The 72089-nt window shown below is 36.9% G+C and overlaps 1 protein-coding gene across 1 annotated transcript; it reads left to right on the forward strand.

The window, feature by feature from the left end:
- The first annotated feature begins 13066 nt into the window (after positions 1–13066).
- LOC114623252 (odorant-binding protein 1b-like) lies at positions 13067–51648 on the forward strand. Its single transcript, XM_028769940.1, has 9 exons — positions 13067–13120; positions 13570–13709; positions 14607–14680; positions 16289–16399; positions 17069–17170; positions 40334–40485; positions 49084–49142; positions 49960–50035; positions 51622–51648. The coding sequence occupies exons 1-9, from the start codon at positions 13067–13069 to the stop codon at positions 51646–51648; spliced, it is 795 nt and encodes a 264-aa protein (XP_028625773.1).
- The last annotated feature ends 20441 nt before the right edge of the window (positions 51649–72089 follow it).

Consider the following 72089-nt stretch of genomic DNA (forward strand, 5'->3'; position numbering starts at 1 on the left):
TTCATGCATAGTTTTAATTCAGCATCTCCCTACCATGTGCTCTTATGCATTTTCACCTGGGAATAGAGCCTGCTAATAGTTAGTCTGTCAAAAGAAAAATACAGAGACTAGCAGAAATTGAGGATTATATGGAGAAATACAGTGAGTGAACTAAGGGAAAGTAAAAACCTAATAGAAAAAAATGGCAAAATAGGGAGAGTATCTTTGCTTCCTGATGTATATAAAGTCATATTTCCCTTGGAAGATGCTGCCTGAGACTTTCTTCATCTAGCCAGGTTTATTGTAATTTCAGCCATCCACATGAAAGCAGGCCCTGTGGATGAAATGTATCCTTAGATAAGAATCTTTGGTGTCAAATAATGTGAATATTTTTACTCAATGAACTAGGAATTTTTGGTGTCTTATTTGTTGAATGCTAAAATCAGAATCAAAACAAGCCTCCAATACCCCCTGATGTTAAGATTAGTATAAAATGAAATAAAATATAAATATTTTTTTAAAAAATGAAGTAAAGGGGCTGGTGAGATGGCTCAGTGGTTAAGAGCACTGACTGCTCTTCCAGAGGTCATGAGTTCAAATCCCAGCAACCACATGGTGGCTCACAACCATCTGTAATGATATCTGATACCCTCTTGTGGGGTGTCTGAAGACAGCTACAGTGTACTTACATATAATAAATAAATAAAAAAAAATGAAGTAAATTAAAATTTTCTTTTCTAAATGAACAGAAGTAGAAATATAATACAGATGTTGTTTAATTTGACAACTGGAGAACACTTGGTTATTGTTTTATGAAGCATAGAGACAGAAGAAAATTAATAAATGAATGACCTAGTATAGTAATGTTCCACCAATCTTTCCAGCAAATGAAAATTTGCAGTTAGTTTATGCATATGTATTTACTTCAGTAAGGACACAGGGAATGTCTATAAAATATTCCTGTCCTACAGAGGAGTACAAAATGCAAAGAAGAAAATTATAAAAATAAGTCTGTTTTAATTAAACTTCAACCAGAAGGATGAGACTATTTGCCTTAGACTTTCCAAGAAGCCAAAGCCAAAGGCCCTGTTTGAGCCTTCAAACATTCAAAATGATTGTCCCTCAAATGAAATGACAAAGTATTTACTTTTTTGACTTGTCATGGCTGGTTCTTTTTGGAACTATTTCATTACAAGTTTTGTAAAACAGAATTTATATCTCTTTTATAAAGGAACAGCAGGGAAAAGACAGATATACATTTGTGAGTCTCAAAAGTACTCTGCTTTAATGGAAATATACAAAAGTGGGTTTTCAGTGGATATTCTATGACGAAGTCATTTGCTAAGCATGAGCTCCAAATATTTTACTCTTTACCACAAGCTGGTGTTCTTTTCCTATTTTTGTTGTTTTTCTGGTGTATTGAAGATTCATAAGAAAAAGATTCTAATACTTTGATCAGAGTAGAGTACAACCACTTCCAGGCAGTTCATAGACATGAATACTTAAGAAGTGAAGCTGGACAAGCTTTAAAGTAAATTATAACATGGCACATTAGAACTTGGAAAGCAGAGATAAATTTTTAAGGGAAATACCAATGAATTAAAGCATTCTCCTGCAAAGGTTGGAGAGAGGAAGAGATGGAGAAGTAAACTTTGTAAAATTTATTTATTTAGGTGAATGAGTTCTATTAAATTAATTGTAAATGGAAAATGTATACATTTTGAGAATATATCTGAAAACTTTGCATATAATAGGACATATCTGCAGAATACACAAAGAAATCTCCATTTTTATTAAAAATAATATATCTAATCTTAATGTGTAAATTATTTGTACAAATCCACATGGCAAAATGAAATGAAACACTATAAAGTCCCCTTTTCATGAAGAAATTGTAAAGCAACACTCAAATTAGGTGTCACATAGTCATTATAATGATTTGTGTAAAATGGCTAGGAACTGGGAAAAGAGTGAAGGCAATATTATCACATTATTTGAAATTATAAAGCTGTGTTCTTATAGCAGTACTGAGTAAGAAGCCAGGAAATACACCAACAGAGTTCTTGAGAATAAGTAGTGAGTGAATCTTCCTTTTACTTTGAAAAGGTCAACTACCACACAAATACACTCAACAATTTGTAATCTGATCATATCATGGCATTTGAGTCTATATTAGTCATGGCTAGATCAAAATCAGCAGGACAAAAATTATCAGAGGCAAAATGTAGAAAACTAGGCTACAGGATGAAATACTGAAAACGGTCACACTTTCACTAGGAATTCTAGAATTCTATCAAGCATACAATTATAAAAGAGTGTCATCAACCTTAGCATATGTTCATTAGAATGCAGGGTGGAGGAATTTCATGTCCATGAAGTTGAAAGCATAGGATATCTTAGTGTTCCATATTGTACTCAGGATTCTTTGACTATTTTTTAATTGTAAAAATAGGAAGTTTGTCATATATATCCCAGTAACATTTATTGATTCAATAAAATAGTTGTTGGATAAATTTATATACATATAAGTTTTCTGTTTAATCTTGTTTCACACTTCTCTCTTCATGTCAAGGCAATCCTAATTTCCCTAACTAACAAATCTCTTTTTTAGATTAATTTTTTATAATTTTTTCCTGTGACTTAATAATTTTATTCTATCATTAGATTGTAGATAGTTTTGGAAATAACATTGTGATTTTAGCGGCCTCATGAATTGGTAAAACAAGGAAGACGCTTAATGGACCATAGCTAGAATGGAAGGGTAAAATCCTGTAAGACAGTTCTTCATGAAGAATTCCCAACATAACATCAAAATCTATTAAGGGTTAAGGATAGACAAATATGTAAGGTGTGATCTAAGTGGAAAAGTGTATATGTTAACCTTTAAATAAAGAAAATTTGGTACAAGTAAAGAAACAAACCTGGTAAAGAGGAAGAATCCAAAATGGGAGAGAATCTTTTGCCAACTCTATACATGGCATAGGATTAATATTCTGAAAACATAAAAAACTACAAAAAAGAGTCAGAAAAAATTCTCCACTCAAAATAGGCCTCAAAAATATAGAAAGAGGGATAGAAAATGGCTCAGAAACATCCCATAAAATGTACATCTGTACCAATCATTTGGGAACTGCAAATATAATCATGACTGAGATTAACTCTTAACCAAGTCAGGAGAGCAAAGATAAAAAACACAACAAACAAGAATGTGTATGTGTGGGGTTGAGGACATCCTCTTGGAGACAGGGGGAAGAAAGAATGTGATGAAGAACCATGGGAAAACAGACTAGGAGGGGAAAACAACAATTGGACTATAAAAAATAAAAGTAATTATATATATAGTCAATGGTCCAATTGACCAAAAAGGGGATAATTTAATATAATATTAAAGGGGATAAGAGTAATATAACAGTCATTTGATATACACCTGAAACATTTTTTTTAATAAATATTTTTCTTTTTTCCCCATAATATTTTTTCTTTTCTTTTATTGGATATTTTCTTTGTTTTCACTTCAAATGTTATCCCCATTCCCAGTTTCCCCTTCTACTCCTATCTCATCTTTCTCCTCCTGCTTCTATGAAGGTGTTCCCCCAACCGCCCACCTATTCCTGTCTAACCTCCCTAGCATTTGCTACACTGGGGCATCCAGCATTCACAGGAACAAGACCCTCCCCTACCATTGATGTCAAATAAGGCCATCCTCTGCTACATATGCAGCTATAGCCATGGATATTCTTTGGTTGGTGGTCCAGTCCCCAGGAGCTCTGGGGGGTCTGGTTGGTTGATATTATTGTACTTCCTATGGGGTTGCGAACCCCTTCAGCTCCTTCAGTCATTTCTCTAACTCATCCATTGGGAACCCTGTGCTCAGTCCAATATATCTGAAATCTTAGAGAGGCTGTCAGAAAAGGGAACACTCGTTCATTCATGGTGGGATTGGAAAATTGTACAAATCTGGAAAGCAGTATAGATAATTTTCCAGAAGCTGGCTGTAAATCTACCATATGAAATAACTTACCACTTTTGTGATATTCCCAAAGGACTTAACATTCTATGCCATGGACACTTTGTCAGCCATGTCTATTGCTTCTCTGTTCAAAATAAGTAGGGCATAGCACAAACCAAAATACTCTTCAACTGATGAGTGGATAATGAAAATATATACCATAAGCACTATGCAATACTATTTATCTGTAAGTAAAAAATGAGATCATGAACATTGCAATTTAGTGAAAGGACGACTGCAATATTGTATTAAGTGAGGTAAACCAGACCAAGAAACACAAACACCACATTTATTCTCATAAGTAATTCCCAGGTACAAATCAATAGATATAAGCATGAAACATTGAGTGAAAAAAGGTGTCAGGAAAGAGTGAGGGTGAGGCGAGGATGGGGAGGTTGATGCATGATAAATATGCTCTAAAAATTAAAACATAATTATATGGTGAATAGCCCAATTGAGGATGAAGGGAATAATTTAAAGCAAAGGGGAATAAGAATGATAAAATAGTCATTTGATTAATCCTCAAGGGCTCATTATTTATTGTATTTTATACGTACCTATATATTCTAAAATTGATATTTTTGTTTGTATATTATATTTTCATAAAATTAAGCATAGTACATAAGAACATACATGTTTGTTTATATAGCATATAGATGTTTTTATCTTAAAATAATTTAGTCATTTAAGCTGAGAAACTCACCACAGGGACAGTAGACTAACAAATATGCAGTATCAGAAATCAGAAAACTCCTTTGGAATGATTTGTCAGGTTTTCAATGTGAATGCCAAAATAATGTAAATTACCTTTTTCGAGCTTGGTTGCATTTCATGGGTTGTGTGGGAGCTGTGGTGGCTAAAGACAATGCACAGTTGTCTTTAGGACACTGGGCTCCGATAATTGTAACTGGATCTTTGATTCTACTTCTTCTTTCCTTTCATTTCACCTCCCTAGTTCCAGAATATTCTATTTAGGCTTCCCTGGAAGACAAGAAAATGGTCTACCAAGATGAAACACCTAAGAAGAATGACAATTAGAAGCATAGCAAGATACGCAAAAAAGGCATAAGTGACACTCACAAGGTGTTGGCAACCAACAGCTGTCTGCTAAGACTCAAGGACCATTCTATAGGAAAGCAATCATTCCCGGAACTGGCAAACTTGGCAAGTGCCCAGGATTATTGGTCATAAATTTTAGAAAAGAACCTACTACTGGAACTTTACTAAACCATGATAATGCATTCTTAAATTCAAAATTTATTCTTCATACGACAGATAAATGTAGGTAAAACTCCTAATTAAAATTAAAAGCTTTCATTTGTAACAAATGGAATCTATCATGAAAAACCATGATTGGACACAAGGCAGAGAACAACAGATGGTGGCACTAGGTCCCAGTGGATACATCTATATCAGCTTCTGCATCTAGGGATGAGGGGGATATTTCCGAAGATGGAGGGGAAAGATACTGAAAAACAGGAATAACAGGAATTCTGCTGCAAAATATTCTCTCCTAGCAGTGGTTGAATTAAGTATAGAGGAAAAATAGCAATATCAATAGACAATGTTAACATGGAAAGAAATGAGTTTTGTAAAGTCAGACCCCTGGATAATGATCACTGAAAAATAATGAGTACTAGAAAAGGAAAATTAACCTCACTCAGGGGAGACTGACCCTGTAATTTTTTGTTGAGTGCAGTATTGTCATTCCTAAAACCATATATACACAAACAAGGAAATGTTATTCATTTGGTAGTGTTTATGTGTGAGGAGTAGGGGCCATTGGATGGAAGAAATGAGGAAATATTGATGTACATTGTTGACTCTCGAGAATATGTATTAATTCAGCCTTTGTCATATACAAAACAGAGTTAATATCTGACTTTCGAGTTGTGATTTTCTTTCTAAAATCACAGAGCATGGGACTTCATACATTTTATATTCTGGACCATATGCTACTTGACTCTAATCCATTTGAATTCTTCTCAATATTAATTAATTTTTTCTTTCTTGATGATCATATATTTTTATTTCTGTTATATGTTTTGAGGATGTTTAGGATATTTCCCCATGTACTTCTGAGTAACTCCAAACTGCTGCTTTTTCACATGACATGGCTCTTGAAGATCATGTCTGCCAAATTTATTCTCTGAAAAGTAAAAAATATAAAGATAAGGTGAAACAGAAGAAAATATAGAGAATCAGTCATTTTATGTGGAGGATGCTTGAATCTAAGAATGAAACATGCAAAGTAAAGGACAAATAGTTTTACTTGTATAAAGTACTTGACTTGCAAAATGGTATCTGGAGTATTCTCCTTCTAGACAAATCTTATTGCAACGTCACGTATTAGAGTGAGGGAAGGTTCTGATCATGTAATATATCCTTAGATAAAGATGTCCCGGTTCAATATCCTGGATATTTTACTCAGTTAACATTGAATTCATGGTTAATACTCTTGAGTGATACTGGATACAAGATAAAAATAAGTTCTTAAGGCTCATCATATTTTAAGAGTGTCACAAAATAAAAATCAAGAGACTGTGAAAGAAATGAAAAAAATCAAGAATTTCATGGTTTTCAAAATAAAATGATGTAGATTATATTTATAGCAGACATAAAGTGAAAAGTTGAAATCTTTTTAATTTTTTATGATACTATATTATATATCATAGTATTTGCTCCTTAAATTTTCTCTCTCTGAACCATCCCATATACCAGATCTTTCTCTGTCTTAATTCATGGTTTCTCCTTTTATTCATTGTCCTTGCATTCAAAATCGTGAAATTTTGATGAACTAATATAACTGATTTGTGATTATACATAGAAACAAGGAAATCAGAATGAATAAATTTACTTAGAATTCTATAAAACATTTGTAGAAAAAAATCATTAATAGTTTGTACACGTTCATATACTCAAACTCATGCCATTGAATTTCATGGAACATTAATGCTATCGAGAAGAGTAAGTAGAAGGAAGAAGGAAATACTTAAAAACCTATCCTGATTTGACTTCAGTGTGAATGGATGAGGCAAGTTGCCTAGGATTTGACAGGAATCCAAAGCCACAGGGAAGTGTTGAGGTTAGGGATCCTGGAGTGATTTTCATTCAACTAAAATAAAGAGCATTTACTTTTGAGACTTTCATGGTTGATTCAACTAGGTACAGTTTTAACCCCAGGGGTTTTTAAGCAATTTATTTCTCTACTTATCATGTAGTGGAGTTAAATGTAGATATTAATGTGGGAATAATAAAAAATACTCTGTCCAATAGAAAATGGAAAGGAGACTGTTAGTAGATGTTCAGAAGGGAATTTTTAGAAGCATGAAAGAAACATGTTATTAATCATAAACTCATTTGTTGATTCATGTGAATGTCCTGAATCAGAAATTTAGAGTCAGTTCTGCCAATGCAGTAGAGCTATATCCAGATGAAGCATGTATCTATGTATGTAAGATGCAAGGGTGAAGAAACTTTAGAAGAACTGATCATGTTAAAAGATGAAATCTTGGATATTGGACATATCAAAAGTCCTTTAGGGAAATGAGTAATAAAAGAATGCTTTACTGTAGGATTTACTATGAAGGGGATAGGAGAGGTAAACTTTATTAACCTTTAGATATTTGGGACTCAGTGACATAGTGATGAAGTAATAAATATAAAAATGCATATGATTTATTACAGCAAGGACACCCAGAATGTCTCAGATTAAAGAGCAGATTTGCCCAAGGACAAAGAGCGTATTTCTTGAGGATATTCTATGAAGAAAGATTTTGATAAACATTTGAATTTTAAAAATCACTCCACACAATATAATTATTTTTTGAAAAAAAAATGAGTATCCGTAATCAGAAACTCCTGAATCGTTTTACACAGTTCATAGAGTTGCATCCAGGAATATCAGATGTCAATATATTTAAGAAGTAAAACGTGAAAAGTTTAAGAATAACTGATCACTTGAAGATTTAAAGTCTTGGATATAGGAGAGATGAAAATTTTTTAGGAAGATCTTCACTGAAGTATCTATATTTTTAAAGAAGGAAGAGCAAGATAGAGATAGAGAAAGAGATAGAGATATAGGTAGACAGAAAGAGAGGGAAAGGGAGAGATAGAGCTAGAATGAGAAAGAGAGAGGGAGGGAGGGAAGAAGGGAGAGAGAACGGGGGGACGGGAGGGACCGCGGGGGCCAGTAGAGGTCCAGAAGTTCAATTTATGAAAATGTAGATATTTGAGACTTGGTGTCAGAATAAAATAAACAAACAAACAAACAAATAAATAGTTGATTAAAAATTTAAGAACATATTTAAATACACTTTGTATAATAGCACAGGTATTTAGACTATATAAAGGAATTCAATATTATTAATAAAAAATAAGAAAATATAAATGAGTAACGACATAAAGACTAGAAAATAACAAAATGGAGCAATCATTTTATAAGTTGTTTAATCCTTTCTGAAAATATAAAACAATACTTGAATATAAAATCATAAAGCATGTGTTACACAATGTACACTATGTGTGATTATTGGCAAAGTAGTGGAGGCAATTAAATCCACACAGGAGTTTGTGAACTGTGAAAACAAACAGGTGCCTTCCTCTGTTCATATTGATCCTGAGCATCATGTCAAGAAATTAGCTGACTTTTTGAGAAACAGAAGTCAGTGAACCATCCATTTGGTTTGAAAAGATCAACAAACAGAGAATCATATCATCAATCTGTAACTGGATTATAACATGAATTATCCTCTCATTCTTATTGGCAAGCAACAGAAAACAAATGCACATGAAGAAAGAATGAAAACCAAAGAAACTTCAAATGTTATTTTTAGATTTCTATAATTTGAGAGAACACATACATGCCATGAGTGCCATATATCAATAGATTTGTTTGGGGAACAGTGTGGAGTGATTGCATGAGAAAGACTATAGGGGAATTAGGGCCCAGAGCTGCAAACCTGAATGTGCAGAATGTCTCAGAATTTCAAATTTATTCTGTATTCAACAACTTACCTTAAAAAATTCAAATATGGTCTGTCCTCTGAAGCTTGGCAACTGCAAGATCCTGCTTAGCAACTGCAGATAGACTCAAAGCAGTGTACCATATCATCTTAAGAATAGCAGGGAGACCATAACTCAAGCAGTGTACCATATCTTCTGAAGAACAGCAGGTAGATCATAATTCAAGGCAGTGTACCGTATAGACCACGACATGTTTCAAGGCACAGGCCAAGAAGATTTTGTACTTTTCCACCACCTGGCCCCTCTTACCCCCTCCCCTTGTAAAACATGCTATAAAAAAGCATTTCATGTTCAAAAAAAATAAATAAATAAATCTAAAAAAAAAAAAATTCAAATATGCATTTTGTCATGGGTATCTCCAGTAATGTGCTTTTTTAAAAAAATTGTTTGTTCACAATTTCACAAATTTAAAGCATTATGACAATTCTTTGCTCTCACATCTAAAATTATAATCTCAAGTTTGTCAGACTCCTTGAATCCAAATGGTTCCATTCACAATATCATTTTTTTTTGTTCTATTTGTGGCTATATGAGTTTAATCAGGGTTATGTGTGTCAATTTGGCTTTAGAACTAACTCTTGGTCCCACTTAACATCACAAGTGGGAAAATTAGGAAAAGGGAGCATTCTTCTAACCCCTGAACCTATCAGTAGCCTCTAGTTCAGAAAAGAATTGTGATGTTCCATGATCATTACCATCTAGCAAACAGGAAAAGTGTAGTGTAGGCCCTGCATGTAAACATGCTAGCTTTGAACAAATATCCAGAATATACAAATGATTAAAAAAATACAGTTTCAAAAAAATATTCAGTGTATTTCTTGTGGGATTGTGACATGAATATAGTGGCTGAAAAAGAAGAGAGAACAAGGGCCACAGAGACAAACACAGGAAGAGAGGGGGGGGGGTATTGTCAGAAACACCATTTGATGGGATTGCAAAGTAGTACACCTACTTTGGAAAACAGTGTGGAGAATTTCTACTGAGTAAAAGTGAATGTAACATTTGACTCAGTTGTACACCTTCTTGGATTTTGCACAAAAGACTTTATGTACTTTTTCTCAGATACTTGCTTATCCATCTTCATTGCTACTCAGTTCATATCAGCTAGGAAATGGAAATAACCTAAAGGCCCTGAAACTGTCTAATGGCCAATGAAGAAATTCTACACAGATATTATGAAATATTATTCAATGATAAAGAATATCATGCACATGACATTTGCAAATAAATGACAAGTACTGTATAAGATCTTGTTGAGCAAGTTAACCTAGAAACAGAAAGACATATTTGCCATGTCTGTCTTTTGTGTTCTTCCTAGCTCCATACTTCAGATAAAGGTTTAGGAATCATTGGAGTCCTTGAAACTGTGAGCCTTAACCTAGATATCCCCATCAAATTCCTTCTCTCAGTGCTCAGAAAAACCCTGTGTAAATGGAGGGAGAAAGATAATAAGAGCCATAGGTGATGGAGAACACCAAGCTATAAGTCCCTCTAAGTGAATACGATGGATGTACTTATGAACACAAAGAAACTGAAATGACATGTAGAAGGCCTGGTATACACCAGATCTGGTTAGAGCTAAAAGGAGAAGTGAAGACATTCCCCACTCCTAATCCAAAAGCAATCTTCAATTAATAATCACTTTCAAATAATAACTTACATTCGTCTATGGGAGTTTCACTGGAGAAACAATCTATACTTAAGGACAGCTACAAGCCCAGGAGTTGGTGCCCAACAGAACATTAACTCACCAACTTTGCAGTTTCCTTGTCTTACAATGTTGTCAGGGTTTCCTTTACTGAAAAATAAAAATTTACTGTTTTAAATTTTATTTATTTTATTGATATATTGTTACTCCATTCTTTCTCTGTATGACTTTGCGTGCACACACATACACATACACACACACACTCACACACATATGTGTGGACTCACACACATATGTATACATATGCATATATAGGTTTCAATTCAGTGGATTTTTTAATGGAATTCCTGAGTTTCTATCTCTTTCTTGTATCTCTAATTGGCCTCTTTTCTTTCTTTTTGCAAGTCTTGTCAAATTTGATATATTAATGTATTTATCTTACTATATTATGCTTTATTTATTTATATCTCTTAGAAGCCTTTTTCTTTTAATGGATCTTGATGAGAGGGGAGGTCTAGGACAAACTGAGAGAAATAGAGATATGGAAAACCTTAAACAGTATATATTATGTGACAAAAAATCTATTTTCAGTAAATGAAAAAAAAAGATTTTCAGATACACTCATCAACATAGGATCGTCTTGTTGTAGAGGATCTGATGGAGACCATTAAAGAAGATTACAATAAACCAAAATACGGAGTTGATGATGGCAGTACCACCTATAATCCACCCTCCATATGCAATGTCCAGGCTTCCTTGAACATGAAGTAATTGAAAGATTAAAAAGTATAGAGGAAGAGAGTTGAGTGTAAATTCATGCCTCTTAATAATGTCAAAAGCTGTATACACCCTTAAAATATCACCATGACTAAAGATAATCCCAATTAGAAAAATAGAAATTATAACTTGTAAATCAAAAAAACCCAGAACCCTACATGTCTACAGTAGAACTACAGGCAATTAAGAGATGCTGAGAGTGGGAAGAAGAGAACAATTGGTCATTCAATACTAGATGATCAGCTCGGAAAACATGTACAACTGAAATTAAACAGACTGAGCAGTTGGTAATTAGTGTTTGTGCATGTTTGAGTGTGTACATATACATATATACACATAGACATATATAAATATACTCATGAATATAATGGCTATTGGTAAAAAAAAAAGTGGTAACAAAATTGTGAGACATAAAAGGGCACATATGGGAGTTTAGAGGAATAAAGGGGATGTGGAAAATGATGTAATTAAACAATAATGTCAAAATAAAAAGATAGAGGTAAAAATAGAATATAATTTATAGGAAGTATCTTGAAGGACAGACCTTAAACACTTTATAATGCTACAGCTAGATGTCATATGTCATTAATATATATATATATATATATATATATATAACAGTGCTAACTATAAGTAATTCCATGTGTTCCAAGTGAAGCCCTAGAGGATAAAAAAGTACTTGTAGAGTGCTGAAATTATTCCTGATTGTTCTGAAAAACAGATGATGAGATCTTATTGATATGGACAACACGTATCTTGGTTGTGGTGTATAAGAAAGTCGAAATGTAACTGGGCAGACAAGTCTTTCCTTTAAAAAATGTAAAGCACAATTTTCAGACTGTATAGAGTTCATTTGCACAAATCTATATCTTTTTGAAAAGTACTTTTTCAATAGATTTTTTTACACTTGCATAGGCTTCTTTTCATCAATGATACTTGTATTTAATACCAGGGGATATCTTACCACATTTTCTATTATTTATTCAAATAAGTTTCAAGATTTCTCTTGTAGGTCTGTACTCATGATAGTAGAATACAATATACTGAATGAAGAAAGAAGTCAATATATAGAAAGGCTTAAAAGTAGTAGAAGACTTATGACTGAACTCTTAAAGGAGATCCTCCTTATTTTTTAATATCTTGACTTCTGAGAATGTTGTGATTATGGTTCTTGTTGCTCAAGCCACAGTTTTAAATTCACTTAACTGTACAGTATTAGGCTAATATTAAGAATGTATTTTAAAATACACGTCACTTTGGTTAAATGAATCGTGTGGGGTATATGTGTATGTACTATGACCTTTATCTATCACTTTATAGTACTAGACCAAAATCATTACTTATAAATATTACTGTAGTGGTAGTTCCTTCACTCTAACAGGAATGCTCAATCAACATAGCATGTCCTGACCTTAAATGTAAGCTTATTAGTTCAGGGACATGAAGTCTTCACTATCCGTCAGTGCCCAATGGGAAGTACTGGACAGATGTGTGTTTTTGAGATGGTGAATCATTGGTTGAATTCATGCTCCTCCTTCAAAATAACTGTATAAAAAGCTTTGTAAGTTCAGATCCTCCACAACCACTTTCCTAATTTGAGCATCTGCAGAAGAGCAAAGTTAGGAATCATGATGGTGAAATTTTTCCTGCTGGCATTGGCATTTGGACTGGCTCATGCTAAGGTAAATGCATGTCTGTGCTTATGTGTGAGCTTCCCCAATAGCATATTTCTATGGATGTGATATATCATCAGTCAGTCTATGCAAATCCATCTGCATGAAATAATCTTTCTGTCTTTCACTTAGGTACATTTATGCAATCAGATTTTCTCTAGGACAAAACCAGTGAAATAAAGAAAATAAGGGCTTTTATTTGCAGAGTGTATGAGGATAAAAGCTGAGCAGTTTTAGGTCCATGATTCTATGTTAATCACGTCATCATATTGCTCTGGGTTGTGCTTCATTTCAAGAAGCATAATTGTCAACTAATAAATGAAATATTATTGATTATTGATTGATATTTAATGTCAGTTTAAGTATTTCAGGTATTGATATTAGAGATGAGTACACCAACACACATTCTAATGGTCTGTTGTGGATTTTATTTTTTGCCATTGTTGTTGCTTTTTCAGCTTCAAGGAAAATGGAGAACCATTGCCATTGCTGCTGATAATGAAGACAAGATAGAGGATGGTGGTCCTCTGGAACTCTTTGTTCGTAAAATTACTTGTCAGGAGGGATGCAAAGTAATGAATGTCGAATTTTATATCAAGTAAGCATATTATCAAGAATGTAAATTTACTTTTCTCTCCCTTTACACTGTGAAATTCACAGGAGAAAGTTTTGTTATTGGTCATGAAATTAAAGGCCCTATTTTTAGCAGGCAATTATATCATTCTGTGATGGAACAGCTCTGGATACCACACAGAGAGATAAACACTCTTTCTAATTCAATGAGTGATTCCTGAGGGAACCTTGTGGTTTGAGGGTTGCCTTTGAATATCATCATCTGTGTTAGATATAGAATACTCTAAAGAACTCTTCTGTAGTAAGGTGATGGTGTGACCATTTACGTCAAAGTCATACACTTTATGTTATTCAATTAGTGATGTCATAAGAATCTTCCAGAAATAGGTCAGAGATATATACTTTGCAACCCCCTTTTCTGAGGCTCTATGTTTAAAGATTTTTCTATCTGATATGTAGATGACTATGTTCAATTCAGGAGTCCATAACACCTAAAATCTGAAAATGCTTAGAATCATTTCTCTCTCATAGTCAAAATTTGAAGATTCAGGTCACAAATGAAAGCATTTAGAATACAGACATATAAATATTCTCATATATTTTGGCTTGAGCAGAACATACAAATTAGCGTATTGAAACATATGAAATGAAGAGTAAATTTTGGATAAGGAAGTCATCAGTGTATAGCATGAGGCAAAATTGGTACAATGAAGAAAGATATGTATATGAATGTAAACAGGATGATGGTTTCTAAATAGAAATTAGTAAACTCAAGGAATAAGTAATTAGTTCCTATCTCTGTATACTGAAAACTTCATTGTTCATAGTACTTCCTCAAATACATTATACTACTTGAAGATATTTAATATGAATTCAATAGTGATGAAGACTAAACTGTGGTTTCTCTCTCTGATTTTTTTAGGCAAAATGGATATTGCTCATTGACCACAGTCACTGGGTATCTGCAAGAAGATGGTCATACTTATATAAACCTGTGTAAGTACAGTATCTGGGAACACTCTCTATGACCGAACTATTCTGATTGTGTACATTCATTCTGATACTACAGCAGCCCAAAGGTACTTGGATCTAGAGCAATTTTGGCTCCTTGGTTAGTTATTAATCTTTCTAATCCAGCGAGATATGCTGCCTAATCTGAATACATTGTAAGTCACCAGAGGGTTACTTGGAGAAGAACACTATTACATAAAGATGTGAATAGTTCTAACAACTTATTTTCCAAGAGTTTTCCCACAGAAAAAGTTATTTCTAGATACTTTTACTAGTTTTTCTTTCATACAGTATCTCACTTTGTCATTTGTCAATCCTGCTACTCCATGCAAGGACTCCATGGCTTCTAATATCTTTGCCAACTTCATGCTTTAGGCTCCCATGTGCTTACATTACAAATATGATCTATCACCCTTGAAAGATAAATATTTTACTTAACAGTTATTTCAAAAATCTTTTTTCTTGGTAAAGATCATTTTATTCCGGCCACTGAATTAAAAACTTCAATTTTGAAAAGTATGGGCAAATTTTGTTTAAGGTTGTCTGACTGATTATTTCAATTTTGTAAGAATCTTTAAATAATAGCAACATTATTCAACTAAGTTATACACAATTTGACTGTTGGTTTGATCTTTAAAACGCAAAGGGCACAGTCAACTGGTGAGTGAATGCTTTACCTATCTTTACATGGATGATAAGTAGTCTTGTAATAATAAGTGAAATGGTCCTAAAATCTTTCTTCTCTCTTTTGACCAACTTTTATCTTTTATTAAATGTCAGTAAGTGGACGTCACACACACACACACACGGGGGGGGACACTTTACACACATACACACACAAAAGCAATACACACACACACAAGAGCACTTCACACACATACACACACACAAAAGCACTATGCACACACACATACACATGCACACTCACAGCCATATGTACACTCACAGTCACATGCACATGTAGATACAGAAGTGTATGCACACAAGCATGAGCACACACACAGACAAGTACAGAAACAGAAGCACATGCACAAGTGTACACACAGGCACATGTACACACATGTGAACAGGAACACACAGAAAACCCACTTTTTCCTCACAAAATATCAATATCTGGTAATCTCTAAAACATTCATCTTTACAATGTTTTCATCAATAATTGTACAAGGTGATATTCTTTGTGTCTATTAGTAATTAATATTCTCTAATTTTAAAATGTGTACATATACACACCAAGTATTACCGTGGGTGAACACCAAGGTTTTAAACGCTCATGAAATTGACAAGTGGCCTTTAGACCTGGTGGAAAAAGTCAGGAACACACAGCCAAATGTGCTATAGTCTTGACACGAGGAATTCAGATAAAAGCAAAATTGTGTGTACCTACAATCATAATCAGTTTTCAATTAGTTGAAAGGTTTTGTCACCATATTGCCTTCCTGAATTGTTATGCCCACTAGGGTCATGTTTTACTGAACCAGAGAAGATTGCCAGAGTCAGAGTAAATTCGAAAATTTAGCAGCAAACAGGTGACATCAAATTGTGTGGAAACATGAATGACACTTTCTTGAAATATTTCCATTACTGTTACAGATGAAGGTGAAAATCAGTATGTACTTGTGAAGGCAACATCAGAGTACTTAATCTTTTATAGTGAGAATGTGGACAGAGCCAGCCGGAGAACAAAATTGCTTTTCCTTGTTGGTAAGCATGGCAGTGGATCTCTGAAATAGTATCAAAAGTGTTGCTCCACAAATAAGGACTAAGTCAGATCTTCCCAACTTCACCCCAAATACAGTGTTATAGAATTTACAAAGTCCTTTGTGCTAGCTGATAACTACATTGTGCATTTACCAACTTCAATAGCTTGGACCATGAAGACTTAGGGTGGTAGAAGAAGTGATTGGAAGAGTTCATGTTCATGTTTCCTCCCTAGACAATATTGAGCAAATGTGATTCTCCCTAATCTCAGACTATTTGCAGTGTCAATTCACTAAATATGTAGAAAATTGAAGCATGAACTCTAGGGTATAGACTTAGGAAACATGTGAAGGCTACATTGAAACTACTTGAAGACTCTGTTGTGTTTTTGAAAGTATATAGGATTAAGATAAGTGAGTTCTCTAGACAAGCATTATTTTTACTTTTGTGAATAGTAAAATATCAAAACATGATATCATTATTTCTGTTTAAATGTTATTGAATGTGTACATGGCACTTGAGGTAATCCTTATTGACAGAATTAACCCATCCACAGTGGATTATTACAGAGAAGTTGAGATTTACCATTGCATATGGGATACAAAGGAAGGAATGTACATTATGCAGGATTTTCATGAACAGATCTCTGACATTGTCATTCATGCAATACAGGAAAAGGTGGCCCTCTAACTAATGAAGGAAAGGAACAGCTTGCTGAGTATGCTAAGGAAAAGGACATTCCACTTGAAAACATTCGAGAAATTCTGACTATAGGTACCCTTTATGCATGTTAATATTTGTTATATCTTGTATATATCCATATACATACATTTCTCTCTCTCTGTCTCTCTGTCTCTCTCTCCCTCTCTCCGTCTCTCTCTCTCTCTCTCTCTCTCTCTCTATATATATATATATATATATATATATATATATATATCCTGATTTAGATGAAATCAAATTATATCTTATTATTACATAATCATTGCCAGGAATAATCATTGGGGATCTATACTTATATGTTTATGATACCAGTTCTGTCACTCCTTACTCCACTCAATTTCTTTCATAGATACCTGTCCAGAAAGTATCATGTACAGGTGAGTAGAAACAAAAGCCATGCTTTCCTATCTTGATATTTGAATTGACCCAGGCTTAGTGTATAAAGTATTTGAGATCAAAATGTGAGTGAAAATAATTTGCATTCAAAATGAGGGAAAATGAATACAGACTATTACTTGTCTTTTAAAGTTAAAATTCTTATAGTGACAAGAATGAATTGGAGAATGATTTTATTTATAGAACAATACTAAGGAACTTTATCTCTTTCAGAAATGGTAATATTTTTATATTTATGATTAATTCATCAAGAAATTGTGTCTTGTTATTTGAAACATTCTCTTTACATATGATGTGTGGAATATAATTTGCCATAGGCAAGGTATAAGTTTTTTTTTATTTTATCAATATATTCTTTGAAAACTCTGTCCAAATTTTAATGCAGGACTACACAATGCCATTATTTACTTTAGAACCTGCTCCTATAGAATCCAAAGTACAAGGCACAGGTGCATTCCAGGACAGAAACTGACTCTGTACATTTTTCACTATAGTCTATGTTGTTGGATTCAATTTTGTTCTCTAGAAACCCAAGAATGTGTTAATTGTTCTCTTCATATTTGTACAGATAATGGGATGAGAATTATGCATCATAACCTCTTGACCATGGAATCAGTATCATCTATAATTCACCTTTCCTATCAGAATAAATTTTTCCTTCCCTGTGCATGAAGGATACAGCATACCAAATTCCTGACTTGCCTTTATTTCTCCCTTTCATGATCTATAAGTTGTTCTTCCTTTTTGAATGACTGAATAAAATCATTCAAGTAGCAATAATGGCCTTGTGAAAAGAGTCTCATTCAAAAGGCATATAAATATTTACTAAATATAGTTTTCAAAATCACTCTGGTGTAACAAATGATATTCTTATTACTGAAACTCTTGTAATATTTGAAAATGTCACACTTACTTGAAAGCCATTGGCAAGAAAACCACAGAAATAAATTTTATGTTTTGTTTCATATTTACTTTCCTCTATAAATCATGATATGATGTTGAATTATCCTAACAAACTAGAATATTTCACATAACAAACTCTTTAGCCCTGCCTACACTATTTAAAATTGAAGATAAAATCTTTTTTTTTCCAAAATATGTCTAAGGAGATTACATTTTGATTTATCACTTCAGTTAGCAAATGGGTCTGGATATATTTAAGCAATATACATATTGAGAAACTGAGAAACCTAAGTGAAGGTCCAGAGATAGAGAATCAGGACCCAAGGTGAGACATATCCAGCCAGCTGCAGCTGCTGGGAATTACTGGTCCTAAGACATTAACATTCCTTTCTCCCTCAGAAGATAGCATTACCTAACAACCCTATCAACATCTCTGGGCCTGAAAAGTGTTAATAACTCCTCTTCTATAGCAGCTATTAATTAATGGTCAGATGTTCTCCAGATGGCTGAGCCTTGGCACCTAACAGAGACATTCATTTAAAAAAAATCAACTTGCCCATAAACCTCTTATCCAATCATATAATGCCAAGACTAAGAAACCTTCTCTAACCTGCTTGCAGTTTTTTTTCACATAACAATATGTAATCAAAATGTAATCTCCTTAGACAGCTTTTGGAAAAGAGATTTTATCTTTTATTTTAAGCCTCTTCCCCCAGACCTCGTGGTGCTCACCTATTCTGCTGCATCACGGAAGGTTTGCGGACAGAGCTTGAATAAACCCTCATGTGAATTGAGTCCTGGTGGTCTTTGTGGTTTTGAGATCTGGGCATAACAATGTGAGACAATCAGTTTTGAAGAATATAGGATATTCACTGAAATTATATTCCATAATACCAAGCCCTACAAATATGCATTTATATATTACATTTTCGTGTATGTATTGCAATGATTCCTTAGAATATTGTCAGCTATCAAGATAGCAAATTCAGATGAAGTGTTCTCTGAGGCTGTGGAACATGTCCTTGAACAAGATGAAACAGATGCTAAGTAACATCCATAAGTAGTAGATATGATTAAGAAATCATGACATAGTCTATTTTCTGTTGAGAGAAAGCTTTTATTTAACTTTTCTCTCTGTGTCTTGTAAAATAATGCTACTTTAGAAAATTATAGTAACATTTGGGACAGTAAACCATTCCAGGAAGCTTGGTGGGTAAAGCTGGTTGAGATCCTGGAAACTTACACTTGAGATGATACTCGCCTCCCTACTCCTTGCCAAATTTCTGGCCTGGAACATATGCCACACTTCCCACATAAGAAAACATAACCTGTGGTCACATAAGCCCAGAACAGAGTTCTCCATGCTAATGAGATACCTAGAGGCCCTGAGGGTTTAGCCAAAACTTTCTCTCCCCAGACATTCCTCCCTGAGAAAAAAACCTCTCTCAGGTGCACCGTGAGAGGTTGATAAGCATTCATTTTCCATAATGAACAGTCAACAAACAGTTTAGAACCATGGACTGTCTCTTTCATCAAGAATCACCATGGGGAGCACAAAGGGGGCCTTGAACTATTTATTGAGCTGCAGCCTAACCCTGTGGTAGAAGGCTTCTCTGTGCTTTCAGCCACAACTGAAGCCAAACTAAGGACAATCACTGCTAAGCTAGGGCAGAGCTGCCCTCCCCCCACCATCCCTCTAGGGTAGATGCTATCCTCATCCTGGGGGCCCTGGACTCTGATCCTTACTCCTCTTGACTCAGAGATGGCTAGATGTCCAACAGTTTGGGAGTCTTGGGTCCTGGCCAACTCTCAGGCTTATGGATCCCTGATCCTTCATTCCTGTCTCCTCTGTGCAGCACCTCAGGGGTGACTGGGTGCCCAGGGATCTGGGAACCCCACCTCTGGCTTTCCCATATCTCAGATTGTATTTTCCTACCCTTGGAGAAGTGTTTTTGAGCTCCCCTGAAGTCCAGCTGCTGTGATGTGAGATAATCACAGTCAAGCTCCCCACATTTAGCCTCTAGAGCAGCCATGCCTTGCAGTGGGGCTGAACACAGACCCAGAAATTACTTGCATTTTCTTGAAAATTTTGTAAAATCCATGTTCATTTACCTTATTTTCAACCTCATTCTCCAACTAATTTATACTATTACTTTGCCTCTAAACTCTAATTTAGAACTTATTTATGAATATAGATATTTATTTGAATAGATGGCTATTTGTGATGTGTGTGTGTGTGTGTGTGTGTGTGTGTGTGTGTATGCATGTGTGCACACATGCATGTTCTTGTGTGTTTTGGGACGTTACCAGATTATGTCTGAAAAAAATCACCAACATCAAAATACCAAAACACATTCTACAGTGTGTTGGATGCAAGAAATTTCTCTCTGAGTGTACTACCAACTGAAGATGGTATTGAAATCTTGTCTCTAATAGTTTTGATTAGGAAATTCACAGAAACACACACACACACACACACAAATTTACCTATTTACCTGATAAGTAAAGGTGTAATAATACTTAAGAAAATACTAGAAGAGTGAATATATGCCAATAACAAGATCATCCACTATGATGAAGATGTCTCTATTTTAGAGGTAAAGGTGTGAGACCAAATCTTTTAAGTCCAATCTTCATTTTAGAGAACCTAGCCTAAGTTTGAACTCAGGTAAATTAACAGTCTCATACCAAGCATTAGTTTCCACATTGCCCCCCAACAAAACTCTAGCCTAGCTCCAGTTTCTAGGCTAATCTCTAACAAGACCAGTGTCTCCAGGTTACACTTTCAACAAGATGCTAATCTCTAACAAGACCAGTGTCTCCAGGTTATTCCCCCAATAAACCTGTACCCCCAGGTTACAAGCCCACCTGCTACCTAATGACCACCTATGCAGAGGGGAATATAAGGGGAATATAAATTACGTTTATAATATGATTCCCAGCACCAGCCAGTTATGTTAAAGGCCACAGTAGCTTTCTAATTAGATGCTTGTGCACCTACCTCCTCTTGCTGCTTACTATAAAGCCTTGCCCTGGTAGAAATTCAAGGCTCCCACTACCAACACCAAATCCATCCTGCATGATGGTGGTGCATTGCAGGGGCCCAAGCTAGCTCAAATAGAATAAAGATCCTCCTGTGAGTTGCATCAGATTGGCTCCTGTGTCAAGAGTCATAATGGGACAAGCTAGTAACTAGCAGGTGATCATCCAGAAATGGCTTGCCTTGGATTATTATATAATCGGCAACAAGTGAGCTCTTATTCAGCAAGGCTGTAAGGAACTTATTTTAGGAAATATTCCTGCTATTAATATGCTTCTTCTATTTTTATTAAACATATGTAACAATCAATAAGCAATGGCACACCCCTTTGGAGCAGACCTCTGCAGATCCATGAAGATGTACTGTCTTGTAGTGATGCTATATAGACAAATAGATGACTTATTAAGTCTTAATGATGATCCTATAAGAATTCCTAAAATTATATCAATGATAATTAAGCTCTTTTATAATGGGACTTCTATTAGGTCCTTTTCTGATAGTCAAAACTGCAATAAGAACTCTGCCACTCTCCCAAGTGTCATCACTTAATTGCTCTTAGATAGTAACCAGACTTACTCATACTCAGAGCACATTTCAAGAGTTTGTAAAACAATTAACCAAATGCTATTAGAAGAGAACTAACAATTTATTATAGGTGTTAGGAGAGAATATTTTTATGTTTTTATATTGCCTGGGTTTATCTATACAAAACTTCACTAATAACTTAGTTAAAGTTTTAAATCTTCAGGGAACCTGTGGAGCTAGACAGGTGATGGATGTTTACTCCTAATGGATATGCATGTAAACATTCTCTGTTGTAATACTCTATTTCAATTTATGATTTCAATTTCGGTGTGAACTTGTGATGAACTTTGTAACATGTGATCATGTATTCTGAAAGATATTTAAATACTGAGGACAAAGAGATGAGAGGAAGAGATACAGTGGAGAGATAGAATAGAATATTTTGCCTTTCCCCACTTAGAGTAGTATATAGAATAGAATTTTTCCCTTTTCCGAGATAGAAGTTTTCCTTTTCCCCACTTAGGACCTTTCCACTTTTTGCCTTAGATAGCTTTCATAGGAAACTTTTTACACTTAGTATTAAACTCTATAATAAACACATCTCTAAGTGTCTTTTCTTCTTGTTTGACTTCTGACTAGCAGGATGAAAGTTAGTGCCCAGCAGTTCCTGCTGAGATAGAACAAAGGCTATTTACTTAATCCTTGGCTATTTTTAGGATGAGGTGATAAGTGCTAAAAACTGCAGTTTCTGTCCTCAGAGGATTTCAGAAGGCAGGTCAACTACAGTAGCATAGTAACTTAAGTAAGTAAAATTTTATTTTACAACAACCCTAAATATCTCGTAAGACCAGGTCTTACACCCGCCAATGCTCTTCTCCCTCTGCCACCTCAAGAAGAACCAACAAGAAGAAAGAAGATCTCTCCCACATGCTAGGGCTGGCCCCCGGTAATACTTATGGATTCTGAACAGAGACCTCTTGAGGTAAGCCCCCGAAAAATCCTGTGTGTATCTTTGAAGAGCTAGGAGTCTCATCTAGGGCCTAGCTAGCCTGCTGATACAGTGAAAATCATTTCAGGACAGGTGAGTAATCTGAGTGGTCTGAAAGAAGGCAAATCCGCATGAAAGAAAGCAATCTCCACTTGAAAGAAATCAATCCTGCTTGAAAAGCAGTCCTGCTTGAAAGAAGCAATCCCAAGCCTAAAAAGAAGGCAAAGCTGCCCCACCCCACCCCACCCCTAGCCTGAAAAAAGGCACTCCTATCGGTTGCTGTTAAATATTTAGCTCTAAGAATTAAATCTGTGTGTTCAGCCTGAAAAAAGGCATCCAGCATGTTACTGATAAATACATAGTTGTCTGTAGCTTTTAGTAGGAGTTTTATTGCCTAGTATTAGGCACAGGCCTGCTATTTGGTACTGACCCTGTTAAGTGCAAATAGTATGTAGCTACCAGCAGAAATTCCAACAATACTGCTAGCAGCAAAGTGAATCAGGATGGGACAAAGTAAATCTAGAAACAGAGAGGTTTTTTGCATATATTATTAAGCATACTCTTAAGCAAAAAGGCATGAAAGTTAACACTAGCCAGCTGACTGACTTCAATTTTTACATTCAGTCCTTGGTTGCCAGAAAGGGAAAGTTTAGATGTGGATACATGGGAGAAGGTAGGGTCAGATATTAAAAACTGGTTTTCAGAAAATGGAGGAAAAGATATGCCCCTTACAGCGTTTTCAATTTGGAATGTGCTTAAGGAAACATTAGCAGATGACAAAAGGGCCTTAGGTGCCCAAGATGCACCAGATTCACCTCCTCTTTAGCAGATTCCATTACTACAGTCTTGCTCAGGATTCTAAGAAAAATGTTTATACCTTGACAGAAAAGTCTGCAAAAAGTAGTTCAGGAGAGAGTAAATCAGAAGAGGAAAATTCAACCTCAGAGGAGGAATCTGACTCTGAAAAGAAATCATCAAAATATCATAAACATAAGTGGCCTACTATGCAGCATTTAAATATAAGTCATTCCACAAGACTGCCTGAAAAATGTAAAAAGAAACCAAAAGGGCCTATTGGATCAGCTGCTGGTATAATTCAAGCTCAGCAAGAGGGTAAATTGTTAGGCTGTTTCCCAGTGAGTATACAGAATAACAAAGAGGGTAAGAATCCCTTGTTAAATATCTATGGCATTTAAATTGCTTATGACTTCTCATGATTGGTTTAAAATTGCCAGAGCCTATCTAATTAAAGATGAATTTTTACAGTGGATAGATACATATAAGAACTTGGCTCAAAGAGAGTTATCTAAGATGTCTGGAAAAAAAGAGAGGAATGAAAGAGTTAACATATAAAATGTTTATGAGTACAGGGGAGTGGTTTGAAGAAACAAGGCAACAAAAAATGACAAAGGAAGCTCTAGTAAATAAATCAGCTGCAGCCCTAGAAGCATGGAGACACTTGCTTAATAGAGATGCAAATACTAAAGGCCTTGATAATATAAAGCAGAAACCAGAAGAACCTTTTGCTCAGCTAAAGGAGGCAGTAAGAGGATGGTTCTTAGCTCTGAGGCAAAAGATATTGTTTTAAAACAACTGATCCTTGAGAATACTACACCCACTTGTCAATCTCTTCTAAAGACAATTAAAAACTCCAGAAATATTTCTGACTTTATTAAAGCATGTACTGAGGTTGCTACTTCATATTTTCAAGGTGTACCTATTACAACAACTTCACAAGGCCAGAACACTATCCAAAATATTGCTAATCAATGACACAAAAAATTAATAAATCAGGCTTGGGTCACAAAAGTTATTCAAGTAACAAGCCTGATACTTCAGGCTTCATATATCAGCAAACAACGTCCTGGTAAGGCAGGAGATGCCATAAATTTAAATTATCCTGGCCCCACTCGGATCAGCAATCCAACGGGATGTCATCCTTGTCTGAAAGGGTACCACTGGCATAAAGAGTGCCAAATTAGCTCTCATAAAAATGGTACTGCCTTATCTGGTGCTACTGTAATCACTGTAAATATACAGGAGTCTTATCAAATCAAAGAAAATGTTTGAGGGGCCTGAGGTAGGTCACTCAAACAATAGAGGTAATTCAACAGCATCAGGTGACCAATCCATTTGTCAAAGAAGGACTATCCAACAGCTGCAGCAGGCAACCCCAGGCAGCACAGGACTGAGCCTCCACAAAAAATTTACTTATGACTCCTCCTTAAACAGGTTACCTTAATTATTAAGATCTTAAAAGAAATTTCCCTCATTACAAAAAACCTTTGCATACAAATGGATCTAGTGACAATAGCCATTGTCTTTTAAGTACTAAGGACAAACACCTTTTTTAAAAATCTGTAACTGTTTTACAGCTATTTTACAATCTTAACCTCAACTTTCAGTATTACAAGTCTTGCTTCAATTTAGAAATTGCCTTTTCTCTGTTGGACATGTTCAAGTTCAATCTATGCCTCCTGGTCCTATAAATGAAGGTAAGGATTGATTTAATTTCTTAACCAAGGCTTGTTGTTTTTCCTACAAAGGTAACTTAGTAAAATCTTACATTACAAATCACTATTGTACTAGAGGAGAAACTGCTCCTGCATTCCTGCAGAGCTGTCAGCTCAGCTTGGGAATTAACCCCTGATGACTGAGTCTTTATGATTTAAAACAGAGAAATGTTACACTTGACCTGTCTTTAGAAAGTTAGCCTTTATTCCTGTATGTATAGACTTTTAATTCTCATTGTGATTTGTGTATTTTCCTAACTTGGGAAAACTTTCAAAGATATGATACAATATTTGTTTCATTAGTTTATAATACTAAGGGCTTAAAAACAGACAATGCCCTTGCTTAAACTTAAGAAGCATTTAAAAACTGGTGTTTGACTCTTAGTTTCTCATATTCCACTGACATTCCCTATAGTTCACAGGGACATGCTGTTGTGGAATAAGTTCATCAGACCTTAAAAGATATAGACATCTAAATTACAAAATGAAATCATAATTATTCATTTCCTCATCATACTTTATAAAAAAGAAAGTCCATTTCTAAACATTTTAAGCCTCTACTAAAATAAAGACCTACTAACTGGATAATTTAAAAAGGCTGGATGTTTGTCCAGGAGAAGCTCTATTTATATATTTACAAGACCCTATAGATGCCAGACCAGCTGATTGTACCAGGCCTTCTCCATGGACAGAGACTTCCACATCTGCCACTTCCTTCAAGCCCGCTTCAGCCATCATCATCTGCAGATTCTCTACCCGTGCCAGAGACCTCAGCAAAAGAAGATATTGAAGACATGATTCCTGATTGCATCTGAATGGACTTTTAATTCAATACCTAGGGGATACAGGAGATATAAAATTGTTGTATATAAATTTATATGTATCATTTCCTACCAGAATGCTATTTGACCAATTGTATAACTTCATCATGTGTCATAATGTCTTTTCTCATTGTATACTAGTTACCTTATGTTTTGTCACCAATTACTTTTTCACAGCCTTGATATAATGCTTTATTTGCCTTGTTTGCCTTGGTACAGACTGTTAATTCTATTTCATGACCTAAGAGATTTATAGCTGAAGTAATCTTAGACATTACAACCCTAATTGCTATCTTAGGGTCAGTTGCAGCCTTGTTGAATCAGGCTCACTTGTTACAAATTATATAATAATCCAAGGCAAGCCATTTCAGGATGATCACTTACTAGTTACTAGCTTGTCCAATAATGACTCCTGACACTCCTGTCTGTTTTTTGGAGGAAGGCCACTAACATTTCCCTGGCACTACAAAGGTATGTTTCAACATCAACCATTTTATACTCATAATAAACCATAGAAATGGAAATAATGACACAAATTTCATATTTAACTCAGTAGATGAAGAAAAAGACTTAAGGAAAATACACCATGCTTCTACAATAAAACTCCCAGAGAGTAAGGCTTGAGGAGACATGCTTTAAAATATTAAAACATATCTCTGACAAATCTGCAGCTAACATCATTCTACATGTAGAAAAATTGTAAGAAACCCCACTAAAACCTTGAAAAAGACAGGCTGCACACTATCTCCACTCATTTTCAATGTCATGCTGGAAGAACTACACTGAGCAACATAGGACAGAAGGAAATTAAAAACACACATATATGAAAAACCAAATTCACCATATCTCTATTATCATGTGACATGATATACTTAAGAGAGCCTTCAAATTATACCAGAACACATGTAGAACAATCAACACTTTCTGCAAAATGGCAAGGAAAGGAATTGGCTTACTAGCATCAACAGACTTTATATAAACCTACAAACAAAGACACTGAGAAAGAAATCACAGACATACCACCATTCACAATAGCATCAAAGAAAAAATAAAACATTTTGGAATAAACATAACCAAGAAGAAGAAAACAAACTTCTAATCTCAAGAAAAAGGATTTTAGAAAAAATCTTGCAATATGGATAGATGTTTAATAATCATAAAATGTAGAAATTAATATTTGAGAAATGATTGCCCTAAAAAAATAACTTCCAGATACAATGCAATGTCAATTATGAAAGACAAGAGCATTCTTCATAGAAAGCAAAAACCCTCCCAAGTTCCATAATGAACTGGAAAAAACTCCAGTTGCTTAAAGCAAATCTGAGCTAAAAGATCAATACTGGAGGTACTCCCATTTCAGACTCTAATAAATCCTAAAGAGCTAGCATGATAACTGATGATGATGATATAAAACTCTGCAGTATAGTGATATTTATACAGTATAAATTATTGCCATTTTACTAAACCAACAGAGCCTCTAAAAACCAAAATACACACACACACACAATTTTGTGAGTATACCTATAGAAATGTGTACTCTTTACATCTAATAAAGGATACTTGTCTTTATAGCACACAGAGGCCATTACAAAAACACACAAACTATCAGAATTTAGAGAAATGAATCATGATCCCAAATGGAAATATTTTAAAACATTCCCATATCTAAGGCTCAATAAATTTTGTAGAAGAGGGGACTTATAGATTGAAAAAGATTGAAGATCACATGGTTCGCTGTAAGATTGTGTATCCTAGTAATATCAGAAGCAACACCAAGAAAGTGTTGTCCATATGACTGCCTAAACAAAGAAGTGAACATGGATGGCAACAATAGTCATGCCATTGAAGCCAGAAGAAACTTCATGAGACCTAAGCTCTATGTACCAAACTCTAACTAAAAGCAAGTAGTATAAGTTAAAATTAGGAGAAATATTTTTCTCTGAAAGAGGACAGGAATTGTTTCTTTAATGCCAAATAGTCAAACTGAAAACACACAAACTTTTCATGATCTGAACTGGTTATATTTACTTATTTGGAAAATATAGGAATAAATGTACACAAATGCATAAGTAATAGCAACTCCTTTAACTCTTTATGAGTTTGGAAGAGAATACAAAGAACATATGTTATTGTTTAGATACAGAAAACTGAAGGAGAAATGATTAATTGTATTGTCTTCCTAAAATAAAAAGAATAATTAAAATATACAGTCTGGTATAGCCTCTCCCAGATTCTTATTGGGAGCTTCTTTTTCCCCAGTCAATCCAGGGATCCTATCTTTATGGAAGGTGTCACGTGTAGTCAATGTAGAGAACTCATCTTTAAGAAAGATGCCCTATTACTTTACAAAAATTTTGATGTACTGAAGTCTGATGATTGTTTAGATTACTTTGTGGAATATTGTACACATGGTATTGAGATAATTAACACAAGGAAAGTTTTCACCAAATTGTGTGGTGCTTAAATATTTCTACACTAACCTACTTGGAGACAGATTCCCATAGTTCGAAACAAAACTGTCTTTTTACTCTTGTTGAAGAAAACTCTTTTGCAGCCTCCTGTGGATTGCTCCTCTGACAACTGTGGTCATTGCACAGACACCAACAAACTGTTCTATATATGGAGATCTGAAGGGACTGAGGTAGCAGAATAAACTCCGTCTTGTTCTTAAGATTCCATTCTAAATTAGTTCACCCCTAGGGAGAAAGAGACCAACATTCCTTTACCCTCTCATGTAATACCAACACTTGAAAACCCTGCTTGTGTTTTTTCCCTTTATAAGCCCCCTTCATCTAGAGCTTGGGGGGTCATTCTCCTTCTTGTTCTATCAGGAAGGTTTATAGTTTAAGCTCAAGCTTGAATAAAGACTCTGTGTACTTGCATCAGAGTTGGGGTCCCTGGGGAAAAATTGATAATCATTCATTGTTCAGGGCACCAAAAAGAAACAGTACCAATGGCTAGAAGTAAGAACCTGGCTGACAAAAGGGTGCGAAGGAGGTAGCCTTAAAGGAAACAGCCATCTCTGCATTGCCCATTGTTCTACCTGAATCACCCAGAGCAACAGATATATACAGAAGCAGAAATTAAATGGGCTGGAGGTGATCAACTAAAGGTAAGCTAATATTACCAATCTCTTTAGCAAGAACCATTCTCAGGAAGATCCACAGAGTCACTCACATGGGAGTGAGATGAATAGCAGATGTATTGAAACAATCTAAGGTGACTTTCAAAGATATACAGGACACTCTTAAAGATACAGTGACAAGCTATAGAGCTTGTCAGCTGACCAATACACCCAGCTACCACAAATATCCAGGTTCCTGACTTTGAGGTAAGAGACTGGGGCCTACTGGGAAAATTCATCTTATAAAGGTTAAGCTGGAAAGATATGGCTACAAGTATCTGCTGGTATTTGTGGACACTTTCTTCAGATAGACAGAGGAGTTCTCAACTAAGGTTGAGACAGTAAATCTAGTGGCCAAGGAATTGCTAAAGGAGATAGAGGATCTTATCCAGGAACAGATCTCCTCATATGATAGGGTCAGACAACAGATCAACATTTGTGTCCAAGGTAAGTTAGGATGTAGCAAAATTCATTGGGGCAGATTGGAAATTATATTGTGTATATTGCGTCCAAAGTTCAGGGCAGGTAAAATGAATAAATAAAACAATAAGAGACCTTAAATAAATTATCCTTAGAGACTGGTGGAGACTGGATGATGCTCCTTCCCTTTGCCCTATATCACATAAGACTTTCTTTTTGCCAGATGAAACTCTGATTGTATATGATATCCCAGCCCCCATTGTACCCAGCCTACTGTTGACAGCCATTAAAAAACTAAAAGATGATGATTTAATATTTAGGGTCAGAGCAACCCAATGGGCTCATAAACATGTTTGGTTTAAACTATGTGCCCACTATAAAGCAGGCCTGGCTCCAGAATTGCACAAGTCAAGGAGAATGGGTCTATGTGAGGAGATATCACCAATATGTGCTTAAACCCAGGACCTTACATCATCCTGTTGACCATGCCAATTGCCATCAAAATAGATAAAATCACCACCTGGATGCACTACACTCACAACAGACCTGCTAATTCACTCTGCCCAAATGAAGACTACCTGACTCTGCTGTACTGAAATAGAGGGTACAAAAGAACACCAACCTCTTCAAGTTAAAGTTGACTCAGTCTCAGTCTTGAGTCTGCTGTCCCCACTAACTGTATGTACTGTGTATATTACATCTCCGTTTTTATGAAGACATTTGGGTTAAGAGCTAAATATAATGTTTCTGAAAGAGACTCTATATATAGATGGTCACAGAAAGGTCCAGCTCTAACCCTCCAAACCATATTAGACAGGGTATCTGGCTGGGAAAGCCCCCTTGCCACATCAACTCCTCCACAATTGGACTGTTACCGTAGTTCATCCCAAATAGATTATTCCCCTAGAACACACATGGTGGGCCTGTTTAACAGGACTGACCCTTTGTGTGAATGGGGTGGTTCTTAATTCTTCTACCCCGTATGGGTTCTATATTTTGTTTCAATTAGTACCCCACATGACCTATTATTCAGAAAAAAATGATATTAAGAATCTTAGTAAGACAAATTGAAGGAGACCTTATGAGACAAAAGAAAAAAAACCCTATCTCTTTGACTTTAACATTAATTCTAGTGGTAGAACTAGCCAGGGCCAGCACTGGGATAGCTGTGCTAATATTCCAAGAAAAAAAAATATTATAACAATTTAAAGATAGACATAGATGAAGACACCTAACAATGTAGATTCTCTGGCTAAAGTGGTGTTACAAAACAGACAGAGATTAGACTTAGTCTTCCTGAAATAAGAAGAGCTATGTGTCAACTTACATGAGAAATGCTGCTTTTATGTTAACGATTCTGGAGTCATTCATAAATCATTGGCTAAGGTTGGAAAACCGTAGACATGTGAGAATGAAAAAAACCTAATAGTTGATACCATTCACTATTTGAATCCTTCCACTTGTTAAAAACTCTTATTTCCACCTTCATGGGACCGTTAGTTATTCTTTTACTTCTCCTTACCTTTGGATGTGTACCATAAACAAGTTTTTACAATATATAAAAACAGAGATTGGGGACTATTCAATTAATGATAATGAGATATCACTATCAACAATTTAACATGAACAATCTGGATCTTAAGGATCCCAAGATTGGCCTCCAAAGAAACTAGTAGAGCAAGGAATGAAGTGACTGAGGTGCAGAATAAACTGAATTTTTTTCTTAAAACTCCATTCTAAACACAAACACAATTAGAAGGTGTAATCTGGCACGTCAGTTATGGATGTCTATCAACCTGCTTTTGTTTTAGTGCCCTGAGTATCACAGGACCGTGGTATTCTAAAAATAGCTTGCAAGTACTGGAAGAAATGAGTCAAGCTTTAAGCAGAAGCAAGAGGGTAGTGGGCTTGATTATTGCTGGCATAACAGCTTTAATTAAATTAATTGCTAGCACCATTGCTTCTGCAATTGCTGTGACACAAGAAGTTAAGACAGCTACTTTCATTAATCATTTAGCAAAAAATGTTACTAATGTGTTGAATATACCAGAGGATTTAGATAGACATTTGAAAGAATGGACTGATACTCTTTACCTTATTCAAATTACTGGAAGGAGGTTCAGAATTTAAGAGTAAGGAGCTATCTTGAGTGTCATGCCAAATACTATTGGATTCATGTTAGTTCTACAATTTACAGTGGTAGTCATTATAATTAGGAAGAAGTTTAATGAGATGTGCAGTGTATCTATCATAATTCTAACACCTCTCTGGATGTTTTAACAATACATAGGGAGCTTTATGAATTTCAAGAATGCTGCTCTGCTGTGCTTTGATGTAGTAGATCCTGCATATAAAATTACCCATGGCCTGAGGTCAGTATTTCTATTTTGGCCAAGTTTCAAAAATGGCATATATAGCTTGATCATGGTAGCCCTTTTTGTCCAGGGAATACTTTTATTCTTATCCATTGTGTTAAAGCTTTTCTTCAACAACATCAACATGTTGACAGCCAAGTACACGGCTTGCACCTAAATATGGACCCCCCAGTCAGAGTTATTAAATTAACAGGCTGGCAAGTGGAAGATGGTTAAGATTCTGCACTGAGCCTTATCAACCTAAGACATAAGTACACTATTTTTATAATACATACTCCACAATGGGTTAGGAAGGCATTCTTGTCAGAACAACCTAAGACAGGGTCTGTCTTGTTAATGAAATAGAAAAAGGGGGAGAGGAGGAGAGCCTTTGGGGCTGCTTGACAATAATCTGACATGGGCCAAGGACAAGGAAATAGGGTGCTTGGCAGAAATATGAAACTGGCCAAGGACAAGGAAGTAGGCTTCAGGCAGGAATTGGATATGAGGCTAGAACAAGGAAGTAATTTCAGGCAGGAATCTAAGTCTTAGGCTAGAACAAAAAAGTAATTTCAGACAGGAATCTAAATTTTAGGCTAGAACAAGGAAGTAGGTTTCAGACATGAAAATGACCTTGGGCTAGGACAGGGAAGTAGGCTCAGATACTTTGGCCATCCTGAAAATCCCTTAGAAACTGATCATGGGAGTGTTCATGTAATTAGGTTTTACACCTTTGCTTTTACTTTTACTATTGGTGTTTATGGTCTTGCTTTATCCTCGACTATTTGCATCTATTGTACTGCTAGACCCTCAACCTAGAACTGATACATGTATGTAATCAGAATGGTATAAAAGTATAAAGGAGGAGGGGGAATGGGATAGGGGGTTCCAGGGAGGGGAAATGGAGAAAGGAGATGACATCTGTATTGGAAATAAATAAAATATACAATAAAAAATTAAATATTATAAAAGTAAAACAAAACAAAACAAAAACAAAACAACAACAACAACAACAAAAACCCTCCATTCTAAGTTAAGTTGCCCTTAAAGAGATATGACCAATATAGAGGCAAAAAACCCCAGAAGAACAGATTCCTCCTCGTCCTCCAAACTCTATTTAAGCTGTTGCTTTTGGAGAAATCTATTGTCTAGAAGTGATATGGCCACCACCCTGGGGATTCCCCCAACAGGGAGTAATTGGGACCCAAGGGGATCCAGGAACTCCCTCAAGGCCAGTGGTAGAAACCTTCCAGTCTGTGCCTCGGCTAGAGAAGTCCTAGGGCATCAGCTCTGCACCCAATCCCACAAAACACAGAGATGCTGGACTCCAACGAGCTCTAACATGTCCAGGATTATAGGTGAATAGGCCGCGACACCCCACTCCAAGCACGGAGTAATTGGGACCCGAGGGGACCCAGGAACTCACTAAAGGCCAGTGGCTCAGTACTCTTCTGGTCTGCGCCTGTGCTTGGAGCAGTTCTAGGGTACCAGCTCTGCACCCAATGCCCCAAAACCCAGAGGAGGCTGGATTGCCAAGGGCTCTGACATGCACAGGAACATAGGATAATAGGATCATAGGATCTCAGGTACTCAAGTACACCAGGATTTCAGGATCCCAGAAGAAGCCTGACTCCCAGGAGCTATCACACCCAGAATCTCAGAATCACCGGATCACAGAGGCAACTGGACTCTGAGGAGTTGTGCCACAACCAAGATAAGAGGACAGAAATGCTCCAATCAGAGACAGTGAGGGAAGGTAGCACTAGAAATAATCAGATGGCAAAAGGCAAGCAGAAGAATATAAGCAACAGAAACCAAGGTTATTTGGCATCATCAGAACCTAGCTCTCCCACCATAGAAAGTGCTAAATACCCCATGACACCAGAAAAGCAAGATTTAGATTTAAAATCACTTCTCATGATGATGAAAGAGGAAATAAAGAAAGAAATTAAAGACTTTTTAAGAATTTAATGAAAATAAAGACACATCATACCAAAACCTGTGGGAAACAATGAAAGCAGTGCTAAGAGGAAAACTCATAGCTCTAAGAGCCTACAAAAAAGATACTGGAGAGATTATACACTAGCAACTTGACAGCACACCTGAAAGCTCTAGAACAAAACGGAGGTAATACACACAAGAGAAGTACAGGACAGGAATTAATCAGACTCAGGGCTGAAATCAACCAAGTAGAAACAAAAAGAACTATACAAGGAATCAACAAAACCAGGAACTGGTTCGTTCAGAAAATCAACAAGATAGATAAACTCTTAGCCATACTAACCAGAGGACACAGAGACGGTATCCAAATTAATAAAATCAGAACTGAAAAGGAAGACATAACAGAAACTGAGGAAATTTAAAAAAAAAATCATCAGATCCTACTACAAAAGCCTATACTCAACAAAACTGAAAAATCTGGATGAAATGGACAACTTCCTAGACAGATACCAGGTAACAAAGTTAAATGAGGATCAGATAAACCATCTAAATAGTCCTATAACCCCTAAAGAAATAGCAGCAGTCATTAATAGTCTTCCTACCAAAAAAAGGCCCAGGACCAGATAGTTTTAGTGCAGAATTTTATCAGTCCTTCCAAGAAGACCTAAAACCAATTCTCTATAAACTATTCCACAAAATAGAAACAGAAGGAGCACTAAGCAATTTCTTTTATGAAACCACAATTACGCTCATACCTAAACCAAACAAACACCCAACAGTGAAGTAGAATTTTAGACCAATCTTCTTTCTGAACATCAATGCAAAAATACTCAATAAAATTCTAGCAAAACAAATCCAAAAACAAATCAAAACTATCATCCATCATGATCAAGGCTTTATCCCAGAAATGCAAGGATGTTTCAATATACAGAAATCCATCAAAGTAATATAGTATATAAACAAAGTCAAAGAAAAAATCACATGATCATCTCACTAGATGATCATGATGAGAAAGTATATAACAAAATTCAACACCACTTCATGGTAAAAGTCTTAGAAAGATCAGAAATCCAAAGCCCATACCTAAACATAGTAAAAGCAATATACAGTGGATAAGAAGGCTGAGAAAGAAATTAGGGACATGGCTTCCTTCAAAATAGTCACAAATAATATAAAATACTTTGGTGTGAATCTAACCAAGCAAGTGACAGATCTATATGACAACAACTTCAAGTCTAAAGAAAGAAATCGAAGAAGATTTCAGAAGATGGAAAGATCTTTCATGCTCATGGATTGGTATGATTAATATAGTAAATATGGCCCTCTTGCCAAGAGCAATCTACAGATTCAATGCAACCCCCATCAAAATTCCAACTCAATTGCTCAGAGTTAGAAAAAACAATTGTCAAATTCATTTGGAATAACAAAAAACCCAGGATATCAAAAACTATTCTCAACAGTTAAAGAACTTCTGGAGGAATCACCATCCCTGACCTCAAGCTATACTACAGAGCAATAGTGATAAAAACTGCGTGGCATTGGTACAGAGAGAGGCAAGAAGATCAATGGAATAGAATTGAAGACTCGGAAATGATCCCACACACCTATGACCAATTATTCTTTGACAAAGGTGTTAAAACCATTCGGTGGAGAAAGACAGCATTTTTCAACAGATGGTGCTGGTTGAACTGGAGGTCAACATGTAGAAAAATGTAAATCAATCCATTCTTATCTCCTTGTACAAAGCTCAAGTCCAAGTGGATCAAGGAACTCCACATAAAACCGACACATTGAATCTAATAGAAGAAAAAGTGGAGAAGAGCCTCGAACACACAGGCATAGGGAAAAGTTGCTAAACAGGACACCAATGGCTTATGCTCTAAGATCAAGAACTGACAAATGGGACCTCATAAAATTGCAAAGCTTCTGTAAGGCAAAGGATACTGTCAATAGGACAAAACGGCAACCAACAGATTGGGAAAATATCTTTACCAATCCTCCATCTGATAGAGGCCTAACATCCAAAATATAAAAAGAACTCAATAAATTAGATTCCAGACAATCAAATAACCCTATTAAAATGAGATTCAGAGCTAAACAAAGAGTTTTCAACTGAGGAATACCGAATGGCCAAAAATCACCTAAAGAAATGTTCAACATCTTTAGTCATCAGGGAAATGCAAATCAAAACAACCCTGAGATTCTACCTCACACCAGTCAGAATGGCTAAGATTAAAAACTCTGATGACAGCATATGTTGACGAGGATATGGAGAAAGAGGAACACTTCTCCACTGTTGGTAGGATTGTAAGCTGGTACACCTACTCTGGAAATCAGTCTGGCAGTTCCTCAGAAAATTGGACATAGTTACCTGAGGATCCAGCAATACCACTCATGGGCGTATACCTAAAAGATGCTCCAACATATAACAAGGACACATGCTCCACTATGTTCATAGAAGATTTATTTATAATAGCCAAAAGCTAGAAAGAATCTAGATGTCCTTCAACAGAAGAATGGATGCAGAAAATATGGTACATTTACACAGTGGAGTGCTACTCAGCTATTAAAATAATGAATTCATGAGATTCTTAGGTAAATGGATGGACCTAGAAAATATCATCCTGAGTAAGGTAACCCAATCACAACAGAACATACATGGTATGTACTCATTCATAAGTGGATATTAGCCCTAAATCTCAGAATTCCCAAGACATAACTCACAGACCACATGAAGCCCAAGTAGAAGAAAGTCCAAAGTGTGGGTGCTTTGGTCCTTCTTAGAAGGAGTAACAAAAGACTCACAGGAGCAAATAGGAGACAATGTATGGAGCAGAGACTGGAGGAAGGACTGTTTAGAGACTGTGCCACCTGGGAATCCATCCTTTACACAGTCACCAAATCCAGACACTACTGTGGATGCCAAAAAGTGCATACTGCCCAGAGCTTGATATAGCTGTCTCCTGAGAGGCTCTGCCAGAGCCTGACATATACAGAGGCAGATGCTCACAGCTAACCATTGAACTGATGACAAGGTCCCCAATGGAGGAGTTAGAGAGAAGACTGAAGGAGTTGAAGGGGCTTGAGGTCCATGGGGAGAGCAACAATACCGACCAACCAGAGCTCCCAGGGTCTAAACAGCTAGCCTGGGAACACACATGGAGTAACCCATGGCTCCTGCTGTGTATGTAGTGGAGGATGGCCTTGTTGGGCATCAGTGGGAGAGGAGTGCCTTGGTCTCTTGAAGGCTGAATGCCCCAATGAGGGGGAATTCAAGGGAGGGTAGGTGGGAGTGAGTGAATGGGTGGGGCACACCCTCATAGAAATAGGAGGAAGGAGAATGGGATAAGGGGTTTCTGGTGGGCACAATGAGGAAAGGGGATAACATCTGAAATGTAGATAAAGTTTACAATAATAAAAAAAAAGAAAAATAGACAAACAAACAAAAACAGTTAATGGAACTGGCTATCAGAGTTGAGCATTTGAGATTTTTTGTCAGCAATTGAACATTACCCATATTACTGGGATTCCTTATAATTGTCAAGAACAAGAAAATTTTGGATGGGCCCTTGGAACTTTAAACCAATATCTTCATAAAATACAAAAGGGTTATATATATCCCCATACACCAAAAATTTATAAATCATATTCTTTTATTTTAATTTTTTTTAAAAGTTGAATGACAAGGAACTTTGTGCTGAGTGTCTATGGCACTCTACAACTAGGCATACTTAAGCATAGGTGAAAGGAAAGGATTCACCTACTAGCATAAGTCATGATCTGAATCAGGGATTTAATATGGGGAAGAGGGCATGTTTGTGTTTTTCTGCAGGATGCTGAAGGAGCATGGTGACTGCCAGAGCAAGTTATGAGACACGTTGATGCCAGGACAAAGAATGATGCTGATCTGTGAGCTTGCTGATTTCCCTGACACTGGTGACTGGGAAGCTTTATTGGACGTATGTTCCTGACCCATCACTGCTTACCTATACCCCTGATGGGACAAGCTGCCTTGCCTCAAGTTTTAGACCCTGTTGAACAGAGAATCAATGAGAGAAGTTATAATGACTCTTGTATTGTTATTCAATGTTACAATTTATTCTGACTCAATCATGGACTGGTCTAGAAATCAATCCAACTCTGAAAATAACAGTCTTCATTAGTACTTGTGTTGAGGCTCTTTTAATTGTCAAGTTAAAAATACTTTTGTTTCTTCTACAGTATTTAATGTAAGATGCATTGATTGCACATTTTCTAATTGTGTTAGTGTGTTGAAATCTGGCATTTCAGTTATGAATGTCTATGAACCACCTTTTGTTTTATTGCCCTGAGTATCACAAAAACTTTGTCTTATGAATACCGATGTAAAAATGCTTAATAATAGCCCAGATATTTTGGTCAACCTGATAAGCCCTTAGAAACAGTGATCACAGGAGTGTTCATGGAATTTTGTTTATTGCCTTTCCTGTTCTTTGACTATTTGTGTTTATTTTCTTGCTTGTTCCATTTCTATTTGCATCTATGGTACTGTTAGTTTCTCAAACTAGAACTGACCTCAATACTTGCATGCAATTAAAATAGTAGAGGAGGGGGGATGGGATAGGGGGTTCTAGGGAGGGGAAATGGGAAAAGGGGATGGTATCTAAAATGTAAATAAATAAAATTTCCAATAAAAGCAATTTTACCTTAAAAAAGAGAAAGAAAGAAAAAAGAAAGAAAGAAAGATAGAAAGAAAGGAAGAAAAGAAGGAAGGAAGAAAAAACTCTTGCATGTACTTGCATTGGAGTTATGGATCCTGGTGGTCTTTTGTGGGGTCTCATGAACTGAGCACAACAGATCATGTTTCAACATTTTTATCATTTTAGTTTCATGAGAGATTATACTTCATCCAATAATGTGTTTTCATGTTAATCATGTTGACCTGGCTTCAATGCCATCTCCTATATAATATAATTGATGTCAGATATATACCTGTCAATCCTTTGGTGGGGTAATGGAAATTGGAGGATGTTCCAGTCTTGTTAAAACGCTAAATGAATATATTTGAGAAGCTTCAGTAAAATGTACTATGTTATAAACCAGCTGGATGGTTTCTCATGTTTGACAAAGGAGGATAGGCCCTTGAGATGCATGTGAGGTAAACACAAAATTAATGATTATTAAAAATGTGTGTAAGCTACAGGAAAGAAAACAGACAATAGGGGCAGTTAATATTCCTTGTCTAATTATTCACTGTCTTGATAAATTAAAACTTCACATTTCATTTTTTCCTGACACAATTATATTCACTAATTTTCTTATTGAAACAGTTTAAATATACAGGCCAATGTGAAAATACTGCCAAATTATCATGCTAATTAAACTTGTCCTGAAAGTGTTAGTTAAGAAATTACCATTTAGAATACAATGAAATTTTTTATTGGTTTAGGAAAAGGATATTACTAGGTTTTATATTAATGTCTATGATGATATCCTCACACCGTGGATAGCTAACAATTTATCAACCACTAAGAACTATTTTCTATCTGCATTCAAGACACATAGATTGAAAAATACTTGATGCTGCTTCCTACCTCTAGATATAAACTAGCTTTTCCTAGGAATAGCATCATTATTAGTTTTCCAATACAGAAAGATCAACCTTGAATCGATGCACATACCAATAAGTAAAATGAATTCAGGTTATATGTGTGTATTTATACATACACATAAGAAAGATCCTACATAGATAATTAGATTATGTATGTAAGAATAATGACCAAAATAGAGGCTATGAAGTTGATAGTGGGTGTGTATGTAAGAGGAATTGAAGGAAACCTAGCTTACATGGGCTGGGTAAAGGAAGTGATGAAGTTCTATTTCAATTAGTATATAAAGTTCTTTAAAGTAGCATCTGATATGCCTTAATTCTTCTTATTACACATGCATACATAGATGCATATACACATTCACAGGCACATGGATCCACACACATTACTCAGTTTGCTTTTATCTATATATGATTTCAGGGTTGAACACGTGGTAATGAATAACCACTTAAGAGTCTCATCTCTGAAGAAGAAAATAAATTCTACACTTCTCTGCATTCTTAATTGCCTATAGTTCATTCCGTATGCATGGAGTTCCATGAGATTTTTTTTCTTTCCAAAGTAGCATCTCTGTTTGTATTGTTTCTGCTCTGATACTGTTTAGGAAATTGTAATATTGAAAAACTCATGGGTGATGCTTTCCTGACCATTGTAGGAGAAAATCTCATAACAGATCTCCTGAGTCAATTTGAGAAAGAGCAATATGAGGACAACACAAGAGATACTGGAGGAAAGAGGGGGAAGAGGGTTGATAAGGTAATTATATTTTGATTAAAATTCAAATTAAATTACAATAAAATATACCTTGATCTGGGTCACCACTAGGATGAAATCTTAATGATATCAGGAGCTTTTATCATTCATGCAGTAGTCTCCTTTGCTCTTTCTCCTTTACCATTTTTAGCCCATATAAGACAGAACTACGTCATTCAGTTCTACTGGGACTTATTAAAAACTGAGTAACAAAAAAGGAAGAACAATTAATTTCTATATATATTTGTAACTTGTACACATACTTTATTAATTTATTAAAAGAAATTATTAATCTTTAGAAAATACAGTAGGACCTGATATGTAAAAATACCATAATATGGTAATTCATATTTGAGTTGAAACACTCTTCTAAATGATGTCTAAGGCGCTAGACTTATATCATTTTACCTTCAGGACAATATGTTATTTCTGGATGATTTATTTTTATTATTCCATTTTTCTTTATATTATTTTTCTACTTGAGCAGTTTATTCATTTTTATTTTGATTAAATATTTTCAGGATTGCATATGACGTTTTCATGCATAGTTTTAATTAAGCATTTCCCTTCCACCTGCTTTTATACATTCTTTTCCCTTGGGAATAGATTCTGCCAGTAATTGGTCTATCAAAATAAAAATACAGAGACAAGCAGAAATCGAAGATGATATGGAAAAATTCAGTGAGTGAACTATGGGAAAGTAAAAACTTAATAGAAAGAAAACATGCAAAATAGGGAGAATATCTTTGCTTCTTCATGTATATAAAGTCATGTTTCCCATGGGAGGTGCTGCCTAAGACTTTCTTCATCTAGTCAGGTTTAGTCTAAGTTTAGCTATCGGTATCAAAGCAGGCTCTGAGGATGCAATGTGTCCTTAGATAAGAATCTTTGATGTCAACACTCTGGGTATATTTACTCAGTGAACTTGAAATTTATAGGTGCCTTGTTAGTTTATTGCCGCAATCAGGACCAAAATAAGCCCCTAATACTCATTTCTGTTAAGGTTAGTATAAATCGAAATAAAATATAAACAGATGTAGAAACACAGTACAGACTTTGTTTAATTTGACAACTTAGGAACACTTGGTGAACTGCTGTCATTGTTTTGTGAAGCATAGAGACAGAAGGAAGTATATTCATATTTGTGGATTTATACCTAGGAACTTTAGATGAAGAAAAAAGATGTGAGCAAAGATACCATGAAAGGTTACAGTGACCATATTTACGGTGATGCTAAGGATAGGGAGGTTAGTGCAGGATAAATATGTTATAAAAATGAAAACAAAATCAGATATAGATATAGATATATAGATATAGATATAGATGATATAGATATAGATATATACACAAATAAACATACACATACATACATTCATACACACACACACACACACACACACACACACACACACATATATATATATTATATATATGGCTAAGGTTCCAAATGAGGATGAATGAGACATCATTTAATTTAATAGGTGAGGAGGCAAGAGTGATATAACAACAAAGTCATTTTATCAAGCATCATGGGATCATACTGCGTATTTTATACTTACCTAGTTTATTATTTTGTATTTATATTTTATATTTATCTAAAATTATTCATAGCACACACATACACACACACACACACACACACACACACACACACACACACACATATATCATCACATCCAGGAAAGAGCAGCACTGTGATTAAGAATGGTCAGCCATGAAGCCATATAAAACCATATATACACAAACAAGAAGGTGGTACTACTCAATTACTGTGTGCATGTATGTATGTATGTATGTATGTATGTATGTATGTACATATGTATTTGTGTGTGTTTCAGAGTAGAAGCTGCAACACACATACATACATGGAGCAAAAAAGGAATGAAAACGATACAATTTGATGATAATTGAAAACAGGAAAATATATTAAATCAGCCCCTGGTATGTAAAGAATACAGTTAATGTCTGACATTTAAGTTGGGAATTTCTTTCTAATATAACAGAGCCCTGGACTAGAGTTAGGGGAATTATTTAAGTTTTCACAATGGGAATCTTTTTGTCAGGATTGGTAATGTAGTGTACGTAGTACAAAGCCATTACATGCACTCAGCATATAACTTAAGTGCCAGGTATGAACCAAGCCATTCTTCTGAGGAGTGAAATTTTTATTGGCTGTTATGTTTTCTTCTATAACTACCTGCTACTTGTTCATGTGTCTAATCTTCTCATTCCTCAAATCCATGATATTTTCTTCTCACCAACATGTTCTATTTCATTTCCCTTCTTCAAACTAACCTGTGACTTTGCAACTTAGTAAAATGTCATTATACATCTCTCATCTCCTGGACTAACTGAAGAGAATGCGAAGATGAAGAATGAGAATGAGGGTTAAATGTAGCAGCCTGTACCCAGTTATAATATAAAATCACTCATGTAACTTTGGGGGAAAACTGGAGCCTTGGACTTTAAACATTTTTACATTCAGGACAATAAGTTACTTTACTATAATCCATTTGAATTTTTCTCAATATTAATTATGTTATTTTTCTCTTTGGTGATGACTATATTTAGAATTCTGTACATGTTTTAGGATTGTTTAAAATGTTTCCATATGTAGTGTATTAGTCAGGATTCTCTAGAGTCACAGAACTTATGGATAGTCTTTATATAGTAAAGGAATTTGTTATGATGACTTACAGACTGTAGTCCAGCTCCCCAACAATGGTCAGTTGTGAATGGAAGTCTAAGGATCTATTAGTTGTTCAAACTCTCAAGGCTAGTAGATTCCAACAGATATACTGGTAAGTAAATGCAAGCAGGCCAAGAAGAGCAAATCTTCCTTCTTCCAATGTCTTATGTAGGTCTCCAGGAGAAAGTCTGTCCCAGATTAAAGGTGTGCATCACCACGCCTGCATCTGAGACTTGTTTTGTCCCAGGCTGACCTTGAACTCAGAGGTCTCTTTGCCTTAGTCTACTGAGATTCATAGCCACTATACCTCAATATCTCCATGCCAAGATTCAGGTCAGAAACTTGTGTCTCTCCGCCTCAAGATCTGGATCACACATGAACCTTCCAATTCTGGACTATAGTTCATTCTAGATTATAGTCATGTTGACAACCAAGAGTAGCCATAAAATGTAGTTTCAATTGAGTAAATCCCAGATGCCCCTTTTCCCCATTGCCATAACTTTTTTAAAAAATTACTTTTTTATTGTACGTTTTCTTTACCTACATTTCAAATGTTATCCCCCACCTACCCACCCTGGCATTCTGCTACACTGGGACATGAAGCCTTCCAAGGACCAAGGACCCCCCCCCCCTCATTGATGCCAGATAAGGCCATCCTCTGCTACACATGCTTCTGGAGCCATGAGGCCCTCCATGTATATATACTCTTTGGTTTGTGGTTTAGTCCCTGGGAGATCTGGGAGTTCTGGTTGATTGATATTGTTGTTCTTCCTATGGGGTTGCAAACCCCTTCAGCTCCTTCAGTCCTTTCTCTAAATCCTCTATTGGAGACCCCATGATCAGTCCAATGGTTGACTGTGAGCATCTGCCTCTGTATTTTCCAGGCTCTGAAAGAGCCTCTCAGGAGACAGCTATATCAGGCTCCTGTCAGCAAGCACTTCTTGGCAACTGCAATAGTATCTGGGTTTGGTGATCATATATGGGATGGAGCCACAAGTGGGGCAGTCTCTAGGCAGCCTTTCCTTCAGTCTCTGCTCCACACTTTGTCTCCATATTTCCTCCCATGAATATTTTGTTCCCCTTACTAAGAAAGTCTGAAGTATCCACACCTTAATCTTTCTTCTTCTTGAGCTTCACGAGGTCTATGAATTGTATCTTGGGTATTGTGAGCTTTTAGGCTAATATCCACTTATCAGTGAGTGCATACCAGGTGTATTCTTTTGTGACTGAGTTACGTCAGTCAGGATGATATTTACTAGTTCCATTCATTTGCCTAAGAATTTCATGAGGTCATTATTTTTTTTAATATCTAAGTAGTATTCCATTGTGTAAATATACCCCATTTTTTTATCCATTCCTTTGTTGAAGGGCATCTGGGTTCTTTCTAGCTTCAGGTTATTATAAATAAGGCAGCTATGAACATAGTAGAGCATGTATCTTTGTTATATGTTGGAGCATCTTTTGAGTATATGCCTAGGAGTGGTATAATTGGGCCCACAGGTAGTACTATTTCCAATTTTCTGAGGAATCGCCAGACTGATTTTCAGAGTGGTTGTACTAGAATACAGTCCCACCAACAATAGAGGAGTGTTCCTCTTTCTCTATATCCTTGCTAGCTTCTGCTATCACCTGAATTTTTGATCTTAGCCATTCTAATTGGTGTGAGGTAGAATCTCAGGGTTGTTTTGAATTGCATTTCCCTGGTGACTAATGATGATGAACATTTCTTTAGATGCTTCTCAGCCATTTGATATTCCTCAGTTGAGAATTCTTTGTTTAGCTCTAGACTCCATTTTTTAATAGGGTTATTTTGTTCTCTAGAGTCTACCTTTTTGAGTTATTTGTATATATTGGATATTAGCCCTCTATAAGATATAGGATTGATAAGGATCTTTTCCCAATATGTTGGTTGTTGTTTTATCCTATTGACAGTGTCCTTTGTTTTACAGAAGCTTTGCAGTTTTATATGGTGCCATTTCCCAATTCTTGTTCTTAGAGCATAAGCCATTGGTGTTCTGTTGGGGAAATTTCCCCCTGTGCCCATGTGTTCAAGGCTTTTCCCCACTTTTTCCTCTATTAGTTTCAGTTTATCTGGTTTTATATGGAGGTCCTTTTTCCCCTTGGACTTGAGCTTTGCACAAGGAGATAAGAATGGATCGATTTGCATTCTTCTACATGCTGACCGCCAGTTGATCCAGCACCATTTGTTGAAAATGCTGTCTATTTTCCACTGGATGGTTTTAGCTACTTTGCCAAAGATCATGTGACTATAGGTGTGTGGGTTCATTTCTGGGTCTTCAATTCTGTTCTATTGATCTACTTGCCTGTCTCTGTACCAATACCATGTAGTTGCTTTTATTTTAAATCAGTATTGCTCTGTAATGCAGCTTGAGATCTCCTGACCAATTTCACTTATGAATATTGATTCAAAAATACTCAATAAAATTCTCACAAATCGAATCTAAGAACACATCAAAATGATCATCCATCATGATTAAGTAGGCTTTATCCCAGGGATGCAGGGATGGTTCAATATATGGAAATCCATCAATATAATCCATTATATTAAAAAACTGAAAGAAAAATCATAATTGTTTCATTAAATGCTGAGAAAACATTTGATAAAATTCAACACCCTTTCATGATAAAAGTTCAGGAACTTGCAAAGTTCAGGAATTCAAGGCCCATATCTAAACATAGTCAAAGCAATATACAACAGATCAGTAGCCAATGTCAATCTAAATGGAGAGAAGCTTGAAGCAATCCTTACTAAAATCAGGGTCTAGACAAAGCTGCCCACTCTCTCCCTACCTATTCAATACAGTACTGGAAGCCCTAGCCAGATCAACTAGACAATAAAATTTATTTTTTTATCATACATTATATAGAGAGCACTATTTACCCTCCATCCATTTCTCTAAGGTCTCTGTCCCATTTCTGCTCCCCACATGTCCACCCTTCTTTTACCCTTCAGGAAAAAAAGCTTTCCTCCAAGGAATATCAACTGAACACAGAATAGAAAGTTATAATTAGTTTAGGCATAAATCTTCATATCAAAGGTGGAGGAAAAGAGTCCCAAAAGTAGACAAAATATTCAGAGCCTATTTGTACTCCTGATGCTAGGAGTTTCACAAGAGCACCAAGCTATACAATCATATCATATATACAAAGGACCCACACACATATGCACAGACTCATACATTCACTGTAATTATTACTTCAATCTCTGTGCTTCCCTATGTGCCTTGTATAGTTGATTTTTTGGGCCATATTCTTCTGCTGTTCTCACCTTCTGGCTCCTTCAACACTTAATTTCCTTCTTCTGCTGGGGTCTCTGATGTTTGGCTGTGTGTCTCTCCATCTGTTCCCATCAGTTGATAGACAAAGCCTTTTTGATGATGATTGGGCTAAGCACCAATCTATGAGCATATCAGAATAGCATTAGAAATCATTTCATTGACTTTTTTGCCAGTCATGTTTGGTTCTATCCTAGGACTCTGGGCTGTCCAGCCTCTGGTTTCTTCTGGCCATCCAGGCATAGGCTCCCTCTTGTGGCATTGGCTTGCAGATGGACCATATCATTGGTTAACCACTACTACAAGTTCTGTTCCACCATTTCCCAAACACATCGTATGAGCAGGATAAATTGTATACGTAGTGGTTTTGTTGTTTGGTTGTTGTCTCAGTCACACCACTGGAAGACTTGCCTGGGTACAGACAATGGCCAGTTCTGGTTCCTTATCACCAATTACTGGAATCAGCACTAGTGTCATCCTGGTAGATTCCAGGTAGTTTCCAATGTACTACATTTCCAAAACAACTCCCTAACTCCCCCTAATTCCAGTTGACTCTTCTAGTACTCTCTCCCTTCCCATCCCCACCCCTGCCTGATCCAGTTTCCATCACACTATTGCACCTACCCCAAAATGTTGTTAGCTATCAAAATAAAAAGGAAAGATAAAATCTCCTTTAGTTTAGAGCAGGTAAAAAGAGTAGGAGATGGACAGTAGTATTATATTCAATATCCTAAAATCTAAGCATGAAGCAGAATCTAAGTAATATCCAATATTTATAAGCAACAAATATGAATTAAAAATTGATAGTTTTTTGTTCAAACAAAACTGTTATTTAACCTTTCTCTATGTGCCTTGTAAAACATTGGTGCTTCTGAAATAGTAATTGTATGTTTTTTGAAAATTGTACATATCTAACAAACATTCATAAAATTTTAACCCTCATCTACCATCTAATTTCTATTACTCAGGTATCCTCAAACTTCCTTTCTAATTTATGGACATAAATATTTATTTGAATGTTCATGACTATGTGTAGTGAGAGAAAGGAGGATGATAGAGAAATTTATAGCCAACTCTATCCATAGTGTTTCCAATATATATGTAATATATATTCCAGTACAGTGCTGAACTCTTAGTTTTCAATAATTTATAAGTGATTTCATTTGTAGTGGTAAATGAATATGGCTACTTCTATTACTATCAAAAGTTGTTATCTAATCTCATAAGTGTTAAAATGTCATGGAAATTTTAAAGTACACCATTGACAAAAGTGTCAGCATGGATAAAATATGCCCAATGATATAATAGTAACCTTATTATTCTTAGAGGATACTTAAAACTATTTAGTTGGTCTTATGTAGTGAGCTATGGAAGGTAAATCATGACAGGTTCCATAAACATATACAATTCCCAAGATCTTTTTCATAACCCATTGTAATTTCTAATCATACTCTGAATGGTAATTTCTTTGTCAGTACTACTAAAGGGATCATTTAAATACCAGTCTTTGATGGTAGTACTCTCATGATGGCCAGGAATAATCGTCCTGCATTGAATTGCACAATAAATTCTACTCTTTTTCAGACATGTTCTCATAAAAGCCTTATGCTTTACAAATATGACAGTTTTTCAAGTTAACAATGCCCAAGGATCCTCTTTTCTCTGCCTTCCCAGCAAAATGAACATGAAGAAAACAAATAATTCCATTAAAAATGGATTATAGAACTAAAACTAGTGTTCTCAGAAAATGAAACACAAATGGCTGAGAAACGTTAGAAAGTGTTCAACATCCTCAATCACCAGGGAAATAAAATTACAACATTTTAGAGATTTTTGTCTTACACCAGTCAGAATCAATAAGATCAATAAAAGAAGTGATAACCCATGCTGGTCAGGATGCAGGGGAAGGGCTACTCTTCTTCATTGTTGGTGGATGTGAACATTAGCACATCTATTGTACTGTTCAGTCTTTGCCTCCAGGCCTATCGAAGCACGATCAGCTTGATATCAGTCTGGTGAACCCTGAGAGCAGAAGAGGAGTAGAAGCAGGAGTAGAACAGCTAAGAAGGAAAGATACCTTAGGCAGCTGTGAGCACTGCAAGAACAGGCTTGCAGGAGACAGCTTCAGAGAGACTGCTCATTTAATGGGGAAAATAAAGCCTACCCAATCTTTGGGGGAATTGGTAGGGGTTTTTGGGTGAGGACACATCACTTGCTTGGGCTAGGGCACTGGGTATGCCTCATTTTCACAAGGAGGAATTCCACCAGCTGTTGGATATGACCTTATGAGAATAGAGAAATTTAACCTCCCTATTGGGCTACATGACCTTCTTTGTGATAGAAGGTGGTGGAGCAAGTCTACATACACCAGGACATGTAGGCTGGAGGGAGAGGGGAGAGTTATCCTAGTCCTGTTGATCTCAAGATGAGATTTCTGAGGTTTGGAAACACCTCAGTCCCACTCTTGGTCTGGGTCTGTTTCTTTCAGTCCCAAATCTCCCTGGCCCCAAATTTATCTCTTTTTGTTTTCTTAGCCTCTAAGTTGGGAATAGTTTGGTACTGAACCAAAACCGGGTTGGTAGTGACTTTGGAAATGTTGCTTATTTGCTGTTTTAGAAATTGTGTGAAACAGAGAACCAAGGGGAAGAAGGTCCCAGTGGACTCTATGGAGCCAGGTAAGTGAAGAATCCAAGATACCAGAGGGTTTGAGTGTCATGCTGTGGGGCATAGTAGCTTGGAGATTTCACTGAAAATCTTTAAGTACCTGGAAACTTTGTTTTAGTAGCTTTGATTCATTAACATAGAAACAGCATTCCTCCTTCAGTAAAATACAAGTTCCTCCCTGCTCAGTGTCAGCACATTGAGAGTTCTATCTTGTATGACAATCCAACAAGGGAGGTTATCTCATGATGGAAGGACGTAGAGGCCATGGCCTGGTCAATCATGTTGTGAAGTCATCAGCCAGGTGTTGTGTCTGTGCCAGGGTTATCCCAGATGTCCCATTGCTCCTGCTGAGATAGCCAGGACAACAAGCAGGGACATGAAGATCTGCCCCTTTCTCTGGACCCTTCGTAGCTGCCAGGCAATTTACTCAAGCTTGTATAGGTAGATCTGTAGGGTAATCATTACTGGAGTGCAAAAGCATGGGCAGATGAGTTAATGCAGGGACTGAGGGTGTTATCGCACCAGAGAAGAGCATCGAGGGGGATGAGGTAAACATATATTGGGTGGTAACAATGATGTTACCAGAATATGCAGGGTAAGACTTAAAATAGGGCACTAGGAGGCATAGAGGGAAGGATAGATTAAAAGGTGGAATGTTTTGCAACTTTTGCGTAAGTAAGGGTCCATGGAGTTCATGAATGGAAATATTAATTGGAACAGCTGCTAACAATAGCTGGAAAAAGGAGGCCCAGGAAAAGCACTGGGCAGAATTGGTATGAGTTGTTAGGAGAAGGAGGCTACTCATATACTACATGAATTGTAACCTAGAAAGAGTGACTCTGATCTCCTTGGTGACTTTGATATCCTGGTCATGCTTGGATGTAAATGGAAGTGGCTATTCCGAGTAAGAGGGTGTACTCATGGAAGAGCAGAGGGGATAGTGGATTAGTGTGTAGTTTTACAAAGGATCTTGATAATCAGGGAAGCAAACTAACAGCATATATTGTCTGAAAAAAGATTAAAGGGTCTATTGACTTCTTTGAGGGCTAAAGAAATAGCATATAGTTCCTCATATTGGTGTTAGTGATGGGGCAAGACTCTGAGTTGAATAATGGGGGCTTCATCCTTGGGAGAGTAGTATGTTATTGCTGCAGCTCCCCTATTTTCTCCACCAGTAAGTACTGAGGGAGACCTCAGTAATGAGTTCTTTGCAAAAAGCCACTGGTATTGCCACTGTAATCGAGGTAGAAGAGAAACCCATCTTTCTTTAGGGTAATCATTATCACTTTATCTCAGGAATATTATTAGGCTAATAGCAAAGCAGTGGTGATTTTTGGTGATTTGAATAGGTTTGTCATTGTAAAGGTAGGGTTTTGTTGTCTTAAAATGCTAAAGCTACACCAGTGTGACACACATAGTCTCTTGTTTTCTTTTCAAGTAACTTATCTGTTTGCAGGCTGCCATGTTTCCTGTCATGATGATAATGGAATTAAATTCTGGAACTATAAGCCTGCTTTTGTTTGGAGGAATGTGGATTTGGGATGTTGGAAAGCAGTGGAACATTTTAAGTGAGGCTTAATGAGTCATAGTAGTAGAAGTATAGAAGAGAGTGATTCTGGGGGTGATTTGAACTGTTAGGGCTTGGGTCAGGTGGTTTCAGAGGAGAATTTTAGTCTGTTGCCTAGAGATAGTTCTTGTGATATTTTGCTGAAGAATATGGTTGCATTTATCCTTGTTTGAAGAGGCTTCCCGAGGCTAAAGTGAAGAGATTTAGATTAATTGAATCGAGGAATGAAAAGTCTTTGTCCTGTGGTCTATTCTTATGAAGAATGTTTTGAGAAAACATAGCAAGCTTCGAGAATGGAAAAAAATACAAAATATATGATTCAAGGATTAAAGGGGCACCAGGAAGTAAAATAGAGCTAAATCCCTTATTTAAGGATATTAAATGGAATTAACGGGGTGGTGATCTTGGACCAAGAGCCTACCCAGCTAAGTTTATTTATGCACTTGAAGTTGAACATAGCATAGTTATATCATGTTAGGCATTATTATAGGCTGTTTATTGTTTTAATTTGACCATAAGGAGGTATGATTTTGTGTTGACATAGGGATGGATTATGAAGGCTAGTCTCTGTTGTCAACTTGACTGTATCAGAAATGAACTACAATTTCGAACTTATAAAGGAGTTAGATGTCAGACATGGAGATGCTTAGTTTGAAGTTCACCCAGCTTGATTTTAGTCTTGATTTTGTCCAGAATTTAATCATTGTGCTACCATTCCTATGTTTTACAACAATATTGTATATCCTGTGTCATGATATATTGGAAGTACGTGATCTGCTTTTTATTTATATTTTATAGGTGATTATAGTTAGGAGATTAAATGAATCTTAGAAGAGACTTTGAACTTTCAAACATTGTTGAGACTGTGATAGATGATGGGGACTTTTGAAGTTGGACTAAATTCATTTTGCTTTATCTTATAGATACTAGCCTATGGGCCCGAGGAGTGAAATGTGGTAGTTTGAATAGCATTGGACCCCATGTACTCATGTGTGTGTAGAGTACTGGTGGGGAGAGAGAGCCATGGTACAAATCAATTAAGGTTTGCCAAAAAGCTTTGGAGTAAGGTAAGAGTTAAGGGTTGAAGGAAAGAAAGGGTGGATTTAAGAGGGCATATTGAGGTTAGGGAGATTTTATTTCTGAGAATGTGATGGGCAGAATAAGCTGTATTTTGTGAAGAGATATTTTAAGTTATGAGGAAGATAGGATAGGTATTAATTGATAAGGATCAAATTGGGAGGTGAAGATGGAGGAAGAGTCTCTCCACACCAAGATTTCATCCATATAATTATAACTGTGTAGACCTTTGTCTAAGAAGTGCCTTAATGCTGTGGCAGTATTCTCCTGGAAGATGGTGGAACTGTGCAACAGCTTATATGAGGACTCCCCACTCCTATCATAAGGCACACCAGAGCTGTTAATGGGGGGGGGTATTGAGAATCCAAAACATTGGCAATCCCACAAATGGGGAGGGATAGAGGAAAAGCATTCTTCAATGTCTATTGCTAAGAGAGGGAATTTGGCAGGAATGGAAGAGACAAGGTGCCAAGTCTGGCTTGATTGTAAGACTCTCAACCCTTGGTCAATGGTACTTACTTCAAGATGCCCTGATGAGACACTGAGACACAGAGTGATGCAAAAGCAAGAGGTTTATTTCCCAGCATGTTGGGTTGACCTTCAATTAGTTCCTCAAGGGGAGTGACCAGAAGGTGACCCCAAATGGCTATTACAAGAAGTTTTTATCCTTCTTAAGGGCACAGGTTACATCAGCAAGGTTACAGTTCAAACTTATTGGTTAACAAGCATGACACACATTTGAACTCTACCTGGGACTTTCCAGAGGGTAGGTGACTATCAGTCAATACATTTTGAAAATTTTAACTCAAGAATGTTCTTGTGGGCGGAGAATGGAACTTGGCCTAGCCTTGACACCAGGCAGGAGGAGGAAGCTGTAAGGATGGTGTGGAACTGGAAAAGCCCTTAGGGTCTCTCATGGCCATGTAAGGGACAGTATGACATGGTTTCCTGCCCCTGCAACAGAACCAGCAGGACTAGGCCTCCAAGAGTGTTGATAGGTACTATGTGAGTAAGGCTTGTTTGAATAATAGTATGCATATTTTCATGTTCTTCCTTCAAGGAGTGTCGTCTCTGCTAAGATTAATGTCTCCATGATAATCAGAGACAGCATAAGTCTTAAGTCTGGAAGGTGAGGTGCTTCTATTTTTCAGCAAAATGCAAACTGCTGTGACCATCAGGATAGCCTTTAAGGCTATGGGAAAGTGCTAAAAATATATAATTTTTTAACTATACAAAATATAAGGATGCAATATGAATTATATAAGGAGCTTCACAGATCTAAAGGAACAGAGGCAGCTGCAATATAAGGCATCTAGTCACACAGATACTAAGAAAGAAGATAAATAGATTTAAGGAGTGATGATCACACAAAGGCAAAATTCCACCCAGAAAAGCTTTTTTGTTTATGCTTACAAAAGCAGTTTAAGGTCAGTCTAGGACAGAGTTAATTTAGGTCTAGGCATGGTCAGAATGGTAATTTCAGGGTGGACTCCCACATTTCTATCTTATTTTCTGTGCTTGTGCTTGTTGTCTCTAAGAATCAAGGGACTGGATTCAAGGGATACTGATTCAAGGGATAATCAAAAGGGAACTTGGGGTAATGGCAGAATTGTTATGTAAATAAAAACTGGGTTTTGATTTGCAAGAGATAAGCTATCCAGATAGTTTTAGAATAGCAAGAGAACTGTCTCAGAGCAGAACACAGAGAGCAGTCATAAAAACTGCATTGAATAGAACACACACATACACACGCACACACAGAGAGATAGAGACAGAGAGAGAGAGGTAGAGGGAGGGGGAGAGGGAGAGGGAGAGGGAGAGAGAGAGAGAGAGAGAGAGAGAGAGAGAGAGAGAGAGAGAGAGAGAGCGCTAGAAAGCTGACTGGAACAGAACACAGGCCATCAGCTTGGACTCACAATTTGACTTTGAGTCATTTGTTTCATCACTCAAAAATGACCTTTCTCTCAGAAACTGCCCCCCTCAAATGTCACAGGGTAAATGGTTATAGTGGTAGTAACACTTATACTTTTATAACCACCCCAGAGGCTATCCCCAATTCGAAGGGCCGATGATAAGTATAACACTGCCTTGACTGGTCCTTGGCAACAAAAGGTAGCCCCCTTTGAGGGGACCCTCAAAAAAACCTGGCTTTATTAATTGCTCATAAAGTTTTTAGCAGTTGAAGAAGTCAGCTCAGGAACATTGGAACACTTGCCCACCCCCCCCAACCCCAAGAGAGAGGCTAATTAACATTCCTGGTCAGCTCAGGAACTTTGGAAAGGTCATAGAACACTTGCCGAATGGAAGAGGGTGATTAACAGTCCTGATATCAAAGGGAATCCACCTGCAGGTGGGGAAGGCCCAGAGCATGTAGACACATTCCGCAGGACGTACCAACACTTGCTACCTTCAGACAAGGGAAGTCTCTGCCACCTTATTCCCTAAAGACCAATCAGTCTAAAATTCACACTGTTCTGCTAATCATATTGTGCCTATACACTGTTTCTCTAGTCTAATCCTTAAACTGTATAAAAACTGACCAAATGGGCTGTCAGGGGTCTCCACTCCACCTTCCGTGTAGGAGGACCCCAATCCATTGGCTCATTAAAATTCCTCTTGCTTTTTGCATTGATTCAATCCATGGAATACCCATGTGCTTACTTTTATAAAAAAGCTCAGAGAGATGGAGACTGTGTAAGACTCTTGGGAGCTTCATCTTACTGGAGACCCCTGAGTGAACCATGGACTGCTGGAAGGGAAAATATGATGAAAGTAGAGTTGGTTTTTATTAACTGTATAAGTAGTTTAAGTTTTTCCCTTGATAGAGACCATTGTTTAACCCAGATAGGCTCTTTGGAGAGCTAGTCAAGGAAATAAGTGTTATATTTATCATCAGCCCTTAGAATTGTGGATAGCCTTGAAGAGAGTTATAAAAGTATTTACTCTCTTAGCATAATCATTTACTCTGTTAACTTTTTGGGGGGGGGAGGGGTTGACTAGTGGGAGTAACTTCCAGAACCTCCAAAATATCTTTTTAGAATATTGGTGGCAATGTTGATCATAGACTCCTCAGGGTCCTCCAATTTATAGACTTATTTGGTGGTAAAGGCATGAGAGCAACCTACTATGCCCAGAAGTTGAGACCTGGAAATTAGTTCCTAGACTTTTGGGAAGTCTTGTTGTCTTAAAATTATTTTATCTGCTACAGAATCAACGAAGCATGTGGATGAGTTTATATCTATTTTCAAGGTTTTCTTTGGGTGGGGGCCCATAGAGTCTCTATTAGAGCAATTCCTCATTTTCTATTTGAGCTGAGGGATGCTCTGTTTTAAGTTTAAAGTCTCCAGTGGTTTGCCATCCTTGTCATAATGTTGAACAACAATCTCTACTCCAGGGGAAGCTCCTATAGAATCAGGGACAGATTATCTTAAGGTGATGACATTTCTAGTAGAGGGAGCCCCCTTATTTCAATCACCATTTCAGTTTCTCCTTTCACCACATTTAAAGCAAGTCCCTTCTCTTTTTATTGTTGGTGTGAAGGCCTGGGTAATGGAAGCAGCCTTATGGGATACTGTCCCAATATCCTGAGTGTCCACAATCCATCTATCATAGTGTTTATCTTTAAGACTTTGGCAGGCAACCCTGCAATCAGTAGTCATACCTTCCAAAATGATGTTTTTAGGAAGGAGGTTGTCTTAGTCAGGGTTTCTATTGCTATGAAGAGACACCATGACCAAGGCAAATCTTATAAAGGAAAATATTTAGATGAGATTGGCATACAGTATCAGTAGTTGAGTTCATTATCATCATGGTGAGAAGCATGGAAGCATCCAGGTATGACACTGGAGGAGCTGAGAGTTCTACATCTTGTTCAGAAGGCAACTATGAGAAGACTGGCTTCCAGGCAGCTATGGAAAGGGTCTCAAAGTCCACCCCCAAAGTTACACAGTACCTTAAAGAAGGTCACACCTACTCCAAAAATGTCATATTTCCTGATAGTGCCACTCCCTGGGCCAAGCATATTCAAATCATCACAGAAGTCTTTGGCTATAGGATCAGGAATATTTTAAAAGGTCAATTGATTTTTTTTATTGCTTATTCACTTTATATCCCGATCGATGACCAGCTTCTGGTCACACCCTCCCACAATTCTTCCCTCTACTTCTTTCCTTCTCCTCTGAGCATGAGGGGCACCACTGGGCACCTTGTATATCAAATCTCTGTGAGACTAGGTGATTCTTTCACCCCTGAGGCCACACAATGCAGCCTATCTAGAAGAACGTATCCCATTTAAAAGCAACAGCTTTTGGGCTAGTTCACTGCCTTAGTTTGGGTTTTACTTCTGTGAACAGACATCATGGCCAAGGCAACTCTTAGAAGGACAACATTTAAATGGGGATGACTTATAGGTTCAGAGGTTGAATCCATTACCATCAAGGCAGGAACATGGCAGCGTTCAGGCAGACATGGTACAGGAGGAACTGAGACTGTTACATTTTCATCTGAAGACTGCTAGCAGAGTACTGGTTCCAGGCAGCTAGGATGAGGATGTTAAAATCCACACCCACAGTCACGCACCTACTCCAAGGCTACACCTCCTTCCTAAAAGTGCCACTCCCTGGGCCAAGCATATGCAATCATCGAACTCCTGCTCTAGTTGTTTAGGACCCACATGAATATCGAGCTGCACATCTACATATGTGCAGTTAGACCTAGCTCCAGCCTGTGTATGTTTTTGAGTTGATGGTTCAGACTCTGAGAGCTCCATGGTTCCAGGGTAGTTGACACTTGTGGTCTTCCTGTGGAGTTTTTAATCCCCTCAGAGGCCTTAACCCTTTGTTCTTTTTTTCCATAAGCATCCCTAACCTCCATCCAACTTTTGTCGGTGGGTGCCTGCATCTGCCTGAGTCAGCTTCTGTGTGAAGACTCTTAGAGGATAGTTATGTTAGACTCCTGTCTGCAAGCATAGCAGTATCATTAATAGTGTTAGGAATTGGTGCTTGCCCATGGGATGGGTCTCACGTTTGGCTGGTTCCTGGACACCTCACTTATCTCAGGTCTCTGTTTCTTTCTGGAGATGCCCCTTATCTCTCCACCTCCATTAGTTGCAGATATCCATTCATTCCCATGGCCATCTGGACATTCTCCCTGTTACTCCCTACACTCTATCCTGTACCTCCCCATCTCTCCCATTACTTTTCCCACACAGCACCTATGTCAGTAGCCAAAAATTTTAGGAGGTCTTACCTAGTCAAATCTAATATTAGTTAACTTAGAAGGAATTAATAGCTTTTTGCTTCCTATTGAAACAGGAGCATATCCTATTTCCTAATGCAACATCTCTACTGTCTTCCATTCTTAGGTTACTATATCTTTAAATTATATAGTATGATTTAATCCAGCAATTAATTTTTGTATACCTATCATATAGTTAAGAGAATAGAATCTCTTCTTTGTTTTTTAGGAGCAATTTGTGATCCCAACTAGGTAAAATTCTCTTTATTTTATCAACTGTTTTCAGGATTCTGCATCTAAATTATCTAGTAAGGTAGCATCCATATAATAAATGACTAAGTCCTTTGGAAATTTAAGCAGAATTGGCTTAGTACTTTATCACTTGATTGTGTTTGGTTTTGTACTAGAAGATTAGCTCCCCTAAATTTTTTCTCCCATGAAAGGATCATTGATAATGAGTTATTTCCAATATTAGAGAACAACAGCAACAGTAACAACAACAACAACAACAACAGAAACATTTCCTATGAAGGGGCTTTTAATAGCTCTTAATATTGAGTTATTTCTGGTATTAGGAAAAAATAAAAACCATTTTTCAAATTCAAGCAAACAAGCAAGAAAATACTAAGTTCTGGACCAGATGTGTTATCCTATGCTATAGCAGTAAAACCTGCCCATCGTTCTTGGAATTCAGATGTTGCTGTTTTATGTCCTTAGCAGAAAGAATTGATAGGGATTTTATACCCAGTGAGCACCGAGTTCCAGGTACCGTCATATTTTGTGTGTATCTGTGGGGACTCTTTTTAAGGGCTACAAAGACTATTACATGATGATCCTCAATCATCATCAGATTTGCTTGAGGTGAAGGGAGGCATGCTTTGTGGGCCTTAGTTTATAGGGGCTCACACATTGATGTATGGTAGCTATAATTAAGGCAAAAATGGAAGGAGTGGGATTTATCACCCTGGTTTTCTTGGTGGCCAGCAAATCAGGTGATCAAGTTCGATGAGTCAGGGTCATAAGGATCACCCACCACCATCCAGGGGACTGCCTAAAGGACCTTTTCACAAAAGAAGAGGTCCCAACCCCTCAGGTTTAGACCTTGTCTGGTTACAGAAGATTGATAGTTTAGGCTCCTTGTCCCCCATTACTATGACTCTTCACTAGTGTCACCCTTGTAGATTTCATGGAGTTTCATTGCACTGTGTACTACCTGGCTCCTGAAATACCCAACAATTCCAGGTGTCTCTGCCAGTATTATCTCTCTCCATTTCTTCACATGATCAGTCTGTTCTCATGCCCACCTGACCCCAGTCTATCCTTGAAATCTATTCTATTCCCCATTTTAAGAATGATCCTTTCATTCCATTTTAAGGCTCTATTTTTCTTAGCTTCCTTGGGCCTGTGGAACGTAGCGTGATTCTACTTTATTTTACACCTAATGTCCACTAGTAAGTGTTTTTTTGTTGTTGTTGTTTGTTTTTGTTTTTGATGATCCTCATCATAACCTTCTTGGCTTTCACATCCTTTGCTTCAGATTCCTCCTCATGCTAAGTGATAGGGCCTCTATTTTTTTCTCGAAAGGGTAATAGAATAGAATTGATAAATGTTCCTCCAAGTTTCCTTTTCCTGAGATTACCAACCAATGGGATAAAAATTATGTATCTTACTTCATTTATAGTCCTTTAGATTAAACATTTGACTGACATTGTTAGATTTCTAAGGCAGAATAAAGAACCATAAAACAGAAAAGGGACAGGAGTATGACATTTAAAGATAGGAATGTAATTATTAGCTTACACACTGAAAGACATACATACTTTCATGGGAAATTGAGGTATATAACAGAGGGAAAATAAGGCTGCAACCATTTATAAGGGAAGAATGAGGGGCTTAGGAATGAATAATTTTTTGCAGCACAAAATCAACCTTTCTATCCTGAAGTCTCTCCTTCTTCAAACTGTTTTCCAAAGTTGAGACAAGTTGGCCCTTCAGACATTTGTCTCTTGAAAGAGTGAGAAAGTTGGCAAAGTCACTTGTAATCCCAGAGCAATCCTGCTTTACCACCAAAAAGAATGGATCAGTTTCAGGTATAAGTTCCAGCTCCAGTATAAGGACTAACATATAAAGTAGATGGTCTAGGTTATCTCACATCCAGAATTGCTTCTGATATATGTAAGTCAGTCTGATAGCACAAAAAGCACAGTCACAAAGTCTGTGGAACTTGTCATTTTATGCCTGAAAAAATAGAATCTTTCTTATAAAAAGAGGATTCCTATGTGAATACAGGTGACTTTCCTCAACCATACTTGTCTGCTACAACCCATGGAACAATGTTTATCTCATGTGATTCATTAAGTTTAACCTATCAGTATGACTATATGTAGAAATAAGGTTGTCAGTCTAGAGGCCTCACAAATGAGTATAATGATAAAGGCAATGTTTCTACTTTCATAAAAAATGTCTTCCAGTAACCCACATTTCAGAATGGAAGTGTAAAATTATACATGAGCCATCTCTAAATCCATAACTCCCAACATATGGGCAAAGTCTAGCACAAGCCCAGCTCATGAAACGTGATCTCTGAATTAAGGCAAAAAATTTACAAGTATGACTCCAGAAAAGTAAAAAAAAAAAATGGTATAATTAAGGGAACATACCACAGAATGAATAGGAAACACATATAATGTGAGGGAATCTTTGCCAGATGTATGCCAAGGAGAATGGGGTATTCAGGAGTGGTGAAAAGAATGACCGGAAGTCAAATCCTGGGTACAAACTGACAGCCGGTGTTCTGCTCTAGAAAGCTTTTTCTGGAAATCGACAGATAGCTCATCCAGAGAGTTCAGTTCTTGCAGATCAAGCCCAGTCTTTTATTTACATATCAATTCAGTCATAATTCAGTCATTTCCTCCAGGTCTACTTTTGATTACCCCACGAATCAGCATTTCAAGACTTCAGCTTCTTGATTACTTTTTTTTAGAAAGCAAAATTGGATTTACTTTTCTCCAAGAAAGTTATGACAGCATTAAGTAAAAGCAATCCTGAGATGCACTTGTCCATACTTCAACTTTAATATATATTATAAGCTTATTATTAAATATATAATATATGTTAATATATCCTTTTATAAATAAAAACTGAAAAAACTCACCACCAAGATCTAATATATATTATGATGTTTCTCCTCAAAGGTCATATACATTTGGCAAATACAAACATAAATATGTCATGAAACATTTAAAAGTCATAATAAAAACAATAAGCAATATTAAGCAGAAATTTAAATATAAATGTATTTTTAAATATTGTAAATAAAATGAAATTAATTCTCATTTACTTATAATGTAGAAACTGTTGAACTTGCTAAAATATCTTATTAATAATAACAGTGTTAGTGAGAATGGTTTAATAAAATATGCTGTTTTTTGAAAAATTTTTTCAACTCTTTGTGATATAGTGATTCAAGAATGATATCCTAAATCTACTGTCAACTGTTCTTTTTTCAACCCTGAACCATATTTTATTTTTACTTTTTATCTTCTCAATTAAATCATATTTGGTAGGATACATTCGTGATTTTTAGAGAGAAAAGAGCTAATCTCAATCTTATATCTTAGAAGTACATTATGAAATGGTAGTCAGGACAGTTTGGGTATATTGTACCTTCCTTTTCATTAAATTATAAAGTCTTTAATTTCTTTCTTTATATCTTCCTTGACCAAGTTATCATTGAGTAGGGCATTGTTCGGATTCCATGTGTATGTGGGCTTTCTGTTGTTTTTGTTGTTATTGAAGACCAGCCTTAGTCCATCTGCCTTAGTGATCTGATAGGATGCATTACATTATTTCAATTTTCTTGTATCTGTTGAGGTCTGTTTTGTGACCAATTATATGGTCAGTTTTGGAGAAGGTACCATGAGGTACTGAGAAGAAGTAATATTCTTTTGTTTTAGGATGAAATGTTCTATAGATATCAGTTAAAACCATTTGGTCCATCACTTCTGTTAGTTTTACTGTGTCTCTGTTTAGTTTCTGTTTCCATGATCTGTCCATTGATGAGAGAAGGGTGTTGAAGTTTCCCAGTCTTGTGTGTAGTACTATGTGTGCTTTGAGCTTTAGTAAAGTTTCTTTTAGGGATGTGGGTGCCCTTGTATTTGGAGCATAGATGTTCAGAATTCTTCTTGGTCAATTTTTCCTTTGATGGGTATGAACTGTCCTTCCTTATCTTTTTTGTAAACTTTTGGTTGAAAGTCAACTTTATTCAATATTAGAATGGCTGCTCCAGCTTGTTTCTTGGGACCATTTGCTTGGAAAATTGTTTTCTAAGCCTTTACTCTGAGGTAATGTCTGTCTTTTTTCCGACACTGTGGTACAGTTCCTGTATGCAACAAAATGCTGGGTCAGGTTTATGTATTCAGTCTGTTTGTCTATGTCTTTTGTGGAATTGAGTCCACTGAGGTTAAGAGATAGTAAGGAATAGTGATTATTGCTTCTTATTATTTTGGTTGTTAGAGGTGGAATTCTTATATGTTTATGGACATTTCTTTCTTTAGGTTAGGGAAGTTTTCTTTTATAATTTTGTTGAAGATATTTACTGGTCCTTTAAGTTGGGAATCTTTGTTCTCTTCTATACCTATTATCCTTAGGTTTGGTTTTCTTATTTTGCCCTGAATTTCCTGGATGGTTTGGGTTAGGAGCTTTTTGCATTTTGCATTTTCTTTGACCATTGTGTCAATGTTTTCTATGGTATCTTTTGCACCTGAGATTCTCTTTTATCTCTTGTATTCTGTTGGTGATGTTTAGGTCTATGATTCCTGAGAGATTTCCTAGGTTTTCTATCTCCAAGTTTGTCTCCATCTGTGATTTCTTTGTTGTTTCCATTTCCATTTTTAGACCCTGGATGGTTTTGTTGAATTCATTCACCTGTTTGGTTGTGTTTTCCTGTAATGCTTTAAGGGAATTTTGTGTTTCCTCTTTAATGGTTTCTACCTGTTTACCTGTATTCTCCTGTATTTCTTTTAAGGAGTTATTTATGTCCTTCTTAAAGTCCTCTATCATCATCCTGAGATGTGACTTTAAATCAGAGTCTTGCTTTTCTGGTATGTTGGTATATCCAGGACTTGCTGTGGTGGGAGACCTGGGTTCCGATGTTGCCAAGTTGCATTGATTTCTGTTGTTGCCCTTGCCTCTTGCCATCTGGATATCTCCTCTGGGTGCAGAAGGAAACAGGAAGGATCCAGTCCCAGGATGCTCCTCAGTTCCTGTGTCCTGAGGTCTCTGGGAGGGTCCCTCAGAGCAGAAGTAGTGATCTTACCTGTGTTCATAGGTGTGCCAGCACTCCTGGGAGACTAGCTCTCTCATGGCAATATATGAATATGGAGTGTAAGACTTTCTGGTCTCGGTTTGAACTTAAGATTAAAAGAACTAAGATTAAATGTGTCTCAGGACACATCCCGGTAGGGGCACATTCCTTAGTTAGAGGACACTTGCTGGATTAACATTCAGAGGAGGAAGAGAGAGGCTGATTAACATTCCTCAGACCACGGGGGAGGGAACCCACCTGCAAGTGAGGAAGGCCCAGAGTACATAGACAGGCAAGGGAGGTCCTTGTCGCCTCATTCCCCAAAGACAAATCAGTTTAAAAGTCACACTGTTCTGCCAATCATACTGCGCCTAGTCACTGTTTCTCTGTTCTACCCCCTAGACCATATAAAAGCTATTCTTAGCTCCAACTTGGGGTTCTTTCTTCTTGCTTGCATGCAAGGGAACCCCACTATACTGGAATCATTAAACCTCTTGCTGGTTACATCAAGATCGGTGTCTCATGAGTCATTGGGTAGCTGTAATCTCCTGTGACTTGAGTGGGGGGTCTCTCCTATCCGAGGGCCTTTCAGGAGCACTGTGGCACATCATCAGCACTTGGCACAGATGGAAACTGGAAGGGTCCTGTGAACACTTTGATTCTTAGAAAGAGACAGCAAGCACATTTTTAACATTGCAAATGAATTCAGAGATCTGCTGGTCTTTTTAAGTATAAACAATAAGTTAGCTGGGTGGGATCTGCCTCTGAGATCACCATTTCCACCACACTTGGGCCTAAACTAGCTCTGTCCCAGGCTGACCGTCAACTTAGGAATCTGCCTGCCTTTGTAATCACAAACAATAAACTTAGCTATGTGGGATCTTGCCCTGTGATCACCACTCTCCAAATCTTGTTATCTCTGACAGGATGGTTCATAGTGCAGCTGCCTTTGTTCTTTTACATCTGTGAAACCCCTCATTTAATTCATGCTGCATCCTTGTATCTTGTGTAGTTGAGAAATTGCATATGTTTGAACCCATGTTTTAAGAGTTCTTTCCCACAGCCTTAAGGGCCAATCTGAAGGTCACAACATTTATCATTTTTGCTAAGAACATAGACACCCCCTCTCCTTCCAGACTAGCGCTGCCTCTGATTATCATGGAGTTATTAACCTTGGCAGAGAGGACGTTACCCTGAAGGAGGAACATAAAGTACAATATACAAACAAGCCTTATGCTTAGCAACTGTCAATATTAGTGGAGGCCCATGCCCTGCTGGCTATGTTCTAGAGGTAAAAACCATGTAACACCATACCTTCCATGACCATGTAGCCCTCAGCATCTCCCCCTTTTTGTTTTAATTCTAGTGTGCGAGTGTTGATTGTGAGTATGGTTATTGAGTGCTAGACTTGCTTGATATAGCCTGGAAGGAGAAACAAAACCAATAAGAACAAACCAACTATAATTCCTCCATGTATCAGCAAGACTATCCAGGAAGATGAAGAAGTGAACTCACAGTAGAGGCAAAAGCTGCAGATACTTCCTCGATAGAAGTGGATCCCATTCACTAATAGAGTTACTAATATCCATGATCTTATGATTTGGTGAATCTGTGTGGAAAGCCAAACTAAAATTATTCCAAAACCCCTTTAAATGAGACTCAATTTTAGATCAATCATGTTCAGAGGTATTATATTTCAAGGAGGTTACACAAACCCAATTGAACAGTGAATGACATTGCACTGAGAGCCTGATCTTAATATTTTGAATTTAATTTCCTGTCCACTCACCTGTGACCCAAAAGAGGTGGTCTCCTGGGCTGCATCTCTCAGCCTCATATGAAACTTTTTTTTTCAGGTTTTCCTTTCTTTCTAACTTTGATTCTCCCAATAATGCTTGTCAAGGGAGGAGGCCATTTCTCACTATGATACTTAATGGGTTTCTCTTCTGAATCAAATGCATTGCTGGGGATCAGGTGGCTCATCTTCTGATTCAGTTTCACTTTCAGGGAGAGCAAGATTTGCCTTTAAAGCCTTCATGATCCAGTCAGGGAGCTGATGATGGTAGCCTTAGTAAGGGCTAGTTTTCCCCAAACTAATCAAATTGGAGCAAGTTGACTTTATCAAGGCCAAGCTAGAATGAGGTAAATCATCAACTGTTTCTGTATTTAAGATTTTCTCTTCTTCTCTTCCCTAAGTATTCCATTTCCAGAATTCCCTCAGTTTGTGATTTCTTTATTGTCTCTATTTCCACTTTCAGGTTTGGCAACTTTTTATTTATTTCCTTGACCTGTCTTTAAAGACCTCTACCCATTTGATTGTATTTTCCTGAATTTCTTTAAGGGATTTATTCATTTTTCTTTAAAGGCCTCTATGATCTTTATATGATTGGATTTATGTCATTTTCCTGTGCTTTGGTTTTGTTAGGATATCCAGTGCTTGCTGAAGAAGCCGTAGCTACACTCTGCCGGTGTCATATTGCCCTGGCTTTTGTTGATTGTGTCATTTTGAGGACCTGTAGCTATCTAGATAACTTTGATGGTCCTGGTGTGGCAGGCATCTGATGGGTATCCTTGGGTTTTATGGTTCCATATATTCAGGTCTTTGTGGATCAGGAGCAACAGATTTGATGAAGGTAGGCAGAGAGATAGCTTGGCATGCCCAGAGGACTCAGCAAGCAGCAAAGATGGGTAAGGGAAGGGAAGCATACCTATATGGCTTAGCAGATCTGATGAAGGTGAGTAGAGAAGTGGCAGGAAAATGGAGGTTCCTCTGGGATAGCAACCTGCTCAGGGCAGCTGGGCTTGCTCCAGAGGACTCAGTAAGCAGGGGATGTGGGTAAAGGAAGGGAATTTTACCTGTATGGTTCAGGCTCAGCAGATCTCATGAAGGTTATTAACCTTGGCAAAGAGGGCATTGTTGGGAGCCGCCACGAGAGCTGACAAAGTCCGCCATCGCTAGGTGGCGCTGTCGCCCGTAATTCTTCCTAGTACCAAGTAAACTGCGCATGTGCCTTGGTAAGCCCGCCAAAGCTAAGCCCATCCCACGGCGTTTGGCGCGCTACGAGTAAGCAGCCAATCAGGGGGTGAATACCCCGCTCTGGGGTATATAGGCAGTGCTTTCCCACGCCTTCTCGTCTTCTTCCACCATCTTGGTTTTGGGGAAATAAACGTGTTCATACGGAAGGATTCTGGCGTGTGTGTGATGTGTGTGTGTGTGCGCGCGTGTGTGTATGTTTTTTGCCGGCGAGACCACTACACGTGCGCCCCGCACAGGGCATTCCATTGATGGTAGAACACAAAGTAAAATATGCCAACAAGTCTGATGCCTAGCATCCATCCACACTCATGGAGGTTGACACCCTGCTAGCTCTGTTCCACAGGTGTGAATCATGTCATACTATCTCTTCCATGACCATGTAGGACTCAGCAGCTATACATCTTACAAAGGATTAATATCCAGAATACATAAAGAACATAAAACAGTCAAAATCTGCAAATGATGCTTTTACAAAGATGAGCATGGGAACTGAACAAGAATAAAGACAAATGGCTCAGAAATATCTTTAGAAAAAATGTTCATTGTCCCTTGCAATTAGGTAAATGCAAACCTGAACAACTGAGATTTCATCTCAAATCAGCAAAAATGGCTAAGAAGAAGAGCAAAAAAATTACAAATGCTAGAGGACATTGGCTAGAATAAGATCTTTTTTCAGCATTGATTTTGAAAACTGGTGCAGACAATATGAAATTCAGTGTGGAAAATAATCAAAAATATTAAAAACCTACCATATGACATAGTGATATCATTCCTTGGTAGATGGCCAAAGGACTTGACATCTTACTCCACAGATAATTGCTCAGCCATGTTAATTGCTGCTCTTTATTCACAATATCTTGAAAACAAAAACAACCTAAATGTCCTACAATTGATGAATAGATAATGAAACTATAGTATTATGCACTATGGAATACCATTCATCTGTAAGAAAAAAGACAACCATGGACATTGTAGACAAATCAGTGAAACAAGAAAAGATTATAGTGAGGTAATCTAGGCCCAGAAGAATATGTCCTCTGAAGCCCCTAGGTTCAAATCTTCAGTAATAAATAAAGTTTTGTCCCTTCATCAGTGAAACTTGTCTTTAGGATGACTAGTACAGAAAATGCAACCAATAAAAACATAAAGTTGAGGTTCTCAGTATTAAGTAAGGAAGACATTTAAAAAATAACTGCTGCACATTAAGTTTGGGGATCATTGTGGAAGAGGAGGCAGAAAGATTTTGTGCCATCTAGAGGGAAAGTGAGACTGTTGTGAAGTTATATCTCCTAGCAATGTCAGGGAAGGTGCACCCATGAAAGATCACTGCTATGGATGCATAACATGAGCTCAAAAAGGACATCAACAATAAATAAATAAACTTCGTGTGAAAGATGACAAACATTACAAAGAGAACCAGGCATTTATGGGATGCTGAAAGCAAGAGAAATAATATTCACAGGGGAAAGAACCTTTGGTTTTGTTATTGGTTTTCCAATACCAAAGGGTCATCCCTGAAACCCTGAAAACATACATATGAGTAACATTACTCATATTGAGTAGGTTGTATTTAAGAATATATATATATATATATGAACAAATATGTATATGACAACAACAAAAGTAGAGGTGTGGGAGATATGGGAGTATTTGGAAGGAGGAAAAAAAAGAGAGAAATGATGAAATTATATTATAATTTCAAAATAAAAATAATGATAATAAAATGGAAATCCAATTTAAATAATATATCTTTAGTGATAGAATTTTGGGGATGATAATCTTGTAATTAGCAACCATGCTAATTTAAGGAGCACGGGAGATCTCTCCATTTTCCAAGATCTTCTTCAATTTCTATCTTGAGAGACTTGAAGTAATTTTAGTGTTTTGATTCACGTAGGCTCAAGACAGATATCCATGCTAATGGGACCTGAAGGGTGTAGCCAAAAAGCTTCCCTTTCCAGATATTCCACCCTGTAAAATGAATTTAATCTCAGGCCCACCCTGAGAAGTGGGGTATGGTTTTACACATCCATTTTCTATCATGTCAATAAATGGTTTCAAACCCAGGACTGTCTCTTTTCTTTGGAATTTGCCTTGGGGAGCCATGGAGAAGGCCTTTGCCTACAGAGCCATTGTCTAATATTCCATAGAAGGCCTCTCTATACTCCCAACCATAATCACCACCAAGCCAAATCTGCCACTGTCAAGCCAAGGACTCTCCCCATGAGACCAATTGGAGTTGGAGTCCCCCTTTCCCCGACCCCCGCTGCCCCTGGCTAGATCCAGCCCTGGGGCCCAGATTCCATCCTCAGCTCTTCCTCGACTTTTAGTAGTGCCTGGGTGTCCAAGAGCCTGGGAACTCTATGGCCCTAGCTTCATCACAGGGACCCTCAACCAGCTCCAGTGGCCATGACCTCAGACTGCACTTTCCAACCACCAAGGGGTACCTTGGCACTTTCCTATGTCCCAGCACCCACCTGGAGCAGTGTGGGATAAGTGTAGTCAAACTCCCTGAGTTCTGCCTCCCCAAGCATCGATGAACTGTGGTGGAGTGGGTGCTAAACCTACAGGTGGTTCTTGCTAAATTTAGTTTATTTGGTCTGTGTTTACATGTATATGTTTCACTCAATATGCACACAAGAATATGATATATAATTCAATCACGCATTGCATTTTCTGATTCATGAAGCAATTTTTGTTTTTCATTTATATTTTTCTCTTTAGATTTTTTCCATGAAAAATGGGTGAAAACATGTGGGAAAAAAAGTGTGGAGGGGGCCCTGAGGCTGCATGGCAGTGACCTGAGGGGGGTGGTGGTGGCAGAGTCCTGAAGGCTTTCCATGCTGGTGGGTCCCACAAACATGAGAAAGTCCAATGTTCCAAAGGCTGGAAGCTTTGGTGATGGCAGGTCCCAATAATATGAGAAGTCTGTGGATTTCCAAAAAGTTTTATTGCCATGGTGTGGTAGTTGGATCTGGATGTGTGTGCCACCCCCCTTAAAAGCCAGGGGGAGCTGGCTTAAATAGAAGAGGGAAAGAGGAGGGACTGGGAAGGAATAACTTAATTGAGCTACGCCCCCTGGCCGCTAGGTAAATGACGAATATGGAAATCTTTCGAGGCTGAAGCCTGTTAGTCACACCCTCTCCAGCCAAATGTGACTGCAAGATGCAGATTAATGGAGATGTGACTGGATGTAGAAGCCTGGATTCTTGGGGCGTGGCTGAACACCTGCCGTTTCTCCAATGGGAGTTGGGGTTCAAAGGCCCATGCCCACCCAAGAATCAAGACATCCTTCTACGACCCAACAAAAACATAGTTTGGGTTTTGAGAGATTTTAAGAACATAGTATAAATTGTTTCTTAAGTGCTCACATCCATGTCAATATGTTAATCTGAGTCATACTATTACACTGTAACTTTCTACCCTCTTGAAAACAGAATCCTGAACTGTCCAATACAATCATATTGATTGCTAATTTTTTTTTTTCGGTCAACTAAAACCTCTCTATGCATTGAGAGGATAGTTGGTAATATCCACTCACTAACTATACTAAAGAGATGTTTTCTTTCATCTTTCAGGAGAATAGTGCACTATGGACATAGTAGCTCCTAATGGACACAAGATAGAAAAAGGTAGGCTGCTCAGGCTCTACATTTATGAGCTTAAATATAACAAGGGTGTCAGAGAATTTTATGTTAAGTAAAGAAAGTTCAAATTAATTTAAAGTGACTGAAGTATTTATTGAATTCTCTCTCAGAGTAGTCTAAAGTTTACAGGGAAATATCTTGATTATGAAAATTGAGTGACTCATCTTTAGCAACATGTTCAGATTCTTTACTGATAGGATAGACTACACAGGAACAAGAAAAACAATAAACAAGAAAATTACTCTTTAATTCTTTGTGGTTTTCTAATAAGCATGTTCTCTATATTTTCTTCATGCAATACAGTACAAGGTGAACCTTTGGATGTTTCCTAATGTACTAAGCTTGAGAGATTGCTCAGAAAAATGATAATCCCAGCAGAAAACCTTGAGCACATCTGAACTTCAGGAAACTTCAATGTGTATTTCATCACAGAATATATACAAAAGTAATATCCTTGATTCAGAGTGTCTACACACATAATTTCCTTATCATTATTTTATAATTGACACTTGAATCATTGTACAGCTATCATCATCATCATCATCATCATCATTCTATGGTGATTTTTGTGTCTCTTACCACACTACTTCTCTTTCTTTGACAGGTATATGTCCTATATAAAGTTATTTCTTGGGTGAATAAGAAAATATAAAACACATACTTGCTCCCTGATAACACATTTAAGCTGATTTAGTATTTAAATAATTTGAGATTATCATGCTATCAAAAATGTTCCCTGAAATAAGAGGCAAAATGAAGACAAAATATTTCATTGCTTTTAAGCATTGATAATATAACACTGATGGGGGTGTATTTGGATAAATTATTATAGTTTTCTATCTTGTGTCAACATGAATGATTTAATCTAACTCAGAATTGCAAAATATTATTCATCATAGAGAATTTCTGCATGAGAAATAACCTTGTCATTGGAAAATCTTTTAACTTTACATATGATATCTTGAAGTCATCCTCAACACAGACATACTCAAAAGTATATTGCATGTCTCAATGTACACATTGAAGATTATTAAGCTAATTTTAACATTGGCCCATGTAATCTGTCTTAGTCAGGGTTTATATTCCTGCACAAAACATCATGACCAAGAAGCAAGTTGGGGAGGAAAGGGTTTATTCAGCTTACACTTCCACATTGCTGTTCATCACCAAAGGAAGTCAGAACTGGAACTCAAGCAGGTCAGGAAGCAGGAGCTGATGCAGAGGTCATGGAGGGATGTTACTTACTGGCTTTCTTCCTCTGGCTTGCTCAACTTGCTTTCCTACAGACCCCAGGACCACCAGCCCATGGATAGCACCACCCACAAGGGGCCCCTCCTACCCTTGATCACTAATTGAGAAAATGCCTTACAACTGGATCTCATGGAGGCATTTCCTCAACTGAAGCTCCTTTCTCTTTGATAACCCCAGCTTGTGTCAAGTTGACACACAAAACCAGCCAGTACATAATCTTACAAATTTCTGGAAAAATTGATCCTATATAATCCAAAGAACCAAACACAGGTGGTCTCTACAGCAGAAGATACAGTTTGTGTCAATTTCTCCTACTATGTTTTGCTTTGCTAGACTTTGTGTTTTCATTGAAACTCTCAGCAATATATCATATTTCGTATCAGCCCTGTTAATTTTTTCCTTACATGTTTATGCAGAGTTGACAGGATGTGTGCTATGCAATATATCTTCATCAACATAGAATCAAAATTATCTTTAAGTAATTTTTCTTTACTATAAATTGCCAATTTTCTATAAACCTAGGTCTGTGATACCTCGGGCTCCTCCACATCCCTTCTTCATGAGCTATGTGTTGACCTTTTTTCTCAGAATGTTTCAGTAAACTAATTCAATATGCGAACATTCTTGTGCATACATTCTTTTATTGAATATACATATATGATTACTACTAATAATTGAAAACTTTCTCTTTCAATGCAATAGTAGATAACCTTTTTAAAGAAATAAAATTGTGTAGCAATTGAAAATGTCACAATTATGGGGAAAGCCATGAGCAACAACTGCACAGAACTACACTTTATTGTGTGATATAAACTAACAGATATAATTTGAGATGTGAGACTGAATGAGTCTGGTACTTTAAAAGATGACACAAAATGGACTCATAGAATTCAATTGCAGTGATCCAGTAAATTTAAATTAATGGAGTAAGCTTGTTTTCTGGAGGTCATTAAAATATTTTTCCTAAGTGGCTTCAATAAACATCCGAATACTTATGTGAATATGATGTATGTATGTATTTATGCAAAAGTATAGAAGACAGTAAGTTCACATGATTGACAATATCCTGAAATTCATAGATTCAGGACTCACAAATATATATTCTTATATATTTATTCCTGTTATCTCTTTCAAATGATTCTTTTAGAGTACAGTCAGCTAGCCAAACAAAAGAGGAAGGAAAAATATGATATGAAAGCACGGCACAGTAAAACAGGAAAGATATTGAATAAACCACTTGTATGCCATCTTTTAAAGCTTATGTAAGACACAGACTCCAATCATAATTAGACAGCTTTAACTAGAAGATATTAATAGAAGCAAATGTCATGGCTTTAACTCAAATGAAATCATAGATACTGTGGCATTATACAAACTGAGAAGGTTGTATTTATGTATTTAAGAGTACATTCCTATATATGAATGTTTGTATAAGACAATTATTGAAAAGAGAGGCGATGAATTTAATAAAGATTGAACTGTTATACTGTTTAGAAAAGTTTGGAGGCAGGAAGGGGAAGACAGGGAAATAACATACTTTTAATCTCAACAAAGAAGAAATACTTTAAACTATGAAAATATGGCTATTTAATGCTTGTTTATGTAGCCTCTAGAATGATGTTACTTTTTTAAAAATTAGACTTTTTTGTGATTGTTCATACATGAGTACTGTCTTATGTTGATTTTTATTTCTTCTCTCCTGAATTCTTACTTTTGCCCCACTATTCTCTCTCAAAATATGGCCCCTTTAATTCATATAAACACACACATTCACACACACACATGTGGGAGGAGAGAGAGAGAGAGAGAGAGAGAGAGAGATGCATACCATATTGAGTC

Source organism: Grammomys surdaster, unplaced genomic scaffold, assembly GCF_004785775.1.
Source record: "Grammomys surdaster isolate TR1022 unplaced genomic scaffold, NIH_TR_1.0 195, whole genome shotgun sequence".
Taxonomy (NCBI): domain Eukaryota; kingdom Metazoa; phylum Chordata; class Mammalia; order Rodentia; family Muridae; genus Grammomys; species Grammomys surdaster.

Excerpts from the sequence above, each read along its gene's own strand:
- LOC114623252 (XM_028769940.1), top strand. The coding sequence starts at position 13,067 with ATGATGGTGAAATTTTTCCTGCTGGCATTGGCATTTGGACTGGCTCAT. Across the intron at positions 13,710-14,606 it reads AATGTCGAATTTTATATCAA|GCAAAATGGATATTGCTCAT; the intron begins GTAAGCATATTA and ends TGATTTTTTTAG. Across the intron at positions 40,486-49,083 it reads GGGGGAAGAGGGTTGATAAG|AAATTGTGTGAAACAGAGAA; the intron begins GTAATTATATTT and ends TTGCTGTTTTAG.